Source organism: Haliotis asinina, chromosome 10, assembly GCF_037392515.1.
Source record: "Haliotis asinina isolate JCU_RB_2024 chromosome 10, JCU_Hal_asi_v2, whole genome shotgun sequence".
Taxonomy (NCBI): domain Eukaryota; kingdom Metazoa; phylum Mollusca; class Gastropoda; order Lepetellida; family Haliotidae; genus Haliotis; species Haliotis asinina.
In genome coordinates this window covers 51,804,843-51,868,129 of record NC_090289.1, presented here as the reverse complement: position 1 = coordinate 51,868,129, position 63,287 = coordinate 51,804,843, and the positions used below count along the sequence as shown (strand labels likewise).

The window sequence follows — 63,287 nt, the reverse complement described above, 5'->3', positions numbered from 1 at the left end:
CGAAGGATTCCTTGTGAACCATCACAGTATCATCACGAACTAACACCTAAGTCACAGGCCTGGTAATCAGATATGTCTGGTTGTCTCTTACAACAATCAGTTGTTGCTTTGGACCGTTTCTAACACGGTTTTCTCTGTCATTAATGTTACTTATAAGTCACATACAACTGGGTTTTTTGTGGATTCACAGATTAGTAAATCACAATATTCATCGGATTTTCAAAACGACGAACTGAGTGAGCAATGGGTATTCCCAATTACCCTCTGTAGTGCATTCTGAACACAGAATGCTCTTTAACCTGGCGAGTGAGATCATCCCACCGGGAAAGCTCTGTATATAACTGTAACGACTTTGAACTGTTTGGCGATACCAGTGTACATGACAAGGATGTTGTACAGCGGCAGCTGTCGGTGTCCACGACTATCTGGTGTGACCTCATATCGCCTACACCTCAATTCGCCTACACCCTTATCAAAACAAATTTATGGTTGACTGCCCATCACGTAAATGCTGTCATACCTTTAGAAAAGTAGAAATATCCCCTAATGAGGTACACCTCTTTCACTGGTGAAACATATTTTTAAAAAGTCATATATTCGACTACTTAAAATCCTATAGCACCCCCATGATAAGTCACATAAGTCAATCACATACATTATCATCTGTGATACATAATTCAGTCACAGAACAATTAATGTATTTTCACTAAGTGTCCAACTGCATCTAGAAACTGCATCACAGTTTTCCGCCCAGCTGCAAAGTTGTAGCTTTAGTCTCACAAAACAGCAAGTTGACATTGACGTTCATTCTATATCGGTATCCAGCATGAAGCACTTGCTGACTGCCTGCTATCTGACCGTAATCCCATGGTGACCTACTCACGATGTTACTACTGAAACGTGTAACCATCACACAGCGCATTCACGTACTCGACAAGCCCTGATTGACTGATTGGTGTTCAGCAATATGATTTACCCCCATAAAGGAGACTTCCCAAAATGCAGAAAAAATAGCATGCTAATTAACTGGTTTGTGCTGGTCATTCATAATTAATGAATGGCCTGGTCTGCACTTTAATGCAACGGATTAAGTGAACAATCTTGTCTAACACCAGTGAAACAATCAAAATTTTCATCCTTTGCCGATAACATTAGCAGACTTGGAGCAGCATTTTACCACAAGCATGGGTTGCTGAAGATTAATTGTAACCCGAACTTTCACGGGTGATTGACTGACCGAGTAAATTCGATTAAAGAGGTTAGACGAGCGTTCTTTGTTCGACTCATCCTACAGGAACATCTGTGGGTCTGGAATGGTTCGTTTCAAAACCGGATTCAAAATATCACACCGTCTGCAATTGAACGAATTGTGTCATGCAATTCCTTTATAGGTCAGTCACAGTTACAGGGCAATTTTCCTGAAATATGGAACGGGAGTCGGCGTCCTTCATGATCCTTTGTCTCAAAGTGTGAGTGTGATCATGATAATGATTACGTTTGATCATTTGGACGTTCATTAAAAAGGTGATTATAACAATGTAACAAAAGGATAGCTTGATACATTGCTGCAGACTGCTACGTTCCAGTTAAAACACTGACTGAATACATTCTTTAGATGTTCCAGTTTCCGTTGGTCGAAGACGGTATTCACGAACAGTGAAGTTTACGATTAAAGGGTTAGAGTATAGTTAATAAGAACCAAATGTTCTGTAAGTCCAAGGGAAGTCTCAGAAGAACTTTGAACTTTGATTAGGCGAGCATGTGTCCTACCTCTCGTCCAAATGGCCTATTAATACGTAACTATACATTGCATTGATACGCCTTGAGGTCATTACTCCTATTCCAACTACCGCTGAATCCGACGTCATGGCTATTGGTGATGATACAGTACGTAGATGATGTCTCACTGTTGACGTGGACATGAACAGCCGTGTTCTGACTAGGTGTCATCACGCTGTATAAAATGACATCACTCATCAGTTACAGATACTCCTTAAACATCAAACCTCGCAGGCTATTTTACACATATTCTTTGACCACTTATATATCGAAAGCAAATGCTTTCTTTCAGGAAATATAAACATATCCCAGCTAGATGACGGCGGTCTTTAAACAGCAATCATAAAACCAAACAATCCAGTGACTGACATCACCAACATCGATCTACCCCAACCGTGATACAAATGACAATTATCAACTAAGTGGACCTCCCACTCCTTTAGTCGCCTATTACGAGAAGTAGGAGTTCCTGAAGATCAGGTATAGATGTCACATGATCCCTCCAACCTCTTTTGGTCACTCGCTATTTTATTAAAGTTTAAACTTTGCCGTTGCATGGATGTCAGTGTAAACAAGTTACAATGCTACATGGAATTGTGTCATACACCTCTCAAGGAATATAACGGTGACAGACAAATACATGAATTGACTTACTGAATGTGCTATGTCAACTACAAAGCTCTAATGTGTATAAAACATTTATCCATAATATATTGTGTATCTTATCATTATCAAAATATATACCAATGAAATGCTGTGTGGTGATGTGTGGCGACCCTATGCCAAGAGCTCTGGTCGGTCACAGGTGGGTTGAATTTTTCACAAGGTTTGGTACGGAATGTAGTTGGGTGATTGTGTCTGGCAGCTCGTTTCTTGGACTACGGTCCTGTCCAAAAACGAAGCACACGTGATACATGTGATCTCACCTTAGTTCAAACATTACCTATGTTTGCCCGGCAGTAAATGGGTACCTGGTGGCATACGCTTGTTTGTTTTAAACATATTTTTTTCGTGAGAAAAGGATTGGGTACAAGTTATACAACTTAGAACACCTTCTCCGTAATATTTACATAATATTATTTACATTCATTATACAAGACGGACAGACAAGAACAGAAAGATAAGAAAGATTGGGGCAATTGCAATAATTAAGAAAATCGTTTTGATTGACAAATATATGTTTGAACAATTTTAAATATTTTTTGATTGGCATGATCAGTCAGATTTGCATTGCCACGTAGCAGTAACTCAGAGTTTATAGTAACATTGGTAACACTGCGTAAATTAGCCATCATGGTAGATCTCTGTTGAGTATATAGTTGACAGTCAAAAAAGGTAATGATAAGATTTTTCACAAACATATCCACAAGAACATTTTGGATTATTTATTACACCAGCAGGGAATAGATCGTAATTCTGTTGACTACACACATAACGTAGTTTTGTGAGGGTGATATTAGTGATTCTCTATCCAAAACTTTAAAGTATTTGGGGGCTGTGTTTTATGTTACAACAATATTTGATTTAAAAGAATTCAGTGACACGCTTTTTCTAACTTCAACTGGAAATTCATTCCACATTCTAATTGTGTCAGAGTTAAGAAGATTATAGCTACTTTTAGACGCTACCTTCCCAGGAACAAGATCATTAAGGTACGATTGTGCCATATTATGCTGTATTTTGTAAAAAAGACAAAGTTTTGTCTTTCTCCTACGCTCTGCTAAAGATTCCCAACCAGTTTCATAATACAGATGTTCATGATGAGTATATTTGGGTAAACCTGTTACAATTCTTGCTGCTTCTAATTGCAGTTGTTCTAATCTATTTGCCTGGTATTGAGCACACCCACCCCATACCTCACACTCATATTCGAAATGGGGTCTTATGAACATTACATAAATTCTATTCAATACACAGCGCGGTAATAAAAATTTGAGTTTACGTAGAGAGGTTATCATTTTTGACGTTGTTTTTACAATATTATCAATGTGGTCAGACCATTTAGAAAATGTTAATCCCAAATGTTCATGATTTTCAATGGTTTTGACCCGGACCCCGTTGAAGTAGAGATTGAGTGCTTCAACATTCTTATGCAAGGTGAAAATAATTGCCTCAGTTTTATCAGGATTTTATGTTATAAGCCAACGCTTTGCCCAAGCCCGCAGCCTATCCAACTTTGAATTCAGTTCTCTTTCAATGAATAGATGATCATGAGAAGATAAGCCTAGCGACGAATCATCAGCAAATAATCGTGTCAAGCAGTCTAAGTCATCAGCAATGTCACTGACATAAACAAGAAATAAGAAAGGACCGAGGACTGACCCTTGAGGGACACCAGCTTGTAAATACCTCGGCTTGGATAGGGCTCCATTTACAAAGACGCTTTGTGAACGATTACTTATGTAATCAGCTAGCCAATTAAACAATGAACAATGAATTCCGTACTTTTCTAATTTCAACAATAAAGCTTTATGCCACACACGATCAGAAGCTTTAGAGACATCACAAAAATGCATACGCCATTTGACTATATTAACCGTCTAGCGTCTCAAAGGCAGCTTGGGTTAAGGTTATCCGAGGTAATAATGAGCTTTGATTAGCGCTTTAATTATCGTTATGAGCATTCAGCTTGTGAGTGACGTTTAGGGCATTGTAAATGCACATGTTGTTTATTTCTCATTATGTCACCCCTCGCCTTGTGTAAAGCAGGTCTTCGTTGCCGCAAATGTCGCCACACCAGATTCCTAGTTTCATGACTGATAATCAGCGTAACGAAATGAGATCTAATGAAGACAAAACTGCACTTTGTAACATAAATAGCCGTTTAATAATATTCCTCGTACTTTGGGTTAAGGTATTCATAACATGTGACCGTTTGAAGATGCCTCGTGTGCAGTTTCCGCCATAGCACCTTCATTGCTGAAAAATTCAGACATACTAAATATACATAGTTTCAACGTGATGAATTCCTTTATAAACCGACATAGAAGAAAGTACATATCTGGCGTTTGGGTGATACTATTACAAAAGGATCGAGAACGTATTTTGACACGTGTTTGACTAGAAAAGTACGAACACGTATTACACTTTGTTTGTGATGTACAGATCACAAACCTCGTGTACATTACTGGCATGTCACCACAGATTTCCATCATAGGTATTCATTTTGTTAAGCTGTGTGCATATTGTACATTAATAGTATCAACCATATTGAGGTTGCAATATGTAGAAGGTACACATGAAAATGCCCAAATTTGGTCACTGGAATCTACCTTTGACGCGTGCACGGTAAAAGTCCTCATAACGTATTGGTAGTCGTCACTGGCATCAACAGGTGTTGCCTTGATCATAACGTTTCTGGAACATACAGTTTGTGATGTCACACTTCAAAAGTAAATGTTAACTTAAAGGTCATGTTTACACATGAACTGATTTACTGTAAAACAAATTCGTAACGTTGATAAGATTATTGTCATGAGTTCAATAAATGATAAAATTTAGTGCAAGTTGGTGAATTCTTAACAAAACTTTACACAAGCCCGAAAATGGCACATGCACTTCACCAACAATTTGATCCTTGTGCATTTCATTTGCATGTGGTTTGCAGCTGGTTTCGCCTAGCTAGTGTTTTAAGTGAGTCTAAACTTTTGATGGGAAGTATATTAAGGACTGTTTTCGCGTAGACGCTTTGCAGGTTTGAGATCGCCATACTGATATGACTTTGGACATTTTAAAAAAGTCTGTATACATTGACGAAGCATTATTTGCTGGAACGTAAATGTTACATAAACAAATTCGATAAAATGACAGAGCTAAACATGTAGTGCAAGATCAAGGAAAGTTTACGGCTACATCCCATCTACAAGTACGTAGATATAATTCACTTACGAAGACACCCCTGCCGCGTGGCCGCCATTAAGTTCGAAGTACACTGTGGCACTGACTCCTGTCCACAAATACACTGTTTTGTTGGTCGGCGGCGAAACGAGGCCCTGGTCATCGCTGATGCTCATTAACACCTTCTGATACGTGGACCCGCGATTGACCGCCTTCACGTACAGGTACATTCTCCCATCCACCGCCAGCTCCCCTGCAGAAAGTATACATAATATTTTGTACCTGCGCACTGTGTACTTGTAGAAAGCGTGAACAAACCACCTGTGTAGCATATGAACATTATTTCTTTTCTGTGGATAATAAGATTAATTATTCATTTTTTAAATTATTAGATAACATGCATAGCGTATAAACAGTAGTGTGTACCTGTTGACCACCTGCATAGCATGTGAACAAGATTGCTTTAGCGAATCAAAACTGTGGTATTTACCATTAGATCACATTCATAACGTATAAACAATAGTGGGTACCTGTGGATCACAAATATAGCATATAAACAAGGTTGGTTACTTGTCGAGAAGGAAAAATATAGATCATATGTAGAGCGTGTACCTGTATAATACAACAATAGCGTACAATAGCGTGTACCTGTTGACCACCTGCATAGCATGTGAACAAGATTGTTTCCTTCCAGAGAATGAAAACAACAGTGTTTTCCATTAGATCACATGCGTAGCGTAAACAACAGTGTGTACCTGTAGATCACCTGTATAGCGTGTAAACAAGATTGGCTCTTTGTCGAGAAGGAAAAACCTGTACCTGCGTGCTCTTGTAAAGAGTATATTCAGTAGTGTTTACCTCCCAAGAATGAGTGCATGGGCGTGTGAGTGAGTTTAATTTTTAACAATATTCTAGCAATATCACGGAAGGGAACACCAGAAATGGGCTTCACACACTGTACCCATGAGGGAAAATCGAACCGGTTCATCGGTGTGACTATGGACAGCTCTAACCACTAGGCTACCCCACCGCCCTTACCTCCAGGGAGTATACACTACGAATAATGGTGTGATTCTGCAAATCACCTTTAGACAGCTCAGATAATGTTCGAACAAATCAATACAAACAGTAGAGGTGAAGGTTCATCGTAATACAATGCTAACTGAAATACAGCTACCCCTGCCATGTGAAAAACAACCATTATCACAAGCAGTGAGGTTTTGTGGATGTTTCAAGCAGATACGGCGAAGTTTTCTATGATGCAATTCACAATAATCAGGTATAATCCCTCTCTACCTTTAATATCCTGTATTTTCAAGTCCAAGGCACTGGGTTTTACAAGCGACATCTTGGCTCTCTTGAACGTGTTTCCCAGCTTGTCTTTTCCCTCGACCCCTACTCGAAATGGCTGCAATTGAATCACAATCGGCATTGAACAATACATACCTATTTTGGCGCTTTTACAAACAGCCTAACAGACTTATTTTTTACGTTTTTGGGACTTGCAAAATATAGTGCTATATTTCATCATGATGTGAGTTTCTGTTCAGAAAATGGTTTATTTCTTCGCCAAACTCTCAATTCAAACGGTTACATTTGCACTGCGGACGAAACAGAAGCTGACTCACGACAGAGGGAATGGTACCCTGCGCCCCGAAGGTGTCACCCCTGTGGCCTTGAGGCAGCATTGGGGCGCGGTACAGGAGGACACCCTTCTCATCTATAAACACAACGTCATCAACCGAGCCCTCCTTGTCGGCCCCCGACATCTGGATGACAACTGGCGTGGTTGTACCTGAGTAGAACAGAGAATGGATAATTGTATAACGCCGTGTAATGGTGGCCTGTAAAAAGACGGAACAAGTAGATATTTCTTGAGTAACGATCAACGATGAAAACAGAACGTTGACACACGTCATGGGCACTAATTGTTAGCAACTAGTTTTTATTCCAGTCGGTCAACACGATTGGACACTAAGGACCTATTCAGAGCTGAAATTCATTCGCAATCGGTTTCGTAGAGCGGCTTTGTGCCAGGATTTGTGCCAGTTCGATTTCAAATATGTATCCATGTAAGATTACACTTCCTTCATCAATACACTCAAACGACAACGGCAGTGTCCATTGTTTACCATTAGGCGTTATTCCATTGTCTGCCATTAGACGTTAAGGTGAAAATAGTGATGAAACAAGTAAATCACGATTTATTTCTCTTTTTCGTGACCACCAAAGCTAAATATGGAAAATGTTTTCGTGTCTTCCCAAACTTAGACATTCTTGAATTCATAGTATTCCCTTGCGACAGTCATATGTACGCAAGTTAATTCTACCCACCCATTATAGGTCTTCCCTCCATCTGCATACTGTATCCTGTCTCCGCATGTGTAGCTATGAAGGTGACAGAGAAGTCCACGATGGTCTCGCCGTACACGCTGACGTCCCAGTCGCGGCTGTCCTGTTTCTGGAGCCTCCACACGCCATACCGCGATGCCTGGGATTAGATGTAAAGATAAGTATGACGATGTCATTTGTCGACTGGAACCAAAGTCGGGGGGACTACAACTCGCAATAATGACGGTACTGTACTATTGTATTGCTATAAATAGAGGTACTTTGCTGCATTTCACAATAATGCAAGGTACACAATTATTGATGCACTGAGTGAGACAGCTTAGTTTTTCGCCGCTTTTAGCAATATTCCAACAAACATCACGGCGAGGGACATCAGAAATGGGCTTCACACATTGTACCTAAGTGAGGAATCGAACCGTGGTTTTCAGGGTGACGCGTGAACGCTATAGCCACTGGGCTACCCAACCGCTCCTTACTAATGGAGTGTAGATGTACTCACATTTGAAGGCGCTGTAGTTACCCACAAAATAGTAACTTAACTATCACTTATAATCAAAGCACAATATCGGAAGGTATGCGATTACTCATAATAATGGTAAAAACACCATTACTGACGTCATAGAAGGGGCGGCATAACGTATAACAATGGGCAGTACACTATTTCTCATAACGCACGGTGTATAGCATGTTCTGTGCATCCAGTTCGTTCAAGAAAAACTTGAAAGTTCCAATATAACAAAATAGGTAAATCTAATGTACGGTCATAGTGAAGATCTTCAGAAGATCTCACAAAATATATATGTCGGTCGGTGAAAAAGGTAACCTCAATCAAAGAGTTACTCCATCCGACAGTCACCACGTTTCACAAGTGAATTACACAATCGGCACAGTGGGAAGTTACAATGACATTGTTTCAAAACGTAGTTTAGGTTTTCATATGTCCAACTATGATTCGACAGAAACAGTGATTACAATACAGTGATACAATCGATGTCAAAATGTTGTCGATTCTTCGTCTTACCGGAATCACTATTTCGAGGGCTCCATTTCCCAGATAGTTCTCTGACACAATTATTGGGGTGCCTGGAAATGGGAAAGCAGACTGAAAGTGACATGTACCAGCCACTGTGTTACTGCCATTACTCTCGCATGGGGTCTCAAAAGCGTTGTTTGTTCCAAGTTAACTAGCTGATTACTTTGTTGACGGTTTTTAACACTTGATGCTTGATATAAATGTTTGTCTTTCGAAAGGTGACCTCACAGGAATGGCAAGTGTCTGTGGATGACCAGTGCTTTATTGTACAATTGCAACGTTACGGTGTACGTACTTACACCGTTTTCAAGCATCTCGAAAAGTATCTATACCAAATCGTCGCCATCGTCCAATCATGAAGCTGATCATCCATGAACACTTCCTATAACTTACAACTTCTAGAATGTCTTAAGTCCGTATATGAACTCGATCATAAAATTGCTTTATCCAAATGCGTGGTGTGTATCAGTCACACATCTTTTCCTCAATGTTCTTCAGCGGCAAAGCCATCAGTAGCATTGTACTTAATGCCCTTAAACCCCAGTTGCAATAACTGGATGTATTAATGCCCTTACACCAGTTTTACCTTGTGGATAATACAGTTTGACGATTGGTTTGGCTTGTTTGGTTGTCTCCATGATACGTAGCTTGACGTGGCTGAGAGTGTTGTCCACAGGGATGTTCCAGAAAGCGTCACTAGGAGTCATGTGGAAGGATTCCAGCAGGACATACGCGTGGGCAGAATCCTGCAGCAAAACATTTACCCTGAAATACCGCACTCCGACATCTCCAACAGTACCGATGTAAATACGGCGACGAATCTAACAATGTATAGCTTGGTAACCTGACGAAGTATGGATTGAACATCGATGGCTGCGGAGTTTCGCAGCGACCATGAACCGTGTTTGCCAGTGCGACACCTGAACCTGGCTCACATCCGAACTTCCACCGCTCTTCTTTAAACATTAAGTCATCATAAAATTCATTCACGCTAAAACTACTAATTCCCCAGGTGGTGGTGCCTATCTTAGGCGACACCCTCTCCTTCCAGCCTCAGTATTTATGGTTCAAACGAGTCTTTCTAGCAGGACTTCAAAGAGAGTCATACAACCCTTGTTAATTAAGAAGTCGTTTTGTCAAATTTAAAAAATCAAAGCTTCAGTAACGTTTCGAGAATGACTTATGACAGACATTTTGGAACATTTCCAAATTTGATGCATCACTGACTATTATGCCCGGTGCAATTCCCAATTTCGACACGTTCCCTGGATGTTTTCTCAGGTGAATATTTCATTTGCCTTGGCGTGTGTGTGACGCCTGCTGCTGATGGGGAGGAGCATGTTCACATTCCCCCGACCACTGGATATCATCACCATTTAGTTGGTGGTGATTCTGGAACACAGCTCTTGTTTCATTAACAGTGCTGTCGCCTCTGGGTTTTGCAAAGATTTCTTCTGAAGACGTGAAAAATGTTGAAGATTTTATATTTTTATACGAAGGCAGACGACAGTTACCTTGATGATTCCCACCACCTGTGAGACGTTGGTCTTGTCTGTGTTGTAGACATTTCCTCCTGATGACTGGGCGATCTGCTGGTACACTGAATCTGGCGGATGAAATAAATATCAGATACGCTGTTCAGATCCGTCCGCTATGATTTTCACATCACAGTTCATGTAAGAATGAATTTTGATTGAACATCTGGCAAAATGTAACATTGCTAATCACTTCTTTGAATGTAACAAAATGTCGATTAGTAGTTGAAATGTTCAAAGCTAAAAGAAATATTTTAGATATATCCAGTTCTCAAAATAAATAAATTTAGTGAAAATCCATAATTTCTACCTGCGCTTCTGTTCGTCTTCTGCATTGGCTGGAAACCCTCCACGCAGAGCACACTTACGGACACAAAAAACAAAATGGCGGAAAGTTGACAGGCCATCATTTCGTTTACACAATTATGCACTATTTAACACAGCCCGTTTCAGCCTGAATCCAGCCTCCTTTTGCACATCCAGACAAAGGTAATGTTCGCACATGCAGAACTCCGCTATTGTTACAACTTGTCCCCTGTAAGACTTTTAAAGACAAAACCTTGTTTTAAAGCTGTTATATAGACACTAACGCCCATCCTTTATCGGAACATCTTCATTACCGATCAAACAAATTGTAGAAGCATTATAAGGTTTGGGGAGTAACATCAGTTTGAAATCAAGTTTTTCTCTTGTAATCACGCATGTCCGCCCAGGTCACGTCATTGTTGACCTCCTTTAAGTGGCTGTCCGCGCCCAAGAAAACACGATATGTACATACGCATCAACACTATTGACCGTTTTACAGGACAGGCCGGGAGACAGCGGTTTCAAGGTGACGCTGTTCGCTTTGCTGAGTTGTACACAGCTGCAGAGATCCTCAAGTGGTGACGAGATCCGCTGATTGTCGATTCGATTTCGGTACGAAAATTCCATATTCTTCAAGCAACACATTCATGTTCGTGAGTTCCCTTAAAGGGTACACAGCATTGACCTTCGACATTTGTCCCGTGTAAGCTGACGTGCCTTGATGCAACTGTTTATTTTTCAAAGTGACTTTTAAACCCAAATCAGTCACTCATTCGCATGTCCATTTAAGTACATTTACATCTGCGGGATTACACTTGTCCAGCTCGGATTATCTATGCCATCCTATTAAATAAAGCATGAACATCAATATAGCACAGAACTCAATATGTTAACACAGACGTTAAAGAACATCGTATTAATTCTTCTTGATGATATTCCATGCCATGACAAATCAACAGTGGTAACATGAAATAATCGGGCGATTAATAGTTTCTTTCAGCAGTATACGAGTGTTAAACCAAAGGGACTATCTCACTATGTCTATAAAAGGCATAACTATTAAATCCACCAACTGTACATATGATGAAAAATGTACAATATGTTATATGACAATGTTAGTAATTAAATTAGTAAATGTAAAAGGGTATTGTCAAATTGACACGGGGAAATTCGAGTAAATACGAAACCTGTAGGATCCAGCTCCAGCAGTGGGTGTTATTTCTCGGAATGTGTTTTATCTTGGAATGTGTTTTATCTTGGAATGTGTTTTATCTTGGAATGTGTTTTATCTAGGAATGTAGCACATGTACATGGCACAAGACTGACGTTTAAGGGATGTCTAGCTGAGCCCCATATATAATATCAATGCCATCAATATCAATACTACAAACTTGATAAATGTGATTTTATTTCCAAGGAAAAACTTTTGTCATCGAATGTCAGCCCGACGTTAAACGTTTAATCCATATGCAAACAAACCTTTTACTGATGGAAATCCCTAGATAAGCAGATCGACCTAACCCTCGATCGTGGGTCGCATAATGGCGTTGTTTATATCAACAGACTAATTCAATGTGAGCCTGACATTTTGTGTGTAGGTAAAACAACCTCTCACGTACACTGTCCTCTAAACACCAACATTAGCGACTTCCACGCTATATCTCCACGGCCTAAGTGTACGTGTGTGATGGATGTCTAGAGTAGAAATATACACATTTAAGTACGTAGGTAGCGTGACTCTCTGATTCCAGTGATACCGACGTTTAGGGTTCAATGTTTTTGACAAATATTAGTTCAGTGGCCTTCGATCTTAGCTATACAAAGATACAAATGTATCCTTCACGTGACTACGTAAACTGGATTGGCGGGGATCATTTGCAGAAAACGATCGCAGATTTACGTCAGACCTACAGCTAACACTGTCTGGATCTGCTCAAAACACTGCCCTCCTCGGCGTGTGAGTCAGTAAGTGAGCGTGCGAGCGTGCATGCGCGTGTGTGTGAGCGGTGAGTGACTGTAGCTAGGGTGCGTGCGTTGTGTGTCTGGGGGTATATATGTGAGTCTCTGCGTTGTGTATACGTGAGAGTTCTGTGTATGTATGGGCACAGGTATTGTATTGTAAAACTGAGAAACACAGAAGCATATCTGTCTTTTTGCATAGAACCTCGCTTATCCGGACACCCCCTACAACAGGGTCCGGGCAAACGAATTTACGAACATCTTAATACCTTGACTACTACCCTGCAAGCGCACTAGCGCAGGAAAACTGAATCCATTGTCAGTTACCTCACTCACCCAGCAAGAGCCCTGGGAGGCAAAATAAATCACTCTGCTTAATAAACTGCACATAGAGATTATTGGAGTGTTATGCTCAGTCAAAACATAAATAGTGTCCCTTAGCAGGATTCAGATCACAAGCTTTAAGCATGGTCACATTGTGAAATTAGTCGACAAAACATCACTAGACGAAAACATGTTCTATCTACATTGTTTTATATAGGTTAGCTTGTGTTTTCTCGTTAACTTAACAGAAAACAGCAAACAAATGTACAAACGTTTTCTCACGATCCACCGGTGATTAAGATAAGAATATCTTATGAAATACCTTATGGAATCTTGGTGCAAATAAACCGTAACTGAAACCATTATAATATCGGGAATAATGGACTCAAAAATCATATGTTTATCAGATGCGGGGTTTACTATAATTGAATTATCTAAACTAACAGTAACCATACAAGTAGCAGATGGTAACAAGTCATTACTATTACAAGGACTGTATAATGTAGGTCATGGTTAATCAGTCCTCCTTGGATAACACTTCTATCACAAAAACGTAAGCTTCGCATTAAAGCGTTCAACTACAAGAAACATGACTCTTAAACAAGTCGATGTGTGTCATTTATGGTACATTCCCAATCAACTCGCTTTCTTTTGCAGGCATCAGTGGCGGTTATCTGGTTCAGGTCTGGTTTGTGCAAGTACCCGTGACTTGGTGCGACTACTCGCGATTTCGCCTAAACTGATGTAATATTAATAAAACAAATTACTTATCTGAGTGGAATTTAGAAGTTGGGAGGTTCAATACAGAACAAACTTTATGAATAATAACTTCTTTTATTCCTGAGAGCGACGTTTCATACAGATTCTTGTACCGTTGTCAAGCATGAATGACAACGGTGCACGAATCTGTATCGAAACGTCGCTCTTATGAATAAAAGAAGTTGTTATCCATAACATTTGTTCTATGTAATAAAACAAATTACGATAAATAAAACAAAATACATCAAACATCGTCCAGCATGGTCACTGTCCGTTAAGTAAGACACAGAAATGAGCAACTATCACTGTTTGAAACTGACATTCACTGACCCGATGAGGAACAGTATTTCCAGATAAAGGGGTGGGTTTTCTGCGCGAATTTCGCCTCGTGTAAATATCACCCACAAGACAGATTTCTGGACATCCAGGAATACAACTACTTGTTGCATGAAGCCATTGCCATATTGGATATATTACGAACGCTTCACACATTATGTCAAAGAAGAAACTTGACCAAATTTTTCAAAATACAATAATTTGGACTTCTTTCAACATCACTCCATTTAATATTGCAGATTCAATATTATTGTCAAAATATAATTACAAAAGCGTTTGTTGGAATAGTACTGAAAAGAGGATATAACAATGTAAGTCAGGGTAACACTTGTCACTTATCTTTGTGAGGGAGTTTTGGAAAGTTGATTAGACGCGTACTAAATATCATCATCAAGCATAATTGTTCCAATAAGGCTAGTGTATGTTTAAAGCATCTCCAGATGTGCTGAAAAGGTGTCCTGTCTTTTGTGAGAACTCCCAGTTGTGAGACGCATTAATTAATTGATGAGTGCACATAGGTGGTGCTTCCACATCCCTACAATGAAAGTAGGGACGACTCTGTTGCTGAAGAGTACCCACAAGAGGCATGGTACATTACTGAGTTAATGCAGAGGATATTGTCCGTTGAAGAGCATTTATTGTTTTCAATAAAGAACATCGATTGATGCAGAAATAGAGTATGAAAGATATGGAGCGGCCAGGCCGACTCCGGTACTTCCTGAAGGTCTACAATATGATGGTGATCGAAAAGATCAATCACAGGTAAATAAATACGTGTGTATAGATTATGGTTAAACAGTCACTGCAGTCAGACTCTATGATTTGTGGTGAATTTGGTAGATACCGCATCAGTATATCCGTAAATGTAAGACTTATGTCAAACTGGACTAAATATTATGTTGTAATGGCAAATTTATCTATCCTACGGGATGCTGGGTAGTATTATATACTATCCCCAAAAATAACGCACAGGCGATTTGTATTTTAAATCTATTAATTAGCTACAGTGTTCAAACAGGGAGACTATATACAGATTGGTTCAAACAGCCGTCAAAATATGCAACAAAAGTATTGATAACATGATTTTATACAACTGCACAAAGAAACAATCGAATTTACCCGAAAATGTTGATTTTAATGAGATTTCTTCCAAGGATTAGAAAGGATTTGCCACGGCGCAACAAAAATCACCTTCCAGTTGAAATTGTGCAGCAAAGAGCAGTCACTGTCTGGCAACAAAAATCCAGGTTACTTTCAGAAATTGGCATTCGTTTGAAGGAGTTTCAAGATCAAATCACTACGTCACGTTTTGACTCTGCGACACGGAACATCACAATTGGAAGAATGCATGCTGGAGATTACCAATCCTCTGTTGCCAGGCGTCTGAATGTCAGTCTGAGCAACATATCATGGCTTGTATCATGGCTTGCAACTCGTTGTAAACAAAGAGGTATAATTAATAATGACCGTCCTCGTACAGGCAGACCTCGTGTTACCACTGCAGCCCAAGATCGGTACGTCCGTGGACTACAGTTGCGTGATCGTACTGCCACGGAAGAGAGCACAACAGTCAGAGTGCCTGGACTTTTCCGGTTAAACTGTACGGAACAGCTTGAAAGAGCTTGGTCTGAGAGCCAGGAAACCCGACGTCAGGGTCGTGCTACGTCGCCACCATCGCGCTCAGCGTTTCCGTTATCTAAAAGTATCCACTTGTTCGTAAAGACATTACCTTCTACTAAACTGGTGTAAAAGTTCATGCACTAAAGTCATGAAAATACAACATGTTGGCAACAGATTTCTCGTCTGTGCGATTCTCTGTTTGGTAGTATATTTCGCTCGCCCAATCTGTACCTTGCACTGTTTGGCTTAAAAAACAATGTACCATTAGGTCTAACTGATCGGTTTAAGCATTTAAACGTTACTACTATACAACGTATAAGCATTCTCCCTTTAGAACCTGTTTTGTTACAGTTACCATATTACTATAGACGCTGAAAATTCTTGTAACTGTGAAAAGCAAATTTCACCAAATGTGGACGTAAATTAGCAACTGCATAATCCTGTTTCAAACATTAAGTACGGATACCTTGCAATTTTCATTATACTCGTCTGTTTTCATGAAGAAATAATAAATCAGAGCAACAAGTACATAAAATCTGAATCAATATGCTGTTTCGTCAGAACATACTGTATCGCGCTCCTGGTTCTAATCTGCCGCTATCTTAAATGCCACGTCACTGCCGGATGTTTTCAACAATATTGACGCAATATATCATTGTTAAAATATATCTAAATTTTGTGATAGTTTTGATGACAATGTAGCAGACACGGTTAGTTGCATGGGAGGATCAAGAGATGGGGTGCGTGTTCGTCGTAAAATATCGTAAGAGAAGAGTTGCAAGGGTTAAGAGTATTAAAACAGTTGCCCTGACCATTTACTTTAATTTGGGGTCAAGTTCTTCTATATGAATTGCACTGAAATACTAATTTTAAGATTTAAGGTAAGAGTTCCGCCCGTACCCCAACCCCAATCAAAAGCCAAAATTATACTGGCATGCATACCTCACCCTAAATATACATTCAATAAACTAGAACAGGTACAAAAAACAATCAATGAACTTATTGGAAATATCCTATTAAAAAGAGGTGATACGGGAAGAATTTGATTAAGACTTAATAGTGGCCAGTGACATAGGCATAATCTTTAGAGTGGCCTCCCTTTGAAAGATGTCTGCGCCCATGACAGCATGATGATCAGGATCTGAGTCCGGTTCTTTGCTGAATATCCGATATTGAAACAGAATAATTTTCCTGAAATAATCGAATCTAAATGTCAGAAGCAATAGAAAATGCTTTAGAACAATCAACGAAAACTAAACGAGCCCTTACGAAAACAGGAGCTGTGATACTTGGTGTTTCTGGTGCATGTTTTGTTGGTATTTATGCTGTCGCAGCACCATTTCTCACACCTGCATTACGAAAGGTGTGCTTACCTTTTGTTCCAGCGACAACAGACCAAGTCAGGAATGTTTTCACAGTTTTGAAAGGACGATCTGGCACACTAATTGACATAGGCAGTGGCGATGGGAGAATAGTAAGTAAAGCTTCAGGAATGTCGATGTGTGTTCTACAGTGGTACATGTTCCAATGAGTGGGTCGGGTTTCAGATTTCAATTAGTTCAAAATATGCTGAGAATGGTGTGTGTTGTAGAACGTCACCCACTTTGTTTACTTTTTTATACCAACGAACGAGAGCGATAAATTGTGACTCATAGTAAAGATTCATAATATTTCTCTTGACCGTTCATCAGCTCATCATTTTTGTTAACTTGTATGTATACTGGTATATTGTTGCCTCCTGATGTGCATGTTTCTAAGGTGATTGAAGCAGCTAAGCAAGGCTTCCATGCTTATGGGGTTGAGCTCAACTACTGGCTTGTCCTGTATTCCCGGTGGGCAGCATGGCGGCAGGGGGTCAGCAGCACAGCTCACTTCTTCAGGAAGGATCTTTGGAAGGTGAACTCATATCTAGACTAACTCTATTAATGTACTTAATATCGACTCAAACCCAGGGCCTACATTTTCAAAACTCTCTTAGTGCTAAGATAGTCATAAGTTAATGTTAATGTATGGTACTTACAACTATCATAGCACTAAGAGAACTTTGAAAATCTAGGCCCAGATCCTACCAAAAGTCATACTGACTTGAGTTACTATGACGTCAAGCTATGATATCATTCTGTTGTTTGCATGTTACAGTATTGTTGACATAACATTATTGGTTTGTAGTGAAAATGAAATAACTCTTCTTGAATAAATAGTCATGTTCTGGTTTGTAGAAGCTGGTTTTTTCGGTAATTAGATATTAAAACATTTAAAGACTGGTGAATTTGGTCAATACCTCTTTTTATGGACCAGCAAAGACTTATAGTGATCGAGGACAAATTATGATTCTATAATGTTGTTATAACAGTAGCAGTATTGGGCCTCTAGGCTATCCCATCGCCCCTATTCATGTCATAATGAAACTTCGAATAACTGATTCAGTGGCTGATTGAGTTATTTTTTTAACAGTAGTTTGATTGGAAATGAAACAGTGACTCATAAACTTAAATGTGCTGTTGCTGTATATAGATTGTGTGACACCCCCCACTCCAACCTTAATTGAAAAGGTTTTATAGTCATAACATCTTTAATCCTTCTCTAATTCTTTTGCTGTCTGCTATTGTTGTCAAATATTGTGGGAAAAAATACTGGAATTGTAACTGACTGGAACTATATAAGTGGTATGGTTAGGCAGTGATACATATTTGGCAGCCAGTAATCTTTGTTGGACACCTTATCTGAAAATTTACATGAACATCTCTCATAAGTGATGAACTTAACATGTTGGTAATTATAAATAAGAAACAATCTTGTTTACTGATGGAATAAATTAAAGGGAACAGTTGTAAATAAAGCCATGTTTGTTATCTGACACGTTGAGAAAGTGAGTGAGTGAGTGAGTGAGTTTAGTTTTACGCCGCACTCAGCAATATTACAGCTATATTGCAGCGGTCTGTAAATAATCGAGTCTGGACCAGACAATCCAGTGATCAACAACATGAGCATCGATCTGCGCAATTGGGAACCGATGACATGCGTCAACCAAGTCAGCGAGCCTGACCACCCGATCCCGTTAGTCGCCTCTTACGACAAGCTGAGTCGCCTTTTATGGCAAGCATGGGTTGCTGAAGGCCTATTCTACCCCGGGACCTGGTTGAGAAAGATTACATGTAATTTTATGTTAGTGTTAGTATTTATACACACGAAAATAAATCTGTTTTTCAGACTGATCTCTCTAAGTACAACAATGTAGTTGTGTTCGGTGTGGAGAAGATGGTAAGCATGCATATCACTACTTGCAAAATCTTTGTGTTCATGACCTACTGTTAAGATAACCTTTCAGGACTAGTGGATGTCCATGTTAGAAAATGTCCTCAGTATGTTCATGAGCTGTTGTTGAGACAACCCTACACCCTCTACACGCCAGGGTTACAAAATGTCCCCAGCACTTTACGGACTGTAGTTAGAGGCGACAGAGAACAAGTAACTTTCATTGGAAAGCTTGGAACCAGTCTTTTTTGTGGTTCAGTCTTGATCATCAACATCCACCTGCTTTCACATGGTTCATGAGTATTACTTTGCACCTTGCAATGTCGTCAAATCAACATCACAGTCTTCAAGGTTGTAGGAAATACATTGGTAATATGCATAAAAAATCTAATTTGCAGCCAATTAATTATAATTGGAGTTGTTTTTGAAACTTCTGACAAGAGAATTAATTTTAGATTAAAGTGATGCTTAAGGCCATCAGAAGAGACCTACAAATTTTCTTTCAAGTGTTAAGCAGCCACAATGACTGAAAGATCATATTGGATAGTAAGAGTGAAGTATTAATGAGACAATCACTATTTCTGTCAGATGCCACCACTTGAGGCGAAGCTAAAGATGGATCTGTGTAAAGATGGACATATAGTGGCATGCCGGTTTCCGTTCCACACATGGGAGGCCAGCAGAACAGAGGGTACAGGTGTGGATACAGTGTGGGTGTACAAGCGCTAGGACTTATCAGACTACGTGTACAACTTCTACAGGTGGTTCAGCCAATCAAAACCTGGAGCATCTAAACTGGGTGTGGTTAGATCAGCACTGGAGTGAGTTCGATTTTAGGCAAAACTGCAGCATTATCAGACCAGCAATGTGTGGGTAGATATATATGTAATTGTATGGTCCGTGAATTTGTGAAACATGACAGTCCTAGATAAACATTTAGTGCTATAGTGTTCTTAAAGCATGTCCTACATCTGTTTCTTCCGTTCTATGCAAGAACACTTGACCAAACAGAATCTGTGAATGACAATCTTTCTTTTGTATGCATAGTAAGTTTAGTTTTATGCTGCACTGACAAATTTCTGACTCTATGAAGACTAAATATTCAAGTCTGGACCAGACAATCCATTGATCAACAGCATGAGCACTGATTGGCCCAACTGGGAACTGATGATGTGTCGACCAAGTCAGCGAGCATGACGACCCTATCCCATTAGTTGCCTCTTACAAGCATACTTGTCGGCTTTTGTGGCAAGAATGGATTGCTGAAGACCTATTTTATTCCAGATCTTCACCGGTCTCTTTGTAAGCATAGAGAATGTTCATAAACTTATCTTGATACACTTCTCATTTTGTCATAAGACGGGAATTTATCAAGATTCACTTACAAAGAACCCAGCTTCTGTGAAAGCCCCCTGACCAACTCCTACACTTTCATCAATTCACATCAGGTTCAATATTTCAAAATCTTAATAGTTATAACAAGCACCAAATCCACATAATTCATTAACAGTGGACTGATTGGCAATTCATAAACAGTGAAAATCTGGGACTAATCTGTAAATCCGGGACAAACCCTTTAACTACTGGGCTGTCCCTTCTCTCCCATTACTTTGTGTAGTCCATAATTGAAACAAGCGGCCATATTTCCATTACGGTACTTACTGCATATAGGTAAGGCGAAAGGGATATTTCAGCCTACAATCCTGTCGAGTCCTTGCGGCTGGAACGTATGGAGCTCAAATATCCACTTTATTTCAAGAGATCTTCTTTTTTTCGTGGTTGTCACAGAGTCCGGATTGTCTTTGAGTTGGGTTATGATTTGGTGTTGTAGATCATTTTTGCCATGATGTTCCGAATTGAAGTGAAGTGCAACGGGTTTGTCGTGCATATGCGTGATTTCAGCGTAGTGTTCTGTTTATCAGATTCTGAAACATCTTTTGGTTTCACCTACATATTGTTTCTTGCAGCCTTTGCAAAAGATACACCTCAGCCAATCAGGCCCAGTGTTGTCACACATTTTGCTTTAAGTTCTACTGCACATAGTTAGAAAAGTCAAAATACGTAGAGTGAGTGATTGAGTTTAGTTATTAAGAGGCCTTAAGCAATATTCCGATACCACAGCAGGTGACACCAGAAATGGGCACTTACACAATATACCCTTGTAGGGAAGCAAACCCAGGTCCTCAGAGTGAGGGCAAATACTTCAACCACTTGGCTACCCCTCGGGAAACATCACTAAAACCACAACAGCCATAATAACACAAATGTTGATCTATGAGGAGCTGCTACTGGCACATGGTATTCATTTTCATATCATCATGATTATCACACATCTCTACACACATGATTGCACTGGCGATCAAGGATGGCTTTCCACTCAATCAAGTAAAATGAATATGATAAAATATATTTTATTAGATTAATATCAGTTATTGATGTATGCTATTAAACTAAAAAAGAAGCAAAAGCTCTGAAATCGACATTGTAAATTGTTCTCTGGTCACGAGAGGGCATGGGTTGATGTACCCTCAATGTTTGTTTATGTTCCCGAGCCTGAAGGGTTTATTGAACACCTCAATGTTAATTTTGAACTGTTTGAAGCATGGGTATCGGACTGTACACTTCAGCCAACGTGTTTGAATCAAACAATTTGAATCTTGCATTTTGCTGGGTTTTTTACTGTGGATATGGTCTTAGTAAAGTGATGTAATTCCCCTTCTTAATATTCACAGGGACTACATTTGAATGTTTTGGCAAAATTTATTTATTGGAAAGAGAGCCGAAAGTTTTTGTAGCCACTGCTAAATTTTGCAGTTGACACAAGAAAATGAGATTTAGAGTTATCTCCCTTCCATCAATTTCCATTCGCAAAACATTGAGAATTTCCATGCATCATGTCTCATTTAATGTTATTCGAAATAAAAATGTAAATACCACAAAGTACTTGCTATTGGCAGCAGGGTATATTGAAAATAACTGAGAAGCACTCAGCCAATCAGAAAACGACATTTATGTGTAAGGTAAGATAAGTATTTCAAGAAAAAACCCAATACAATCACAAAGAACATAAAATATTGCAACCAATACTGTAACACATGGGCAAAGAAATGAGATTCTCTCCATCACTGAGGATGTCTGACAAAATGTTTTGTTGCTTTAAACCTCTCAAAAGCCTCCTCAGCAAACTCTGGCCCAAATCTTTTGAACTCTTAACAAAATAACATGAAACCTGCTGACAATTCAGCTCAACACAACAACACTAACAATGTTGTTTTTCTCTAACCCTAACATAGCTTCAGAGTCTGTTACAGAAAAAGCATTTTTGATTAGCTTAATAACGTTGTGATGCACCCTTCCAGTAAGCAAGCACATGAGCACCTGAAATATGACGTTAAATCATCATAACATGGAATGTGACATGGAGGTGCTATTTCTTCTTCTGATGCACAAGTTAGTAGCGGAATGAATAAACAGACTACAATTTTGATTAACAAGACAGATTTGAGCCACTTGAACAAAGCAGTGGCAATGCCATGTCTGACATAGGAAGCTCTGTCACAGCCTGAGGTCCAATAGCTAAGCTCTAATGATGGAAGAGACGAAGGTTGGTATGGGCAAGGGTGATGTTGTGGTCATCACAGGCTTGGATGATGGCATTGTCGTTGGTGGATCCGGCAGGGGAGGCAATATATTCCACACCACTCTGAAAGGACCAGAGCTAGGTATAAATAAGTAGAAATAATGTGGAACAGAACACTACAGTTCAAAATGTTTTCTGTTAACCTATAACCAAGTACATTTACGTTGAATATGCAAGTCCCACGACATAGAAACCTCAAACCATTTGGCCTATGAAGTCTTTCAATCTTGTCATCCTTGACATAATGGTAATCTGAAGAACAGTTTGATCTTTGTTTAAGCAGCACATTTCTAGTCGTCCTCGATATCTCCAGGGTATACATTCCAATAAGTCTCCACTGTACCCTGTATGTATTTACGGCTCAGCCCAATGAATTTATTACCTCCCTTTGCTGGCTTTTCATCCAATCAGATGTCAGGTGTGGTAAGTTGAGCGTACCAATCACAACTCACTTTTGCTTCATAAATTATCTAACCGATTAAACGTGTTGACACAACTCATGCAGAGGTACTAGTGTTAAAGAGGTAGAAGTTCTTGCATACGTTTTTTTTAAGTTTTCGACCTGCCAAGTTGTTTGATTTCCCCTAAAATCTGAGTCACACTGCTAGCAAACCTTTGTGACTGTGACTACTATCTTTGTTAACATTGGCAAATTTGGTTATAATGGAGGCTTAGCAGACTGGCTACCATGAGAATGCGGAACCACCAAGGGAGGTAATAAAATTATAGTGCCGACTCATTGGTGCATCCTGGGTATAGTGGAAATTTATCGGAACATATACCCTGGAGATAGAGAGATGATTTCTAGTAAGGAACATGACCAGAAATAAACCCAAACTAGTTCACCACTTCTGTTTGTGCAACGTCTGTCAAGAAAATGAATTTGGATAAATATAATAAATCTTCTTTCACACTGGAAATTCACAAACAGGTTCCCGAACAATATAATGCAAACATCAATATGGGAAGAGTGACCGAGTACATTTGCAAAACGGGGACTCAGCCTGTAGATGGCTACAACATTTGTGAAGACGACACTATGACAATAACAGGCAAATCCTGCATTCAAACATGGCCACTATACCAGTTAACTGATATTGACATACCACTACTACAGTGAGTGAGTGAATTTGGTTTAACACCACTGTGAACAAAGAAGAACCAGGAATCAGACCAACTGCAACAGGTTTCTGTTGTGACTTTGCTATTGTCAAAGACAATCACCTGGTAAGCTCTGTCAATGTTGTCTCTGAAGGGGAAGAAGGCATCAGAACTAAGTGACACGCCCTTCAACTTGGATATCCACGTTGTTCTGTCCTCCTGCCAACATACACTGAAAGTTTTAGACTAGTGTGGTAGGGATGGAATCATTTAAACAGACAATGGCTATTCATCATAATGTTTATGCAATTAGAGATTTGATTTGTATTTGTTACTTCACTTGTATCTGAGCACCTAACAAATAGATATTTGTCCTTAGAACAATAAAATTAGGAAACTTCAGTTTCATGGAGACAACAGTTCGCGATACTGCTCATGATCAACTGTTGTTTATGGTCAACTGTTGCCCTGTACAATCCAACTAGAGCAGTTTGGTGTTCATGTTAATCCCCAACATGTCTCACCTCTGTGAGAGGTGCTGGGGGGTTCTCCATTAGATTCTCCCATGCTGCCTGGTCCATGTCCTGTGAAGCAAAATGTCCAAAAATGACTGGGAATGTCTCATTGTAACTAAGAATGCCTGACATCTGGCTCTGTCTGACACCGTCTATCAACAACTGGAAATGTCTGACAGTCTAACAATGGCAGTTTGCATCAAGTGAACACATCAGGCTGCAGGTGAACTTAAAGGTCACATGCAACGTAAAATACAACTTTGCAGATTCTGGTACCTTTCGGTGTGCACTTACCGAAACAAATCATAAAAAATGCCAATTCAACCTGTAAAGTTGAAAAAAAAACGCGATGAAAAAAAGCCCGCGAAATCGGAGTTCAAACGTTTCACTAAATTCCCCCCAGCGCTGGGGGGAAAACTGGTTTCAACAGCTGTGCTGCGCTGCGTCCATAACGCATGCGCAGTGAATAGGTTCGCGGAGCTTGAAACAGTATGCATGCCCAGCGTCTGAGGTCGTGAGCAATAGTCTAATCTCGGTTGTACACAAACAAGTACATAATCTACTCGTTACGTAAAACAACTTGTTGACTGTGGAAAGCAGTCTCTGTCACAGAGAAAACTCAGTGTCTCGTTTATTCACACCTATATGTCTGTCTGCCTGTCTGCTAAAGACAACATGCAATACACAGCTTCAATCATTGACAACGTGCAATTTGAACTTAACACCTATCAGACTATACGACATAAAGAAAATAAGTTGATTTATGACTCGTGCACCCGAGTCCCGTGTCTGCCACATTATGTAATTAGGCACGTGTGATACACATGACATGTTTTTATGTCTGTGGGTTGCAAACAAACTACATTCATTTTATTCGGATGACTGGATGTGACGGAAACTTGTGCAAACTCCAGATTCCAGTCCTGTTTTGTACTTGGACGAATGACAGATGGCTGGAGCCACGCAGTAGTTTACCATCTCTACTGACATGATTTTTTATTGGATCGAGCGCAAATTCAGAGAACATGTATTTTCAAAACCTAACATCTCTATATACATTCGTCATGGATATCGACTTCTTTTGGTGTATATGATTTTGCTTGACAACAGAATATGAATCCATACTGAAACGACGCATCAAGTACACAAAAAGAAGTTGTTATCCACAAAGAATCTTACTTTCTTGTGACTGGCTATACTTCTAAAATGCCCATCAAACAGATCATCTTTCTGTACACACAATCAGGGAGCCTATATAGAGAGTATCCCTGACACAATGAACCCTCAGCATGTCAGCAAATGGAACAGCCAATCAGAATCCGTCGTTACACTTGAGTGCATATCCACCCGCTATGACTGGGTTCGGTCTCCCGAGGGCTTCGTTTCGGGGGAAGTAAGCCCAAGTACAAAATATTGCACTTTTGAATCGCGATTGTACGCTTATAATTTTGTTTATTTGTTTTTTTAAAAGCAGCAATGTATATTATATGTCATGAATAAGTGATAAATGTGTTTTAATTATGTTTGATTTTTTGGTTGCATGTGACCTTTAACTTCATGGTCCTCATGGTCTAAACACTTACAAAATCTGATCAATACTTCGTGTCTTTTTACAATGTTTACATGGGCATTTTCTCAAAGAAATTCAAGACTCCAAGAGTTTCTTATTTTTCACATAGGTAATTTCATGGTGCAAGATAACATGTTTACCCTTTCTCCTGAAAGGGCAAGTTGAGGCTAGCTGATCTGGAAACCTTCGAAAGTATCTAGCAGGTAGGAAACAGCTAACCATTTGAAATAACTTGAGGATGTTACAGATTACTGTTATTTCAAGACACAGATTTTAAAGGCAAGACATACCTGACCAACTGTTCCTAATACGTAGATGTCGATGGCATTTGAGATTTCTGCACGCTTCACACCTTTCTTGAACTGCATCCCAAGCACCTTCGGATGCTGCCTCAACCACCTGAGTTAACGAGAAAGGAAGACATTATGAGTACACAGTACTTACAGCTGGCCAGGTATTGTGGGACTGCTGGGGTTTGTTATCCCGAACATATGTTACATTTGACCAGTCTCTAAAAGGAATTGTGTATTCAAAATGACTCACAAATAAATACTTTATGAAAGAAAACTGTAACCTTCATACATGCCACCACAGAAGTATTAATTTGGTATTCTTGAAATACTGTATTTCTGCAGACTTGAAACAAAAATCCATTACTTGTCCTAGATACCACCTTTAGGATAGGAGCAAGTACCTGGAAGCACAGCATTGTAGTTCCTGATTTCTGTCACAATACAGAGAAACTGGAATCTGGTTACATCCCACAATATTTTAACCAAATCATGATGACCTCTAGAGAACAAAGAACCAGGCAATACAGTGATTATTATGGCAACATCAATCCACTTCTTGAGTTGTGATGACAAGTTACTAAGTGTGGCCTCTAGGGCCTACTCAACCACTTCAGGAGCATGGGGAGCTGCTCGTCCAGTCTAGAAGGATGTGGACCTACTCAACCAGTCTGGGTTGATGAGGACCTACTCTAACTAAATTCCAAAAGGGATCTGTAAGTTTGTTGCAGTTATATATGCACTGTCAACAGACTAATGTCCAGTATTGTTCTTACCAGTTGTTGGCCTTCTCCCCTGCCAGTCTGGTGCAGTGGATGCGAGACTGCTGGCCGGCTCCAATACCAATAACCTGGAGAACAACCACAATACAATGGAAGCTGTCAAAACCAGCATCTGTCCAATCCAGCAGGTTGTCAACAACAGCATAATATCTCAGTCCTATTCGTGACTTTTACATTTATCATCAGCTCTACAATCCGGCATGTTGTCTAAACTGGATTATTTGTTCAGTCCCAGTGAGTGCCGGTTTAGGCAGCTTTCACTGTATATAATCAATAATGCTTGACCTCCTCTCTGGTAGTCATGAATACGAACTAATGATCCATCTATACCATTCAAGTAACCAGAACACTTATTCTTTCATATAATGGCTCATGCCATGACAGATTTCCATCAATGAGTAAGTTAGCATTGTTTTCAGCATATATTCCAGCAATATCTCAGCAAGGAACACAAGGAATGGGCTTCACAAAATGTACTATGTGGGGAATCGAACCCAGTCTTTGGTGTGACAAGCGGATGCTTTAATCACTAGGCTACCCCACCAACCTGATTTCCAGCAGTGATACGAAAGAATGAGCGGTTCTTCAGTTTATCTTGATTTGCACCACAACCGAAACTATACTAAAAGACATGCTGTTTTGGAGTTACTGAGTGCATATGACTAATTCAAACATAACATCATTGCTCAATTACAGTAAAGTCATTACTTTTCAAACTTCCAAAACATGATTATACAGAAAGTGCTTGGTAAAATCACAGAGAGCTATTAAAGCCAATTGGTCAGAGTAAAATGTGAGTGGCTGGTGTGACAACCGTAAGCTTTGATAACAGCTTGGCAGCTGTGACTCATTGAAGAAAGAAGATGCTAAATGCTGTCTTGAGGAATGTTTGGACTGAAGTGCTGTGTCCAGTTCTTGTAGTGTCTGAGGTGGCGGATTATGTTAGCACAAAATTCGATCAAGGGTATCCCACGGATGTTCAACAAGGGACAAATCGGATGATTGAGTAGGTTAAGGCAATATCTAAACATTGTTTTGCAGGGAGAAGTTCTGTCAAACACCTGCAACATCAGGTCCAGCACTGTCATGCTCCAAAGATCAACTGTTGACGTTAGTGAAGAAACGATGAATTGCTAAACTGGTCTTCTCGCAAAAAGTCTGGCTTGCCATAACCAAATGCGCACTGTCTGGTCAGAGATTTGGCACAGTCCAGGGATTTGGATTTTTGTGGGTGATGCGGCCTTGTGGTCTCAACCAGATGTAGCAAACCTGGGCAGAGGTGGTAACTCTAGGTCAACCTGATCTGTGTTTGTCATTAACACTCCCATTATTGTTGTATCCCGTCCATAGGTTTGAGATGATCTGTCTGGACACACTTAAGTGCCTTGCCACCTCTTGCTGCAATGCCTGTCTGATGGTGGTGTGGTGTTGAGCTTCGTCAGTCATTTCATTCTCTTGTCATCTACAGCGGCCTACAGTCCTAGGCTTCAGCACAGGTGATACACAAATTCATGATACACATGCATTTCATGTAGGGTATGTTTTAGTGATTCACTACTGGCATGAGTGTAATGTTACGTTTTTATTTGTTATGTTACATTTGTTTTCATAAAGGTCTCGTCTTCTCAGTCATTCCACCACATGCTGGGATTCAGCATGGACTTTCCTCAAATTCAATTTGTTCCTGTTCAGTTCTTTTTTTGAAGAGTGCATATGACACTAGACTGTCAGTGGTTTATAATACAAAACAAACCCCTGAACCTTTCAGCCTAAGCTGGCAGACTTTCCAGATACTTATAAACCAACAGTGACATCAGTCTAGTGCTCTTACAGATGTTTTTTCTCCTAATATCCCTCAAACATGATACTATTTTGCTTCCTTGGGCAATTATCTAAATAAAGGCCCTCTGAGTCAAGCATTATCTTAATATTATCCCTCTGACCCGGGCATTATCTAAATAACATCCCTTTGACCTGGATATTTTAATTATTACTTGTTTTGAAGATTGATTTGGCTTTGTCTTGCCACTACCGAATATGATTGAAAAGTGGGACATTATTGACAGTTTCAAACATGTAGTGCTGACATCCGGTTTTGAACCCCAAATCCTTCACTTACTAGATGGGCTGTTTTACCCACTAGGCTATGAAGGATCGCTGTGAACTGTGTGTTCCTCACAAGATGGGTGGTGCGGGCAGCGCATGAACAGGGCATGGGTAGCGTGAGCAAGCCAAGGTTGTCGGCTGCCAGTCGCAACCCAGTTGATTTTAAGCAGTGAATACCAAACACTGAAATTTTATCTTAAGTATATCTTCGGTTGGTTTATAAGTTGGATATATGACCACTTTGGCATTTCCAGCGGTAAGCGGGCTTAGTTGTCATATATGAATGCCCATGGGCCATGTTATATCCTACACATTATCAATACCAATCATAAGGTCGTACCTGGCCATCTCGAGCATAGCACACTGAGTTAGACTGAGTGTACTTCAGAGCGATGCTAGCCACTATCAGATCACGCACCGCTTCCTCAGGGAGCTGAAACGTTCAACACAATCCTACAGGCATCAATTCATCCCTAAATAAAGCAGACACTTTCCACAGAACTACAATCATAAGCCTTACTTCCAAACGAATATCCTTTACATACTGCACTCAGCTATATTCCACACAAATGAAATTGGTCTCTAACTGATCAGTTATTTAATAAATTATTTTGTTAATCCTTTGGTTATTCATTTCATTGATCAAGGCAAATTCACAATCACAGGATGCTTATGCAGCTAGAGACAACACCACAAAAAGATCACAGCAGGATGGCGGAAGACATGATCTGTGTGCATGCACGGACACAAAAGTCCTACCTCTTTTCTCTTGGATGTGATGTTTGAGAAGAGATTCTTGTCGATAACTGCATCGTTCCTCTTCTGCTGCATCTGGAGACCAAATAATGTCCTCGTCTCCAGCTCGGGCGGATTGAATGAAGGATCAATCTGAAACATGTCAAACATACATATACGATGTGGGTACTCTGTCCACCATATGCTAACTACCTCTTGTTTTATAGCAGGTGGGCTCAGGTGAAACGTTGGAATCAGACTGACCTTATCTGAAGGTGCGTCATACGAACGAGACAAACTCATCATGGCCCAGGAGTAACCTGGAGCAGGCTCAACCTCACTGATAGAGCAAGCCGTTCTTGTAATAAGCTACTCTCAAACAATAATAATTTCCCTTTTCATTCTCACTATCACTAACAAAGATGAAAATTTATCAACCTCGATCAGAGATTCAATTATTTAAAATTTTCTGAATAAAATTGGTATCCTATATTTATCCTGACTCATGCTTATTGCTTATCTCCTCTTCCTGGTGAAGGTAGTGGAATACCTGAAATCCCTTGAAGTTCCCTCAAATACATCAAATACACTCACCCACGTGTAGCCTCCCCATTTCCCAAGCAAACGGTCAGCTGACCAACCATCCTTGTTACTCTCTCCTTGTAAATCGCCTGACACGAGAATTATAGGAATTCAGCATACCTATGAGGTGCAGCTTGGAGGACTTTCATCATGAGTCAGGATAAGTATAAAATATCAATTTTATTCAAAATTACATATTTTTCCTTATCCTGACTCATGCTTATTGCCTACAGAATCCAACGGAAACTGGATTCTGCTGGCTGTCAAAATTATGTCCAATAATCCCCCCTCCCCCCACAACAGGAACTTGTAACGGCAATAATATGGTCCTGCTCTTCTAATATTCATTGTACACTCAAGCTAGTCTGTTTCAGACGTGTGCATGGACTTTCGACTATTATACTAGAGTCTTGTTTCCACAAGTCACATGATAAACTGGTGAGTGAACTCAGCGCCTTTAGGGAACTGTTAGATGCTGAGCAACGACAATAGGCCTAAACTGATGAATGCCAGAGCTGTCCTCTGTGGCTATGTCTCGTAGATAATGGTTGGCAAACACCGTGTTTGACTTCCAAAACAAGCCCTCCATTACAGTTGATAGCGAGCAATTCCCATGTAGCACTAGAGTAGAGGCTAAGGCTCTCAATATAACAGCTCTGATCCACACTGAGATAATGTTGTGGGATACTTCCGTAGGTGTCTCAGTGGATATAGGGATAAACAGGCGCTTGAAATGTTTCTTTCTTGACTTGGTACATGTGATATATATCTTCAGTGCTCTGACTGGACATATTGATAGGTCCCAGGAATGAAGATAATGCCAGTATGTGGCATTGTCAATCCAGTTGACCTGGCAGTTGATTTTTCGCAGTAAAATCCCATCATAGACCCAGATGAGTTGTCTGATGATTATTTGCATCAAAGCTTGTGCGGTTGAAGTCTAGAGCATGAATTTCTGACATTCTTGCAGCTGTAGCCAAGGCAACTTAAAAACAGCGTCTTCTGAGTTAGCAGTTCAAATGAGGTCCGCTGAAGTGATTTGTACGTATCATTTGTGAGATGTTGCAGTACAATGTTTAGCCCCATGCTGGAGCTCTAAATCTACGCTGTTGAAAGAGCGTAGTAAGGCAAGCAGCTCGGGTACTTTAGTCAGCTTGAGCTGAGAGCTGCCAAGTATGTAGATAATGTAGAGCCTTTCAGACCTTTGAAATGTCGAAAGTGACATAAATATTCTTCTATCCGCAGATATATTGTCGTCAGCTGTCTCAGTAGTCATGAGGTCCAAATATTGAAGACAAGGCCGGTATGCCGAACTGTCTGTCCAATTGACCTGGCAGCTGTCTGAGTTTCTCGATGACTCTTGGTAGCAGCACTGGAGTGGGTAACGCGAATGCGTTTAGTCCTTCCCGCGAGATGCTGAGAGCATCTGATGCCAAAGTTAACAGATCCATTACTGGTGACACAAAGTTTGCTTGCTGCCTGTTTGTTGAACCTTGTTGCAAATAAGTCTATTTGCAGTGATCTGAACCTTCAGCTGATTAGTTGAAACGTCTCTCGATGCAGCAAGAGGAGGGACGAAGAGGATGAGATAAGGCGTCTGCCATGATGTTGCAGGCTCCTGGTATGCTTTTATTTGGAGATTCAGACTGTTGACCATGTCAGACAGTAGATATGGTCTCAAGATGTCCAGTGTCGTAAAGAAGTCAGGACATGAAACTGTGACTCAGGAAACGCTGTCATAGACGTAGTAGTAGGCGTCATCGTCTGGTTATATCCTGAGGTGACGTGAGCAGATCAAGTAGACATTATCACTGACGTAGTGATAACAGAGAGAGTAGAACTTGTTCTAATCATCTGCTTGAGCTTTGGCCCACCAATCCTTTGGGACAGCGATGTATTTCCGCATAGTGCTGGTGATCTTCATAATGGTTGAGAGGCGATGATGCCGTTGGGGTTGATCTTAATGATGATGCCTGTTGAATCAACGGCGGCTCGTCGAAAATGTGTTGTTCTTGTAGAGGGACGATTTCTTCATCACAGAACGATGATTCTGGGATGATTTGGAAGAAGATGACTTCGTCTTTGACGATATAGACTTCTTCGACTGTGATGGCCCTGCCTCCGAAGATCTCTCTGCTGCCTGAAGAATCAAATAACACTGTAGACTGCTAAAATACTGTGTAAATGACATGTTTCCATAGTTGCAAGTCTTTAAGTCGAATGTAGACGACTTCCTGACACTGGAACAGTAACATCACATTCTGCGCAGGGCATTGTCTCTCAGGGACCAATCATATTGTAGACGTGACATCACCGGTGTAGCAGACAACTGATCATCGTGAAATCTTGTTCATACGGTGATACCCTTGCAAGCATACAGGCTTGCTCGTAACCATGCTCTTTGGCGAGCATGTTTCAAGATGAGTAAAGCATGCGAAAGAAATTTCCGCTGCTTGGAGCTGACGTACTTAACGTAGACAAATTGTCCTCCAGGCAGATGTGTCGGTTGTCTCAGTTGACGAAATATGTGCTATATCAACACACAATAATCACAAAAAAACATACAACAAAAATATAGTCAAAGGACCGAAATATTTGAAAAAATTATCGCCGTACTGGAGACCCCAGGTAATTCCAGCCACCCTCAACGGGCGATAAGGAGAGAGTGACAAGCATGGTCGGTCAGCTGACTGTTTGCGCAGGAAAAGGAGTATTTTACGTCCACTTCTTTTAGAAGGGAACTTCAAGGGATTTCAGGTATTCCACTACCTTCGCTAGGGAAGAGGAGATAAGCAATAAGTATGAGTTAGGATAAGGAAAAATATAAAATATCCACAGGGCAAGAGTCTTTATGAAAGTAACTTGTCCTGACTAATTTCCCACTCAAACTGATTTTTATGACATAATTATGATGAAATTATGAAATAATAAATCAACATGGTATTTGAAGTTAATGTTTACTGGACTAGTTATCTAAACATGATAAATAGCCAAAAATGATAGCCCTACTTTATTATCATTGTGAAATTAAATAGCTACATTATGAGCAGATATGAAATGAAGTGAAAGTTTATTTGCAGTTTGAAACAGTCAGTGGAAATTATCTAGTAGCCAACGGACAAGTAATATAACATTATTTGATTGCCCAAACTGAAAACTTACCTGTCCGGGGGATTGGGAGATGGGATTCTTTAACCCCTGTGGATCGCGTATAAGGGTTGTATCACATGGTTACTGAGAGTCGAGACATCCCTCCTCACAGGGTTCACAATCGCTTGTAAACCCTTGTAGCTATGGTTTCTCCTACACATTTGGTTGGTGCTAAAACAATTTTTCAGAACATTTTGTACCTCACTGACCTACAACGTTTAAGTACAATGTCTCACCAGCTTAACCCTACACAGCTGCTCTTCTAGCCTTAAATTCAACATTCTCTGACAGATGGACAAATCCTTCTTTCTATTTATGATTAATGTACCTGGAGAATCAGCCACATTTTCGTTACCTGTAAAATACAATAGTTTCCACCCTTCTTCTTTTTGAGGATCTCAAGAGCTGCAGGCTGATAACCAGGAGCCACAACTCCGTCAGAAACCTGAAAATATAATGATTATGTTATCTATTAACACCTCTTACTTAATTTACAACCCACTCACCCAAATCTACATCCCCTCACCCACATTTTCTACCCCTACACCCATTTTTCCTGGTCCCATGCCCACATGAACACCCTCAGGTGTGTTACAAATTTATATAAATTGACCTCAAGAATATAATGACTCATAACAAATCAAAGTTAGTTAAAAACGATTGTATTCAATATTTCATTTCATAGATAAACAACATGTGAACTTGATGCTTACTTCTCGAGATATAATCTTGGCTGTAGATACGTCACACTCATCCGACAGGGACACAAAATCGCCAAATGATGACATCCTGTCGGCACCTTGAAATGAAATATCATCATCAATCTGTGGTTTTCAACTTTGGAATCCTTAATGAAACTAGGTTCATAGGTTGTCTTGTAACTTAATATTACTTCTGTATGTCCATTAGTACGTAGAAGATCAACTTAGCAGTTACAAACATGGCTCAGTTTCTCCAAGGTTTGAGTGTCATTGTAACTACTCTTGTTGCTGTGTAGCAGGTCGGCTCAGGTGAAATGTTGAATCAGCCCTACAGGAGGGCGTGTCATACGAACGAGACAAACTCATCACAGCTTCAACTACTGCAGCACTAACAAGTTATTAATTAACTCTGGCAGGTCCACAACCTATTCCTAATGATTTCAAATGGGTTTCATTTTCCAGATCACTTAACTTGCATTTACACTTATGACTTATTTGTTTATAAACTGAAAAGCCTTTGGGGTTACAGGTCGACAGAATCCCTGCTAATGAAACTAGTGAGTGAGTGTAGATTTACGCCACACTCACCAATATTCCAGCCATAAGGCAATGGCCTCCAAATAATGAAGTCTGGACCACACAATCCAGTTATCAAAAGCAGGGGCATTGATCTGCGTAATTGGGAACTGATGACACATGTGAACCAAGTCAACCAGCCTGACCATCCAATCCCATTAGTTGTCTCTTACGACAAGCACAGTCGCCTCTTATGGCAAGCATGGGTTGCTGATGACCTGTTCCACCACAGGTCCTGACGAAACTAGAATTTAATCATACCTAAGGGTGTAACTCTGGGCAACATATTGCGGCACTTTAGATGAGTTGACCACCAGTGCCTTCTAAATTAGAATGAGAAGGTCTAAATGACAAAAATTATTCTAGCACTGATATATCCAACTAACACACGAAGACACCAAGAATAACCAGACAGAGTGGCCTGACATGGTGAACCCAGGTCCAACTCAACTTGCACCGTATTCAAGATTACATATGCACAATACAGTGGCTTTCTTCATCATGGTCAACTCTAATGATGCGTTTTCTTATTAATATTACAGACCTTTATAAGGATGTAATTCACAGGCACTCTTCTGTAATGGAAACTGGTCATATTGTTTCGCTTGATACCTTCCCTTACACTTGGCCATGCATACAGTACATACCTACATTATGCCACCAAACTTCCCACTATTTCACTCACCTCTTGCTCTAGCATATGCAATAGCCAGGGGAGACAACTCAGTCATGTCATCCACCATACAGAGTCGTGCTTGTTCTGGTGTGAGTGGAGTGGCGACAGCAGCACCTGCAGACAGACACAAAAACACACACTCTCAACACCAGCATTAATATGGAGCTTAGCAATATTCCTGCAGTATCACCAGAAATGGCATTCAAATGTTGTAGTGCTTTTTTACCCATGAGGGAATCGAACCTGGGTCTTCAGTGAGATGAGCGAACACTTTAACCACTAGGCTACCACACCACCTTGAATAAATACCATGGACCCTTCATGAAATTGGACCCCCACACAGACACATCAACTCATGTCATAGTGAACTTACATGAGGTTTTCACATATATATATAGATCATTTCAGTAAATAATACCTTCCACAAAGAGAAAAAGGATCAGAAATCTCTCATGCAATTGTCAACAGATGTTTTACTTGACTGTGTACGGGCTCAATTTAGGTCTGACAAAATAATTGACTGTTTTTCATCCTTTGTCTGGCCATAATGATTCCTTTCAAACCACCACCTGCCCAGGTTTGCGGAACATATCACACACAACATTCCCTCAGAATCTGCATATTTGAAAACCATGACTGACTTAAAGTGCTGGCATATATTTACAAGCATTGACAACTTCGGGACCTTCCTCATCTGAAAATTGTTACATGAATGAATAATACTGGAAGCCAGAACCGGTCAAAAGGTACCTGCTGGACTGACGTGTTTGAAGGAAGTGGCAGCAGGAAGACCCATTGCTTGCTTCAGTTCCCGCACCAACTGCCAGCCGTTGAGGGCGTCACACAGGTTAATGAAGCCAGGGGACCCGTTCAACACTGGAAGACATTTGGCAGGTATACAGTAATTAGTCAGGGGAGGGGAAGGGGTGTTGTACAGGAGAGTCACGCAGGGAAGGGCAGCTGTGGCTGAGGGGTGATGGGAGAGAAGATGTTGTATGGGTGAGTCGCCTACCTGTGATGGGCAGCTGTGCCTGAGGGGTGATGGGGGAGGAGATGGTGTATGGGGGAGTCACATACCTGTGATGGGCAGCTGTGGCTGAGGGGTGATGAGGGAGAAGATGGTGTATGGGGGAGTCACATACCTGTGAGGGGCAGTTGTGGCTGAGGGGTGATGAGGGAGAAGATGGTGTATGGGGGAGTCACATACCTGTGAGGGGCAGCTGTGCCTGAGGGGTGATGAGGGACGAGATGGTGTATGGGGGAGTCACCTACCTGTGAGGGGCAGCTGTGCCTGAGGGGTGATGAGGGAGAAGATGGTGTATGGGGGAGTCACATACCTGTGAGGGGCAGCTGTGGCTGAGGGGTGATGGGGGAGAAGATGGTGTATGGGGGGAGTCACCTACCAGTGATGGGCAGCTGTGCCTGAGGGGTGATGAGGGAGAAGATGGTGTATGGGGGAGTCACATACCTGTGATGGGCAGCTGTGGCTGAGGGGTGATGAGGGAGAAGATGGTGTATGGGGGAGTCACATACCTGTGAGGGGCAGTTGTGACTGAGGGGTGATGAGGGAGAAGATGGTGTATGGGGGAGTCACATACCTGTGAGGGGCAGCTGTGGCTGAGGGGTGATGAGGGAGAAGATGGTGTATGGGGGGAGTCACCTACCTGTGATGGGCAGCTGTGCCTGAGGGGTGATGAGGGAGAAGATGGTGTATGGGGGAGTCACATACCTGTGAGGGGCAGCTGTGCCTGAGGGGTGATGAGGGAGAAGATGGTGTATGGGGGGAGTCACCTACCTGTGAGGGGCAGCTGTGGCTGAGGGGTGATGAGGGAGAAGATGGTGTATGGGGGGAGTCACATACCTGTGAGGGGCAGCTGTGGCTGAGGGGTGATGAGGGAGAAGATGGTGTATGGGGGAGTCACATACCTGTGAGGGGCAGCTGTGGCTGAGGGGTGTAGATTTGGGCAGGTTTTTGGTGAGGATTCATCCCGTATCGGAGTGTCAGCTGGGAGATTCCACTGCTGTATTCCCGCCGGAAGTAGTCTGAGATAGCAGCATCATACTCTGCAGTATGGTTGAAAGCCTGTGTAAGAAGAAAAGAACTTAGTTGCTTCACAAAACGATGAAGGCGTGCATGCACAAGCACAAATCAAAGCAAACAAATAAAAATAAAGAGCAGCAAATTTCACAATCAATGCCTGCAGACAGTGCACTAAAACATTCTAGTGCAATAATGCGACTTAATACTGTGAGGTGGTGTAGGTGCACCTTATACTAGTGTGGACTTTTGTAACTCCAGCTTAACCACAGAACGAAGATAACTCTCACTCATGTATGTACATGTGTGGATGTAATACATGTCTGTGCAAGTGTGTTTACACTTTGTTATACCCAATGTCTGCATGTGTCACATGCTCACCTTGACTGCCATCCGCTGCCTTGTCTCTTCCGTGGTGTCCTTGTTTGTTGAGTTACTCATCTCATCACAGATCCTGTCCAAAAGATCAGACATTAGACAATACATTACAACAAAATCCATACAATAGGATATTAAATTATGTTTGACAAATAACTATTACCAACTTGACTAACAGTGTTCACAAAATTGACCCATCTCTGATTCTGGACGAACAAATATATAGAAAAAAAAATTAAAAAAATAAAAACTAGAAGAGGACGTAAATCTAAATCGAAACTGCTATTTCAACTGAATTCTTTCTAATAGAGTGGATTGTTTCAGATAATTAAACTGCATGGTCTCCAACACCCACATACAAAACAGAAACATTTACAAAGGATATGAAAAACCTGACAACAAATTGACTCAGTTCTATACTCATAACATCTTGATCCTCTACCACCACAATGGCCAGTCCTATGGCCAGAATCACTTCACACTTTACGTCTACATGAAGTGAAAGAGAGTGAGTTCGATATTATGCTATTTTCAGCAATATTCCAGCAATACCTGGGCTGGGGACACCAGAAATGGCCTTCACACAATGTATCCATGTTGGGAACAGAACCGGGTCTTTGGTGTGATGAGTGAATGCTTTAGCCACTGGGCTACCCCACTGTCCCTGTTCACATCAAGTCGACACCAAGGTTATCACTGCAGTAATGTTCATGGAGCTTTAATCAAAACAAAACTCCCTCACTTAGACCTGTTTCAACAGTCACTGTGTCCTTACTTGCAGTAATCTGTGGGGTCACACACTACGGTCACCCGTGCATGGTTCTTGGCAGCTGCCCTCAGTAATGTGACACCTCCTGTAAGCACAATGCATGCCATGGATACATACGCTTTAGAGAATAAATGAATGTTGGGACAAGTAAGAATGTTTATAATGCTCCAGTCATGACAGTATAAACAGTGTTATACCCCGTGCACAATGACCTGAAAACAAGCATGTAGTCACCCATTCTTAATGAGTGTGTTCATACCGAAGCTGGTGTGTACGTTTAATGGAAAGGAAGCCATACTATGGTTTGAATGTGGGTCTACACCAGTCACAAATAGTCCTGCTATATCATGGCAGTCTGTAAATTATTATCCTGATCAAGATTATAAAGTCAGATAGCATGACAAACACTTCATGCTGGTGGGTAGGATGACCCATGGTGGAATTGTAGCTAGGTACGTGTATCTACAAAGGATGTGTGGGTGTATGGGTGGGTGTATGGGTGAGAACGTGGGTACATGTATCTACAGAGAGTGCTTAAGTGATCAGTGCAGCAACAAGACCCACCTATGTCGATCTGTTCCACGGCCTGGGCTACTGTGGTGTCAGGGTTGGCCACAGTCTTCACAAAGGGGTAGAGATTACATGCCACAACTCTGGGACAACATATACATATAGTGACATGACTGTGTATAAAGATCCAAGCCAATAATCTCCAACAACATACAGATATTTTGTCATGATTGCGTACATAGTTCCATAGTAATGATCCATAGTAATGATTAGAATCAAGCCAGTCTAAGTAAACTTAGTCTCAGGGCTATTCGTTACACTTTTCTACTGAGTCTAACAAAACCTAGTAGGAGGTCGTGTCAGGTAACCTTTTAGACTGACCAATGAGAGCACAGCTTACCAAATCATTGAAAGTGGACATTCGCACAAACCTTTTGAACTTTTACCTCATAAAGGTTTGTACCAGGACGAATCCAAACGCTATTTGCCCTACGATCACTTGTGGGTAATGCACATTGTCAACAGCACGTAAACTGTCGCTGATAATGGCATTTTTGTCAATGTTCAAGGATGTCAGTCTGCATAAAAATTGGCTAACATTAACATTTTATCAGAAAGCCATAAGCGTATATACTCAGGTCAAATATCTGCATTTTATGCAGACTTTTGTTTGTTGAAGGATCAGTGTCAGTGACAGTAATTTTGTAAGTGCTGCCAAACCCTTTACAGCAGCCGTTGTCTGTTAAGTTAAATCCCCTTGGGCGTCTTTCGTTTGACTGGACAGTCATAGGTTGCTCAATGGCTGCTTGATGTGACCTGCTACTAGGGTTTGTTTGACTCAGTAGAGGAGTGTAACAAATAATACTGATACTATGTTTACTTTGACACCAACAACATACAGATATATTATCATGATTTTGTACACAGATCTTCAATTATTACCTTGTTCTAATGGTACCTGTTAGAGCTCAGATTGTTTTGCTTTAATCGGAACTAACCAACAAGGACAGTTCATACGAACGAGACAAAGACTCATCATTGCTCGGATACCTCACAGAACATCAAATCAGGGATAGGTGGGTAATGAGTGGGACTCATCTACCTGTCTCAATGCCTGGACCCATTATATACATGTGATTTACAGATTAAACAAGGATGATAGTTTCTTAAACAACTTTTTATGTGGAGTCCGGAAAAGGTTCAAATCTACACATCTGTCAGTACCCTTGCTGATGCTCCTAAAGCTTTTTGATGCCTTTTTACGGAATTTATTAATGGCATAAAATGGTTTGCCCCTTTCGGCTTCAGCACAGAAAAAATCATACACTTTAATCATCAACTGTTTCATGTAAGCATTCAACTTTACATTTCAACAGGCATGTGTATCCCATACACGACGAGATAGTGACTGTTCCATTTCTATGGTTTCACCTTGCCCTGACGGATAACAACTTTTGCATTGTTAATGATGATAGTCTCTTGAACAACATTTTTGGTGGAGTCTGGAATGTTCAAATATGAGAAAGCTGTTGGGTATTAGTAAATGATAAACGTGTACTATTTACATTTATGTGCCAATTTTGTATAAAGATCAAATTTGCAATTCTCCGTTTCTGACTCAAACGGACCGTAGGATTCCAGAGTAAACCTTGTCAGTACTCACAGGTTTTGTGGGAATGGGGATGGGGATTGAGTTAGTCACACACCCACAGCTGGATGGACACCTTCAGACATTGGTAAAACAGGTGGTAGACATGGGTGTCTGGGGGTAAAGAGTATGGGCTGTGTACCTGATCATCTTAAAGCCCTGCTTATCAAGGTCAGCCTGGTCAGATTCCGTACACCGAGCCAGGATACCTGCAACATCAAACCAAAATATTTAGTCTCCAACTGGAGAAACAAACACTCAATTTAACCATAGCAAAAGCAAGGTTGTTATAATGTACTGATGATTTGTGTAGCTGTTATTGGATGTATAGATCTGCAATAGCTAAACAGCACTATGGACAAACATCAGGGACTAGGGCCCTACCCTGTTCACATCCAACCAGGAAATACAAGAATACATACATAGGCGAATTGGATTCCCAACCCAAACAAAAGCTAACATATGAAGTTAAAAATCCCCAAAGAGAGTCAACAAGTGGTGTTTCCAGAATCCCACTGAAAAGCAAACATGGAGTGTTAAGAGGCTCCCCGAGAACAGCTAACAGGTGTTTCAGAGTGTAGTAACCCTCCAACATATCCAACACGAAAACGGTCTTCCCACAGCCAGTCTGCCCGCACACTATGGCGCAGTGTGGGTCAGTGGGTAGTTGGGGGTACCCCCCATCAGTATACAGAGACATGTCGTAAAGCTTGAACTGGTAGTAACAGATTTCTGTGGAAAAGTTACCCTGTGGTGTTCCAGAACATCAGGGGGAAAACATGTCACTGAGGACATGATATTATACGTACCTCCATGCACAGCTGGGTGGAGAGTCTTCACTCGGCCACCAAGCATCTCAGGTGCACCTGTCACCTCAGACACATCCCTGCAAGTGTTTATTAGTATGTCCTTTAGTAATGGGTATGTGGCTGTTGTATACTTTAATTGCTACTGTTACTATTTATGCTCTGTTAACTGCAGATGTTACTACTTACATTTCTTACCTTTCTGTTTCACTTGCTTAGGTACAAAAATTAGATTCTCTTAAAAATAAAAAAATATCATTGCTTGGTTATCAATTGTGAGAGGATATTAACTTTCAAACAGGTTTGACCATCTCACTGTGGTAGTGAACATGACAGAAAGACAACTGAATGCATGGGTCACTAGGTCCCATCTGAGCTACTTGAAGCAGTTCACAAACCTGCTGAAAGACTCCTACCTGACAGTGAGGCCAGCCTCTCTGATTGCTTTGGCTGTGCCACCTGATGCTACCAGCTCCAGACCAAGGGCAGACAATTTCTTGGCAAAGTCCACCAATCCTGTCTTGTCAGATACACTCAGCAGAGCTGCTTGTGTAGTGAAAGAGAAGCATGTCAGAACGGCCTGCTAATACAATATCATAAGTTTATCTACAAACAGGATTCTTCCGTTCTTCCAATTTTAATGCTTTGCCAATCCATGCAGCAGTGAGATGAATATTCACAATTGAACAAACTTTATATGAGATACTGTGTTCTGTGTATAGTCCTATTTACTACCGCTGGTATTGTGGTTGAGTACATGACTTAAAATCCACAGTCTGCAGTTAGCAACATTTCAGTCAGATTGTGAGACCATCTGTAAATAGTAGGCTGTAGGTAAAAGATTTCGAGTTCCTACTTACATTTATAAATATTAATAAATATTAATAATAGTTCAAATACAAATAAAGAAAATGAGACTTATCGGTCTTTAGAGTTGGTCGTCATGGTCATATGGTCAACGTTTGAAATCAGTGATTAATTAGGAAAACACTGAATGTAATCAAAGACCATATAATCATAATGTTGATTGTAGCTCAGGAGAATTAACCTATATTTGTGATAAACATTGAAGAATATCGTCAATTCTCAATGACAAGCACTGATACAAGTCCAAATGATACACTCTTTTCTTGGAATGAATATATTACCAAGGTTAGCAGCCATAGTCAGATGAAAACAAGCAACTAGCGAATCAACCGTTCATACACAACGATCACTCAGCAAACACGTGTGACCACGTGCTAGAAACATTCAGACAAGGTTAGAGTTACCCGCCTTGGATAAATATCCACCAATCAAATTCGTCCTCTACGCTTAGCACTCTCACAGGTAATACAATAGAGTTATTCCCCTTTCACCATCACAGATATTGTGCGTTCTGTTGATCAGATCTGAATAAAACGTTATCAGATATTAACTGATTGAATTGCATAATATGCAATAGCAATCGATGCTCTAGTGTATTGCTGTTATCAGTTTACAAGAGATCAGTTGAATCACAAGCTTGAACAATCACATAATATTATTTTTTTTATATATATTACAAAACAGTAACAATGATTCAATTAATTTAAAATCTATACTGTGTATTGTTAATCTTTTAAATTAGTTACGCGCCTTACTTTCCTTACGCCAAGAAAATATCTATAAATAGTTCCATGTTTTGTTTATGTGTGGTTATGCGCTGTCAGATATGATACCGGAAACATACGTGTTTACATTGGCCACCCCCTTGGGTACTCTGTAAACGTCCTTGTTGTTTTGACCTACTTTTCAAAATAAACATATCAATTTTTTGCGTGGGATACTGACGCAATTCCCCAATCAATCAAACATGGCCATAATTGACTTATGATGCCGCGAGTGCCGCTGGGGAATTTGGAGCTTGTGGCAACAACATGTTCAAAGTCAATCGAAGTAATAAATCATATATTTCACTCACAGAGGGTATTGAAGTTCGTGACGTGGTGGTATCATCGAAACACAAACACGGAGAGTCTACCGAGGGACACGCACGTAACTCCAGTATGTCCACACAATACGATTTGGACATCAAAACACCCTTTCAATCGTGCATATATTGCTGAAATTCAAGTTTCACAGCATATTTTCACGTATTTCGATGCAATCCCCCCTTTGATATTTGCGATATGGCTGCAATATGTACTCTACTTTCATGTCTCTAAACGTAAAATTTGTGTGTCCCGTGGGTATTTGAGAAATTTCAACCCAGTGTCTGGAAATTTAAGAAGAAATCAAACCACCAAACAAAGGAACAAATGAAAAAAACATAAAGCATGGTTGTGTATTGAATATTTCTTATGATAATGTTGCCGGTATGTACACATTATGTCACTAAAATAGATAAGTAGCACTGCAAAATAGTGAATATCTAACGGTAGACTTGTTACATGTGTGATATTGTCTTCACAATGTGAGACATGTTAGACATCTGCACAACCACACAGTTGTCTATGCGTTCTTATGGTATTTCGGTCTATTGCCCTGTCCACAGATTTATCCAGGATTAGTTGACGAACTTTAATACTAACATAGAACTACTCTAGCTAGCTACCTCTGCTATCAGATAGTTTTGCATCGTGTTTCAAATAAGATTATTTCCAGTGACATATTTTATAATATAAAAGTGTTGCATCCTGTATATATAGACACATCCTGATGAAAAAGCAACGTTTGTTCTCCGACATAGTTATACAAATATCACTACGTGAATCATTTCGGCACGAGTTAACGCTCTACATTGTTTGTCCGGATACTGTTTAAACTCAGAGCACCTGACACAGTAACAAACCACATCCTGTTGTTTTTCCCTAACCGATATATGTAGTTTTCTGGGTCATGCTAGAACGTCTTATCTGCAATTTCAATTTATACGCTTAAATATTCTAATGGTATTAACATACCACTGTTAATTTCTCATTTCAATGTCAGCATTGTTGGCCACGTTACAACAGGAAGACATCGTGCTGAGGGTGTAATCTTATTTGGATCCCATTGAGCAGATGTTAAATGTTTGACACTGGTTTCGGTGCACAGATGAATAATTCAAAACAGGTGACTGACAAAACCCCATGCAACTGATAAATATCACTCCGAATACAATGATACCATTGTCAAACTGTCCCCGTTTCTCTGTGGCCAGGTCTACCGCAGGGTAGGCTAAAGATTCAGATAGTTCATCTATTCATCTTTTAAACCATGGATTCTTTGTTTTTGTTCACGCATTAACTGAAGTGCTGGTAAAACCCCCTGTCGAAGACGGAATGTGCTGGTAGAACCCCCTGTCAATGGCGGATGGAAGCACTTAACAAAAACATCAATGCAGACTACGGGATTCGAACCCGCAAAGTCTGTACTGTAGGGTAACGAAAGATGGATTCTGTCACGTCTGATGTGTAATCAACAATGACATAAGGGCGGTGAGGTAGCCTTATGGCTAAAGCGTTCTCTTGTTACGTCCAGATTGATTTCCCTTTGGGTGCAATGTATGAAGCCCATTTCAGATGCCCCCTGCTGTGACATTGCTGGAATAACATGGGCTAAAAGCGGCTAACAACTATACTCAAACACACAACCATGCCATATCTATCGGCACCAATATGAACGGATAAACCGTTTATAAACATGACTGTGATCTAGTGTATAACAGTTTCCCTAGGGTTGATCTTCAGCAACCCATTTATGACGTCATTCCATTGTCTGCTCGCTTCATTATTTTTCAGGAATGGGGCGATGTGTACCAGTTCCAATCGTAAGACCTTGACAGTTCGTACTCTAAGCGTTATATTTGGCATATCAAATAACCAATACTTTGAATGTAGGGTAATTTCCCCGTAAATCTCTGTTCCTTAGAAATAACATTGACTGAGGTAATAAAGACAACCAACCAATTCCACTAGAGCTATGCTTTCTGCTGCTATCCAGTCAAATATAACAGGTATTAACGTGCCTGATAAAAGCGCTTGTGCTGGTCTAACTTGGAACCAAGTGCTTTGGCGACGGTAATTTTTGAAAAGGAAATAGAAAACTTTAACCGTAAGAAAACACTGCTGAAAAGCACCAGCCTCCACCAATCTGAAGTTGTTTAGCTAGCTCTGGGCTGTGGATATTCTTATCAGGTTATTCGACTCTTATATTTTTTACGTTAACATAATGGCTGTTTGCTGAGGAAAAATAACCCCCTATCAAAGTTGACATCTGTGGACAATTAATATGAAAGATAAAATCCAAATGAAACATTACCCAGGCTCTGTCGGGTGAGTTGAGGAGGGTGACCTGCTTCGGGATAGGATTTTACGGCGCTTCATGGTGGCAACGTGCCGTCGACATCCTTGGTTCCTCAAGCCCATGACCAATTATAGACTTACGAATGGTCGTAACGCGACGACCGCTTTGAAGATCGGGACCCACATCCTTCATGCAGGCATTCATAGCAAGTCATTGTATTTTGTACAGCAAGTCATTGTATTCTTGCAGAGAAAACATACAGGCAGCTTTGAAACAAGACACCGTGCGAAATTAAAAAAGGCATACGTTCATAAATTTGACTGTTATATGATGAACATAGTGATATTTCCTTATTCTGCATACAGTGCTGATTTTCCTGTCACAAGACAGACGTCCAAAAGGAGGGCGTTCCGATCAGTATGTGGTGTGACCACTGCTTGTTGTTATCACTGTTCTACATCTATTTGGAACAAACTGGGGAGTCCACGGATCAGTTGTGCAGGTGTCTGTGGAATGTGTTCACCAAGTCACTCTGTCGTTGATAATCAGAAGGTGGTGTTAAAGAATTTGGTCAATGTACCAAATTGCAATAATATTCATCCTAACCACCAAGGGTGGGCAATGGTTCCCTACACCGAATATGTTGTGTCGTCGAATGCAGATCGGTACTAAACATTCATTCCGTCAGTCGTGTCGCTGTCTTTCATCCCAACATTTGGGAAAATATTGAACCCGACTCGCCGCCAGTGTCTCAGAGTCCATGCTTGTACGGTGCTGCTCCAGGCGATATTTGATCTTTTGGTCCCATACAAAAGCACATGACACACAGATTCACTGGCAGTAGCGTTCGATGAGGCAGATAACAACCCCGGATGTACCGATCTTGTGCTGATCATGAGCGGTGACGCTTGATCTTCCACTTCTCTGATGATCCTTGGTTGAACTAAGTGACAGAGACTTATGTCTAACCCTAGACATGGGATGATCCTTGGTTGAACTCAGTGACAGAGACTTATGTCTAACCCCAGACATAGGATGTGGCGTTCTTATGTACCTTGAAAAACTGCAAATTGTCACGTGACATGAGTTTCACGATTTGCAAGGGCGTTTTGCTTTTGTTTGGCCTTTCAAGACATTTAAGTCTGATGGGAATTGTTGCATTAAGCAACAACTGATTGCCATGCCAGCTCGTGAACATAGTGGCATCGTTCCGTCTAAATCATTGCCTTTAAAGTAAAACGACCATTCATAAATGAAATCAACATTACTTTATCTATCGTTTCTCCTATGGTTTCTTTCTTAAATGAAAATACCTTTGCTACTGAGCGGAGTGGAATGAGCGTGAACGTTAAAACCATTAATTCCACGTTCTTTCTCACTATTTATTCCACTGAATTTAATTTCCGTTCATCTACCCTGTCATAAGCCAATTATGTGAACTTGTAATTGGATGCTCATAGTTAGAGGTCCCTTAAGCTTAACCAGTTCGTTTTTAAGACGGTATTTGATTTGCTACTCTTTGAAATAAATGGCGGGATATTGTCACCAATGCCTTTTGATCCGGAGGCCCTAGATATGTTCAGTGCTTTCTCAATTCATGTACGTTATTATGTGTAGTTACCCTCTACCCAAGCACAAATAGAATAATGCGGCATACAGACAGTGATAAAATAATGACACCCTATTTTTACTTTTAAACATCTATCACCTTTCTTTCTTTCTGGCGTTAAATGACATTGATCCCTTTCGACGTCGTTTGGTTGTTCATTTCTTCAGCATTACTATCTGATGCAAACGTTATACCCACACCTTATACTGAAACTAACTAAGTATCCATATAGAAATTCATATAGAAACTTTCACTCTATTAAATGACATGATGACCGCGGGCAACACCCTGTCAAACTCATTAAAAGTGTTCTACTGTTGTGCGTGATTACCTCCCCCTGAGGCTGAAGTCGTGAGAAAGTCAAACCAGCGACCCCCAGTGCACGCCTTCATTCAACCCGTACGGAGAGTAATACATATTTTAACTAGCACAGCAAAACATATGTATATTTATAAGTATACTGGCGGGGGAGCTTTGGGGTCAACGCATTTCAAAAGGGAAAGGTGTCGACATTATCACGTGACGCCTTTAGCAATTTTTATGAATGGATTGTACATTTGCATTACGAGGCCAGCTGTCATGGGGAGTTGTAATAACAATAAATAAACACGGTCGATTTTTTTCAAGGTAATTTCGTAGCCAGTAGAACGTGTGAAAGATGACAATATATCAGGGTCATCGCATACGTTTTATAGTCCCACAGTGAATGCGCTTTTACCTGGATTGTAAAGCCATAATGTGTTCCTTTTCTGAAATATATCGACGTTAAGATCTATAGTTAGTTTAAGTAGGGCTGTGGTATTATTTACATAGCATGGATAATAGACACCTCTCCTTTATTACACATCTTATTAAATAAAGAACTATGAAAGTTTTGATACTGACCCCAACCGCGGCCCCACGAGTCAGAGAGGTGTTGTGTAATGTGGTTCACTATCTGGTCTCCGTGTAACTTTACACCGCACAGAAAGTTGTGACACGGTGCCCCGAGAAATTTTCTCATTAAATTTCATACAATGAAGTACTGTCGATGTTCTTTAATAAATTCTAACCTTTGAAATTACCTTGTACTGGCGAGGACCACTCGGATCCACTCGGTTACCCTCGGCTTATTCCGGTATCTACACAACACTCCAGGCCGAAACAGACTTAGTGGTATTACGTAATTTCTTTGAAATCGTTGTACCACAATAAACGATTCATAATGAGTCTTTACAGTTCAGAATTCGTCTTAGTGTATGTTAAATAACGTGATATTGTGGACAGGGGTCTGTCCAGAGGGCAAAACAGCTGAACGTTGGGGGTTCGAACCCCGGGGCACACATACCAAAAGATGGTACTTGTAACTGGCCTGTCTAGCGTTCGCTATTATAGGGATGACTGGATTGCTCACAGTATACTGTGTGTGGGTATTCATGTTAATAATCTATACTCGGCGCAAGACCAGACTTGCTGAAGCAGAAATGTTCGCACACACATAAACACGCCACACGCACTCACGTACAGTACATTTGCTTTCACCATTACCAGAAATATAGATCTTTATCTTGATTTTCCAGCCTGAAACCCATTCAACAATTACATCCGGGTCATGACTACAGTTCACTAAGGTGACAAGAATAGAAATACTTCCGACATGGATTCCACCCATTGCTGTCCGAGCTGAATTGTGTGATTGAGTTGAGCCGAATGTGGTGCAAGTTCCAGTAGTCCAACGTTATCTCCCGAACACAATGCACAACGTGTATGACCGCCTAGTCTGATGCGCAATTTATCAATAATAACAAACAACGACAAGACTGCCCGCTGTGGGAAGATAAAATCTCTTTCACACTACATGTATGTATCTATACTTTATATCTGACACAACCGTGTTCAAGGCAATCAAATTAACATGCATGGGGACTACATGAAGAGATTTACATGATGACAGGGAAGTCTGTTGTATCCTGACCATGAGTACACACTGATCACTCTACACTCATCGAGTGCAGAGTGTGTATCGTGCTGCACTACAAGGAGGGTGGATCATATGTGTATGTGATTTTCATTGTGTGCATCATTGTAATTACATACACTGCTGCTCGGATGTATTAGGGTGTATGTATTGCTGTGTGTGCATTCATGGTTAAACGTGTTGATGTTGGCATCAATGCATCCGTGATCTCCTAGTGAGCGATACGATTTTTCTAGACAGTGGTTGCGGCGTCAGTCCTTTCTAACTGCCGAGCAAATGGCTATCTTTAATCGTCAAACCTCAGACGTATTGATTGTCGCTACGTGTTCACAAATAGATGAATCTTTAATGAAATAGACATATTCATTGTGGGTAATTTAGTTGAAACTTTTATTCAGTGAAGGAGACTTTCTCAGCAATGGGCATACAGAGGGACGTGAAACCGTTTTCTTTTAGAGGCGATCCGGATTACAATTGGTCTTCAGCAACCCATGCTTGTCCTAGAGGCGACTGACGGGATAGGATGGCCTAGCTCGCTGACTGGGTTGACACATTTCATAGATCGATGCTCATGCTGTTGATCACTGGATTACTTGGTCCAGACTCGGTTATTTACAGATCGCTGACGTATATCTGAAATACTACTGAGTGCAATATTGCAGTGAGATCAACAACCATCCAGCCAGCCATTGTATTGTGGATGTGTGGAATTAATGTTATCATCAGCTGTTACACGTATCTGCCAGGTAATATTTGCATGAGGAGATGCAGTATATGTTAAGTAGCTGGTTCTTTACAGGACCACCCTATCTCAGATATCTCGGCAGTTTTATTGTTTGTTTGTTGTTTAACGCCACACGTTAGTCCCCTCTTACGACAAACATCGGATGCTCACGACCAGTTCTAATACGGACCTTCACGGGTAGGACAGTTTTAGGTGTACGTGGATCCGTAGCATACTTTCAGTCGGCTCAAAGTTTGCAGGGGGTCACCACTTTGAAAGGTGATGCATCAAACGGCATGTGCATCTGTTGAAATAGCCAAAGAGTATATTCCTTGATGAAATATTTAATGAACAATATCTCGTGTCATGTGCCTTAAAGTTTTAACAAGACGCAGTTTTTCAAACGGGCAGTATCTGAGCAACCATGAAACGTCGAATAATCACGAAAACCAATGTCATTGTCTAAAACAACCCTAGTTGCGCACGCCATCCATGTGATACAATTCAGCGTAGCATAGTGTCGTCTCATGCTCGTAAGAAATGTCTTGGTGGTTGTGAAGGGAGATTTGTTCCACTCTTCACTAAGAGCATTGTCGAGTTGTTGTATATCTGCTGGAAAGGCAAGGTGTCATGAGAGTACGATCTGTTGCTCGTCCAACTATGTTCTGGTGGGTTGAGGCCTGGTGCCCGAAGTGGGCGGACAGAAGCCCATATCAAACCGGTACTAGGTTGAAAATACTCACCCGTACACTTCAAACTATGGTCCAAAATGCAACTAGTATACACAGGTCAAATGCACTGAATAACAATTTGCTGTTGCCTCATTTCCTGCCATCATCCACATACCGAGTAAACATAGTTTTACACCACTCTCAGCAATATTCCAATATCAGGGCGGGGGACACCAGATATGGGCTGCACACATCGTACTGATCAGAAGAATCGAACCCCAGTTTTCGGCGTCACGAGAAAATGATTTAACTAGTAGGCTACCCGGCCGTCCAACCATCCACATAGAGTAGATGTTTTATTTTTCCGGGAGATATTCGGGACGGAGAGTACTTAACATGTTTGCAGGATGTAACTCTGCATCTCAATTTGAGACATGTTACAATGCTTTTTTATTTTGCATTGATGATATGTACCTGTCTTTGTGTTTTGGTTGTTTTGGTTTCTAACTGTGTTGTTTTATGTTTCACCCATCAACATTCCACCTATATATCGACGTGGTGATGTAAGCAGAAAATCCAGTTATTGACATCCATGAACGTTTTAGGGTAAAAGGATATGCAATGAATTTCTCGGCCACGATAGCCTGATCCTCTTAGTCTCCTCTTACAAGCATGGTTTGGTGGGCATAAGTGTTCTTATCCAGAGTGAAAGAGTATTGTTTTACGCCATTGTGAGCAGTATTCCAGCAATGGGACGCCGAGGGACACCAGAAATGGCCTTCACACATTATGTCCATGTTCAGAACCGGGCCCGTTCCTTCGGCGTGACGACCTCTACTGCAACATTTTCGGAATCGGTATGGGTTGTACAGGTTACATTTTACAAATCGTTGTCTCAGACGAGTGAATGAGTGAGTCTGGTGCTCTCAAATCTCATGCTCAACTCCACGAGGAATCCACAACTCATAGCTATCTTTCAAGATTATTTCGTATCAGCTCTTTAAATCACTATTTCCATGAATATTGCAACATTGTAACAATATCAAGGTGCAGGACGCCACAAAATTGGCATCGCGAAACGTTCCTTTATTGGGAATCTAACCCGGGCCATCGACGTGGCTAATGAACACTTATCTACTGCTCTGCTACAGCGCCCTTTCCGGAACATGAATCCTTTCGGTTTCAAGACTACAGAGAGGTATACTATTCAAAACAAAAAGAAACGCATAGACGAGAAATCTGTTTACGAAAACGTTGTATTTTCAAACATGCATAACTCGTCCACAAATACACTTTTGTGCATCAACCTTTACACCAGTTTAGTAGAAGGTAATGTCTTTACAAACAAGTGGATACTTTTAGATAACGGAAACGCTGAGCGCGATGGTGACGACGTAGCGCAACCCCGACGTCGGGCTTCCTGGCTCTCAGACCAAGCTCTTTCAAGCTTTTCCGTACAGTTTGACCAGATATCCTCTAAAGTCCAGGCACTCTGGCTGTTGTGTTCTCACCCGTGGCAATGCGATCACGCAACCGTAGTATCCCGATCTACCGATATTGGGCTGCAGTGGTAACACGAGGTCTGCTTGTAAAGGTCGGTCATTTGTTATATGTTTGTTTGCAACGAGTTGCAAGCCATGATAATATATGTTGCTCAGACTGACATTCAGACGCTTGGCAGCAGAGGGTTGGTAATCTCCAGCATGCATTCTTTCAATGGCTATGTTCCGTGTCGCAGAGTCTAAACGTGACGTAGTGATTGACCTTGAAACTCCTTCAGACGAATGCCAATTTCTGAAAGCAATCTGGATTTTTATTTCCGGATAGTGACAGCTCTTTGCTGCGCAATTTCAACTGGATGGTGATTTCTTTTGCGTTGTGGCGATGCCTTTCTAATCCTTGTACGAAAGCTCATCAAAATCAATATTTTCAGGTAAAATCGCTTTTTCCTTGAGCAATTGTGTAAAAACACTTTTGTTACATATTTCCATGACTGTTTCAACACAATAGGTAATTACTAGAGTTTGTGCGTTTCTTTTTCGGGATAGTATATATTGTTAAACAAGAGTCACTAAGTAGGGGACTGAGTGAATGGCAATATTCCAGCACTATCTCTGCTGGGGACGGGGGTGTTGCCATTAAGGACCTGTGATCTATGTGCAGCACTGTGGGTCACATTCTTTAGGCCATTGAACCTAGCAGGAACAAAGTAAGCTAGCTCTTAAACGTGGTGAAAGTCAGTGTCGTGCATCTCCAGTGCCTCAGTACGTGGTGTTCATAGCCCTACGTGTGATCCTCGTCAAATGTTACTACCACGCTCTCCTAACCCGCAGATACTTATTAGAACAACAACTTTTCCTAACTTACATTTCCCTCAGTGTTACAGTTTCTTGGACAAAGGATTTGGTTGACCCCCTCAAAGATGTCTCTTACCCCACGGAGACTGTGATAGTCACACATGGTGCCCGTTACAGGCGGCGAGTTAATCAGCCGATATGTTCAATGGTTGAAGCATGCGACTTGTACAATACTCGTTCAAAGCGCTGTCGATAAACAGCTTTCAATTTACACTGTATCGGCTGCGAGATCAGCTGATTGAGTAGCAAGGCTTTCAGCAAAAGACAATGTTGAAGTGGCGTCTCGCGCCAACACGGTCAGACACTGAATAGAGTAGAGCTATATTCACAGACAAAGTTCAGCGGAATACACATCTAGTTTGAGGATATGACATATATCTCATTTGGGATGGGTAGGCTGGCCTATTATCAGACAACAATGGATAGTCTAATCTAAGGAACATTCATTTGTCTGTAGGAACAGTGGTATCAATAACTGTTACGAAATAGTCATAAAAGATAGCTATGGGTTATGTACTCCTCTGAGAGTTGAGCATGAAATTTGAGTACACACTGATCTATTGAATATTGAGTGAGTGAATGAGTGAGTTGGTTTTACGCAATATTTTGGCCACATGGCGCCGTGCGACACAGAAATGGACTTCACACATTGCACTCATGAGGAGAATCGAACCAGTGTCTTCGGTGTGAGACCATTAGACTACCGCGCCGCCCCTGGAGAAATATTGAAGTGACATACAATGTACATTACTGTATTTGAAAGAGTTTAACAATAGTTTTAGCAATATAACGCCTGGTTATATAAGAAATTTGCTTTATCCCTTGTACCCATGATGGGACGGTAACCCTAATTTTCGGCGTGACGAGCGAGCGTTTTCATCATTAGGCTACACAACATTGTGTGTATTCTGTGCATTGCAAATGTCCCTTATGATCAAGACGAAATTATTTAATCATATCAAAGAAGTATTTCAGTAAAACCACACAAAATGACTCCAGCTATAGGTTTAGGCAGTTTACAACAACGATAAATTTCGATTATGTTTTGTGCGTATGAAATGAATCATTACAATGGAGTTACGTCTGACTGACTGATTAAGGTTTTACGCCGATTTCAGAAATATGACGGAGGAGTACAAGGCCTCCCTTTAACACTTTTCAGTTTAAGAAGTCTGGTCTTGTTAGAAAGAATCACTTTACACATCTTTCTAAAGCGTAACTTGTCATTTTAATAGGCCTTTAACTGTTTTCGGGATTGGGGGATTACAGCGGTGAGTTGATAAGAATAATGATTTAATGTGCCGGACTCCAGTTCTTGGGTGGTTCAACGTTTCATTCTTTATCGCTGACTAGTAAGCAACTCATTACATTCAAACAGTTGCACGTCACCCCTGACTATGTCAAGCCACAGTAAAACCCCGTGACCAAATATACGGCTGAGACACAAGTAATGACACCGTGTTCCAAGTCACAGGGACCCCGGCACATGTAATTTTATCTCAGCACTTATCTTCATACACAACCTTGGTAGAGCTTTTAAAGTAGATTTCTTCCCGGATATTCGCCTTATACGTACATAGAGATACCATCGTGTAAATCTCATTGTAGGAGAGCAACTTTACGTGTCACCGTTTCCCCTTTAAATTCTGATATTGAGAAGTGATTAGTGCCAGAAGAAACCACTAGGTCTTCCCAGGAGATTTATGGTCTGGAATAGAGCGTCTGCTGATGTGATGCCTCTTTGCTTCGTTCAGTCTTCTATACACGATAATGTTGAATGTCGAATGGTACTGAATGCTTTCACACTAGAACAGACGTATTTGTCACATAATTCATTTTAATGCATCATATACCTCGTTTTTTATCTGTTTCATGCCAATACACCCGCATTAGTTTAGTATAATGTTTGAGTATATTTGGAAAAAAATGTAATCGGTTCTGCCTGGGTGGGGGTGTCTGATTTAACACCTCCCGAAGTGACAAACTTGTTCCGACACATAAAAGAACAAGAAATCAGCAGGTAATAAAAAGTGGTTTTACGTAGCACAATTACGGGTAATTACTTTATATTGAAATCCTGAACAAAGCCGAAAATAAGTCTATCTAATTCTGTGTGGCCTGTAGCCATTGTGGTCAGATCGTCACCAAGACATAAAACTTGCATCATTATGTACCGGAATTTCAAATGAGACCTTGAACAGTGTATCCCAGACTCTGACACTCATAAAAACCGCCGTGAGATATGAAGTAATACACACCTGGATGGTATGGCCATATATCAACCGGTGTTTTATACCACATTGTCTGTGATACGACGCTGCCCAGAACAAGGCAATAGAGGGTCTGGATGAGTCTGTCGTGTTATCGTCGTGATGTTTATTTCCTCTATCTATCAAACTTTGTCACCTATATTGTCTTTATCTTGGATGTATTCATGGCATGATAGAGAGCTGAACAGGTGCATATATCACCTATTTATACACCTGTCTAGAGTTAGGTGACCCGTGCTGAGGTGTGGGGCCCTATACGGTGTGGTGACACTGTCCTATGTTTTGGCATTCAGTGTCTAGTCTAATGTGGAACACTGAAATAACACTGTGTCTTATATATGTAACTTTCACGAGTTTATTCCTTTACTTTCCTGCAAAGTTCAAATTTGAAGGTTTAAGGTTGAAGCAAACTGGTTTTATAGTATAAAAATAATCCATGTCATTCATGGTCAACCAGTAGGCCTGTCTTCCGGACAGTACGTCACTTGCTCTTGACCAGTCAGAATGGTAATACTATATATTGAATTTGACCACTTTCTAAATAACAATGAGCACTCATAGCTTTCATCCACGGAAGCCGTGCAAAAATACACGAATCTGTACTTAACATAGAAACTGTACCGTCAAATATAACATTTGTTACAAACGGAATGCAGGTTACGACCATCAGGTAGGCTTCCTAAAGTGGCATTACAACAGGCATGTATGCCGTTCATGCACTTTAATTATACCTACATAATGACATATTTCAGTATTGAACTTGTGTTATAGATTTGTCTGTCGCTACCGCTTTAGGATGGTATTAAAACCTAACCTATCACATTAACACAAAACAAGAGGACTTTCATTCATAAAACACTTTTAGGTCGTGTCCCCGCTCACAGAACACGTAAATAGATTAAATTAACATAATAAATTATTTGCAGAATGTGAAACATGTATTTCGTGAATGTTATCAACGTGAATTCAAACTGATCGTTGGAAGGATAACTCTAGAACTGACAAGCTGTCAGCTCTCATAGCAGTGAACTATTGACGAGGCGGTTTTCGATAATGTTCTAAGCTGTAATGAAATGTTAAGGTCTGATTAGGTCAAGCCGTTGTAGATTTTCAATAGAAAGATAGAGTCTTTATATACTCAGGGATACCACATATAGCTGACACTTTAATACATTCAATGAAAAACAACATCGACCCACCGAGATATGCAAGAGCATGTACCGTAAAGATCCGACGTATTGCCTGCTGGAAATGATACGGACAAACACAGTGTCAAAGCGTCATGTTTACAAGCAGAGGGTGCTGTTCACGCCAGAAACAGAAATGGGAAGTTTAGTTTCAATAATATGGTCAAATTGGGACAAATAGAACTGACATCAATGATGATGATTGTGGGCAAAGTTATTTTGCGTATATTCGAGGTTGTGGGGGTCTCTCACTGTTACACTCGTACCGTGTGGTAACAGAAAGCTGTTACCACCAAACCGTCCTCGACCATCACAGATCCATTATATCGTGAATCTTGTCAGATTTGCAAGACTCTATAAACATAACCGTCCGGTGCCTAGCACACCCTCGTGAAGTATTTTTCTGTCCTAGGTTTTAGATATAGGGATTGATGGGGGATGATCCCTGACTTCGACCCCTCCTTTACACTGCACCTGTAACTCAATTCAAACTCATCTCTTGTAATGTTGTCGTGTTCTTGCCGTCAAACGCACATGTGTTGTCGCGTACACAGGGTCCCCCATGAAACAGAAGGTCTGAGATTCAATCCAGATCGCGACAAATAAAGATGGCTCTTGTTGTTACCTTGCCTCAGCGATAAGAGAGCAATATAAAAACTAGTCAGTTCGGAGTCTGTCTACTTTGTCTGAACGTGTTGTTCATATTAAACTGCTAACATCAGTAGTCAGAACTACACACATACGCCAACGCAAAAGGGGGTTAAATCGCATTTTACCCCACCTAAGATGGTTTATATGATAATTTTACACCGTGAAAGCAGGTGAACATAACAGGAAAGGTCCAAAGCTGGATTTGTGCTTTTGGCAGATATTCGAGACTGGTTAATCTCTGTCGTTTACAACCCATATTTACAAGTCTCGTCAACTATATAAAGACAAGAGTGAGTGAGTTTAGGGACGCCAGAAGCTGACTTTATACATTGCACCCATTTGGGAAATCAAACCCGAGTCTTCAGCTTGATGAGTGAACGCATTAACCAATAGATTACCCAATCGCCCATATAACAAGGTGATCCCATCCTACTTGGATACAGCCATTAGGCACTGTGAATGTTTTGCCCAACACCTTGAGGTAGCCAGTGTGAAGCAGCTTACTGTGACTATGAAAATCCAAATCTCAGCGGCCTTAATCGAAAATCAAAATGTCGGACCATTGAGAAATATCATCAGATACATTGTCGGACCTTTGAAAGATGGCCCAACGACTCTTTCATGCAACACAAAACAAGTGATACTACATGGGGGTAGAGGTTAGCAGTGAAGTTCAGTCGTGTCAGGTTCCACTATAGCTGGATTCATAAGTGATCGTTTCTGTATTCCTGTGGCGACTGTTGGAACGTCTGAGTGTGCTTCAGCGACCATTCGTGGTTTTGTAAAGATATACTATATCGGAAACTTTATATCGTATAGAACTAATAGACACGATGATGTGCTGGTATCCCCAAGTTGCCATCAACAAACGGAGACAAAATGATTGAAAAGTGTCCAGAAACCTTAACAAAGCACATCTTGCTAAATGTGAAGATCAAGGACGTACTACTGGATTGAGAGGGGTTTTTCAGACGCCAATTGGCATTTCACTGATGCAGTAGTTGAGAGTTTTACAGCAGCTCGACTGACCACTGAGCCTAAAATGAGTGACAGGGATAGCATTCCACTGATACAGGCAGCCAATCTTCACGGAGATAACCAGCCTGGATATCACCCACAATGAACTTACAGTGTGATAGACAGGGTTATGTCGGCGATAAGGGCCTGATCAAACACCGCCGTAATGGTCACTGTCGCTGTATACCACGCCTGTGTCACACGTAACGCACGCCCATCACCATAACGCCTGGTAGTATATCATCTGAGGGAGGGGCGCGGACAGCGCCTTTAATTTGGGGATTACCATTGTATTAACCACAGGTGCTCTTAGCGTATACATGGATCAGACTGTAATCTCAGTGTTACTGTAACTTAGAAATTCAAAAATTTAAATAATAATGAGATTCAATACAGTGTCATATTTCATTCGCGTTGCTTGCAAATTAGGTTGGCGATGGGTGTTACCTGCAAAAAACGCTTACCCTTTTCTGTGGTGTTACCAATTACGATTCACGTAACGTTCATTCCTGCAATGCCTTTTCTAATGTTTATAATTCAACAATGCTGTTACCTACGTATTTATATACTATCCAGGCATATGTGCACAACCTTAAAGCTGCAATAAAATCACAAGATATGGCTAGTTAGCAAGCTCCATTTTCAAGCACAGGAAGCGAAACACCTCAATCTAGATTTTGCAAAATGTTACTAAATTGAAAAGGTCAGTAGTCTGAAAGAGTCACAAATCATCACTAAATACTTTAAACATGGTCAGTATTAATTACTGGGTAGATTTACGTTTTAAAAGAAACTTCCATAATATCCTCCAATCACAGATGCCAGAGTTTTCACTTTGCGCACAATGCCGAAAATAAGGAATCTGACTGGCCACAGTGCGATCCTAACAGTTACTGTTGGCTTAAGGGGGCACAATGCCGTGATATGTTTTCTGTGTTGCCAGTTTGTTTTTATTTTGGGTTCCAAAACCTGCTGTAAGGGTAAAGGTCACCTTTATCAGGAGACCACCTGACGCAATAACTCACGTCCCAAATCATAAGCCATATTCTCACTTTCACTGGTCCAGCTGCTGGTCAGTCTAAGGACGTCCAGGGCTTGAATGAACGCTACATGGGCTTGGCCTAGGTCTATTACTGACAGGAGAGATGGTGGATTAAAGATATCTAGATCTGATAGCCGAGTGTCAGATGAGATAGTGGATAGTTGAGGTGTATATTTTAAAGAGACTTTCAGAGTTTGAACAATTGAAGACCTGGGCATACGCTCCACAAATACTGTTTAAATACCGCTATTACGATCGTCTTAACCCTAAGTGTGTTTGTCGAAAGGGACTCTGGTTGGCGCTATAAATTGCATTGCGGCATTTTATGAGTCGAGACTGTCCCACGTTTTAAACATTTCATACTGGAGATGATGGGGTTAACCAGATCGTACATGTTTTCACGGCTGTGACGCTGCACATACTGGACACGCCATATTCAGGTCTAATATTCAGGGATTCTAAAGAGAAAAAACAAACAAAAACAGTGGATCCTGTCAAGTGTAAGGGACGCAACTCTGCACACCTGAAATTGGGTCACGCACTGGGTCCCACAGAGACTAACAAAACACAATGGCCATTACAGACACAATGCTCAAGAATGTATAATCTGTACAAATACCGCACCATGCTGGGAGGCAGAGACATTCTTCTCATCTGCAATACATAATTGCCATTGTACTTGAAGACCCTTTCACATTCTGTGTGGAAAATAAACATGATAATCAGCATGTTACAGTGACTATTATTTCTTCAGATGTGTTCTTACAAAGAAAACAGAAACCATATTACTCATACCATTTACTATTAGTATCGCTTTAAACACGACATTTATGACGAGCAATGAAAAGAAATATTGCCATCTACACACTTGAGATGTTCGGTCATATGCTTTAGCCGAATTCACGAGTTGAGTGCCCTGCTGCTGTTGGAAACACTTGGCGCTACTCCAGCCTCCTGCTCTAACAATCACAACCCCACCTGTAATCACTGACACCTGTACTATACAACAGGTAAGCCAGGTAATTTGTTGGCGAGATTACAGACTTACTGTGACACCTGTCAGGTGAACTGTACCCGCTGTGGTTCTGGCAGGGTCAAGGAAGTGATCATTTGTGGACACTGGCGACCACGTGGGGCTCTGGCCGCTCTCGGTAGGGTCCGGTCGCCGAGAGTGCATGTCGGTATTGCCGCACCTACACATATATATCAAACAATTACATATCCTTAACGTGAAGCACAGTGGAGGTCTCCGAATACAACACTGCCTCGCGGTTCTGGGTACAGGAAGCAAGGTTGTGATTGGGTTGGCAGGGGAGAGGGGATTGTTGACCTGTTTTGGGCTTCCATGCGACAGTATTAGCGAGGGAACACCCTGCCGCTCTGTCCTTGACTTAACCGGAAGGGTGTTGAACTTTCTCTGGCTGCGATTCGCAGTACAGTTATCCCCCTTTGATATGTCGAAATGCATTCAGTTTATGAAAAATTACTTTTGTCAGTACCATACCAAGTCAAACCAAACCGTCTGATATATTCGTGTAATTTAAGATAATTTGCTATAAGATCAAAGGTGCCGACAGTGCTTTAACGGGCGAAAAAGGACATTTTTTTGCATTAAATTTACGTCAAAGTATTGTGACGTCACTTTGTCACTCTTGTCTGCACCCTCGTAATCAAATGTACTCTTGGTAACAGACTTAGCGATGCATGCCAGTTATGATTGCTTCATACAGTCTGCTGCAGTACAGCTAACTCCATAGCACCCAGTCTTTTGGTTTGCAGTCGACCAATATCACTGGTTGTAACATCTTAAACCTTTTCGACGGAACAAATGTCTAAGCTCGACTCACTATTTAATAGTGACACGGCAGAGTTTTCCACAAGCGTCCCCGTCCATTAACTACTATAGTTCAGGGCAAAACTAGACTTTGTTACACTATACATGGGGGCAGAGCAAACCGTATTTCGTACATAACAGCCCAAATGGGTTTGTCTTCATAAGGTGAAAACTGTCGAATTTCTGATATTATTTTGCGGTCAACTTCTGTTCTGCAATGGGTATTTTACTGCTATACTACTGATTTCAGTGTTGATGAAAAATAACATTGAAGATGTTTTCCTTCTTGGTTTCTACATATCTGCCAACCAAAAACGTGTGCACCTGAAAACTCTATTCAAAAATTGATAACGTTACAAAAACGTTACTCGACTGGGCACAGTCGCCTAAACACCAAGAACTGTTCAAAGCAAAATAATCCTTGCATCAAAGCCATTGTCATTGAATAAACATCTCTTGTTTATTTCATTATCACCACGATCAACATGGGTATTGTTTTGCCCACCAGTACTACTACTTCCGGTTCCTCGATGGGCATGGCCGGGCCAAGAGTCAATGACGCCGAATGACGAAAACCAGAAACCTCTGACAACTCCGGTTCCCTCTACATATGCTTGTCGGCGCCTATTGCATGCTTGTTGGGCCCACTGAAATGGTAAAAATCTGAGGCACAAATCTCTTCATACACTCTTCCCACTAAAGGAGTGGTCAATGGTGAGTTGACTCAACCCAGTCGCTATAGTAAATCATAACTACGAATTATATAGAAAAAGTTTGTTCACTAGCATACCACTAGCCAATGTCAATGCATATAAGTAACGGTAATATAGACCCATACAGATGAAATATTTCCAAAGGAATGGAATACATTTTCACATATTTCTCTTCATCATCCGTTTCCACCATGGCTTCATTATTTCCATTCTATAAATCTTGTAAATCAACTTTCCCCTACTTTTGATGGTATCATGTGATTTATTCATATTCACGGGGTGGAAGATCGGGCTGTTATTATTCCATTGCATTATTTCAAACGACACCAGCAGAAGCACCAGCAAGGTCCTTTGAATAGCTGAATCACCAGCAGCTGTAGAGAGGCGTGTGTATCTGTGGGAAAGCCTTCAAGACGTTGAGAGCCATCAGAAAGGTTTCGTGCTTCTCCAATTTCCTCTAAAGTTATGACACTTGAAATGTCGGCATCTTCTTCCTCAAGTACTAGAACTTCAAGTATTATTTCTCACTAAGTATCCAACAACAAACACTCTTGAGCTGTTCCCACGAACAAAGTGTCAATGATTTGAACGGGCGGGCGTGTTGACAAATATCAATACGAGCATCTTGCAGATAATCTCGGATATAATTTACTATCAGCCATGGTCCTGCATAATTAAATTGTTGTTTGAAAATATACAGCTAGTTTTTATTAACGAGCTGTCAAAAACTTGACAAGGGAAAATGAAATGGGAACCAAGGAATTCGACCCAGCGGTATGAGGATCAACGCCCGCTGACGTGAGCTAAGGCGTGTTGACCCTAAGCCGGGACTGTTGACTGCAAGACCGTTTCAATACAGCTCATCTTACAAAACTATAGTCGAGATATTGAGACACTGTCGGGTTATACAGAGATTGTAATGTCTGCTTGGTAACCATAGTGTATGACTATCAGGTAGAGTGAACACAGGCGGACATCAACAAGTGCTATATATACGTATACGCTACTTTAGATACGTTAAGAATATAAACGATTATTGATTCAACTTTGAAGCTACGAATCGACTTTTTCCTGTATGTGAACAGCTGTATTTGTGTGAAATCTGTGTGTTTTCCTTGCTGCCACATGAAAAGTTACCATAGATACCAGGTGTCAGTCCCAAGTTCTTGCCTACATTAATGAAGTTCCCGGTTCCCAAATGCGCAGATCGATGCCCATGCTGTTGATCACTGGATTGTCTGGTCCAGACTGAATTATTTGCAACCGCCGCCATATAATTGGAATACTGCTGAGTGCGGGGTAAAATTACACTCACTCACTCCTCGACGTCAAGGACGTC

At 40.8% G+C, this 63,287-nt stretch overlaps 3 protein-coding genes across 3 annotated transcripts; 1 reads left to right on the top strand and 2 right to left on the bottom strand.

Annotated features, from left to right (window-relative positions):
- Positions 1 to 4,583: 4,583 nt before the first annotated feature.
- LOC137299052 (hemicentin-1-like) lies at positions 4,584 to 11,405 on the bottom strand. The gene is made up of 10 exons (XM_067831537.1): positions 10,847 to 11,405; positions 10,516 to 10,607; positions 9,588 to 9,747; positions 8,990 to 9,051; positions 7,951 to 8,107; positions 7,245 to 7,411; positions 6,913 to 7,024; positions 5,668 to 5,869; positions 5,052 to 5,136; positions 4,584 to 4,698 (listed from the first exon to the last, which is right to left on the bottom strand). Exons 1-10 carry the CDS (start codon positions 10,944 to 10,946, stop codon positions 4,693 to 4,695), a joined length of 1,143 nt encoding a protein of 380 aa, XP_067687638.1. The 5' UTR covers positions 10,947 to 11,405; the 3' UTR covers positions 4,584 to 4,692.
- Positions 11,406 to 16,919: 5,514 nt separating this feature from the next.
- Positions 16,920 to 21,578, top strand: LOC137299152 (ATP synthase subunit C lysine N-methyltransferase-like). Its single transcript, XM_067831699.1, has 4 exons — positions 16,920 to 17,314; positions 17,599 to 17,736; positions 19,051 to 19,101; positions 19,684 to 21,578. The coding sequence occupies exons 1-4, from the start codon at positions 17,051 to 17,053 to the stop codon at positions 19,822 to 19,824; spliced, it is 594 nt and encodes a 197-aa protein (XP_067687800.1). The 5' UTR covers positions 16,920 to 17,050; the 3' UTR covers positions 19,825 to 21,578.
- Positions 21,491 to 42,950, bottom strand: LOC137299149 (bifunctional purine biosynthesis protein ATIC-like). Its single transcript, XM_067831697.1, has 19 exons — positions 42,817 to 42,950; positions 42,085 to 42,211; positions 41,672 to 41,748; positions 41,005 to 41,071; positions 39,269 to 39,357; positions 38,711 to 38,789; positions 37,939 to 38,011; positions 37,446 to 37,602; positions 36,270 to 36,395; positions 35,529 to 35,633; positions 34,280 to 34,365; positions 33,922 to 34,011; positions 29,859 to 29,987; positions 29,440 to 29,532; positions 26,988 to 27,061; positions 26,212 to 26,320; positions 24,361 to 24,420; positions 23,960 to 24,055; positions 21,491 to 22,798 (listed from the first exon to the last, which is right to left on the bottom strand). Exons 1-19 carry the CDS (start codon positions 42,830 to 42,832, stop codon positions 22,679 to 22,681), a joined length of 1,773 nt encoding a protein of 590 aa, XP_067687798.1. The 5' UTR covers positions 42,833 to 42,950; the 3' UTR covers positions 21,491 to 22,678.
- Between the last annotated feature and the right edge of the window lie 20,337 nt (positions 42,951 to 63,287).

Bases quoted from the DNA above. Each gene is read 5' to 3' on its own strand.
- LOC137299052 (XM_067831537.1), bottom strand. From the start codon at position 10,946: ATGATGGCCTGTCAACTTTCCGCCATTTTGTTTTTTGTGTCCGTAAGT. The intron at 9,052-9,587 runs GTAAAACTGGTG...TCCCATTTCCAG, and splicing joins CAAACTGTATTATCCACAAG to GCACCCCAATAATTGTGTCA. The intron at 5,870-6,912 runs GTAGAGAGGGAT...TACTTTCTGCAG, and splicing joins GAAAATACAGGATATTAAAG to GGGAGCTGGCGGTGGATGGG.
- LOC137299152 (XM_067831699.1), top strand. From the start codon at position 17,051: ATGTCAGAAGCAATAGAAAATGCTTTAGAACAATCAACGAAAACTAAA. The intron at 17,737-19,050 runs GTGAACTCATAT...TCTGTTTTTCAG, and splicing joins TCAGGAAGGATCTTTGGAAG to ACTGATCTCTCTAAGTACAA. The intron at 19,102-19,683 runs GTAAGCATGCAT...TATTTCTGTCAG, and splicing joins TGTTCGGTGTGGAGAAGATG to ATGCCACCACTTGAGGCGAA.
- LOC137299149 (XM_067831697.1), bottom strand. The intron at 38,012-38,710 runs GTAAGGACACAG...TCTTTTGGACAG, and splicing joins GACCCCACAGATTACTGCAA to GATCTGTGATGAGATGAGTA. The intron at 35,634-36,269 runs GTACCTTTTGAC...GTCTGTCTGCAG, and splicing joins CAAACACGTCAGTCCAGCAG to GTGCTGCTGTCGCCACTCCA.